This window comes from Pelobates fuscus, chromosome 3, assembly GCF_036172605.1.
Source record: "Pelobates fuscus isolate aPelFus1 chromosome 3, aPelFus1.pri, whole genome shotgun sequence".
NCBI lineage: Eukaryota > Metazoa > Chordata > Amphibia > Anura > Pelobatidae > Pelobates > Pelobates fuscus.
In genome coordinates, this window is record NC_086319.1 from 89,807,641 (window position 1) to 89,879,729 (window position 72,089).

At 44.2% G+C, this 72,089-nt stretch overlaps 1 protein-coding gene across 1 annotated transcript; it reads left to right on the plus strand.

Annotated features, from left to right (window-relative positions):
- Positions 1-1,864: 1,864 nt before the first annotated feature.
- LOC134602447 (toll-like receptor 13) lies at positions 1,865-39,575 on the plus strand. The gene is made up of 3 exons (XM_063447338.1): positions 1,865-1,979; positions 28,953-29,111; positions 36,011-39,575. The coding sequence occupies exon 3, from the start codon at positions 36,393-36,395 to the stop codon at positions 39,231-39,233; it is 2,841 nt and encodes a 946-aa protein (XP_063303408.1). The 5' UTR covers positions 1,865-1,979; positions 28,953-29,111; positions 36,011-36,392; the 3' UTR covers positions 39,234-39,575.
- Positions 39,576-72,089: the final 32,514 nt, after the last annotated feature.

Genomic DNA, 72,089 nt, shown 5'->3' on the forward strand with positions numbered 1-72,089 from the left:
TCGGCTCGTTGTACTACCCTGTTTCTCTGTTATCCCTTGACCCGGCTTGTCTCTCGCTTATCTGTCTTCTCGTTCCCTCGACCTCGGCTTGCCTCTGACTATTCTTTACTCTCGGTACGTTAGTCCGGCCATTCTAAGGCCCGGTATACGTACCTTTCCACTCTTTGTACTCTGCGTGTTGGATCCCTGTCCCGATCCTGACAGTGTGTCTGTATGTATGTATGTCTTGTCTTTGTATGTATGTGTCATTGTATGTGTGTCTGCATGTCTGTGTGTCTATGTATGTCTTATGTGTGTGTCTGCATGTGTGTGTGCATGTCTGTGTGTATGTGTGCCTGTCTGTTATAGTGGACTATAGTAAGTGGGCTACCTAGCTCAGCCTTCCTACTGGGCATTGCTATAAGGACGGTTAAAAAATAGAAAAAAGGGGAAAAAAGGTGGGGGGGGGAATTGAGGAGGGAGAGGAGATGAGCTGACGCACAAATGAGAAATCATATTATGCGCAAACAGAGAAGTCGTCTGAATATCACTGAAAGAGACCTTCGTTTGTTCCTTACGAAAATCGAACCAGATATCAAATATTTAGTCTCGCAGCATCAACCTCAAGGATCTCATTAATCACTAGTAAAGGTAATTTCAATTTACTTTATTGTTTTCTCATTAAACTTTATTATGTTAAAAACATTATAAACATGCATTAAGTAGAAATAAAAAGATAAATGTACGTACATTTATTTTTTTTTAAAAACACCCTCCTTTCTTAAAAATATTCCACATTTGCGCGAAAACTGGTGGGCGGTAAGGAAATTTTTTCAACCAAAAAGATGCATTAGTGGGCGGTAGGTAGAAAAAGGTTGACTACCACTGGTTTAGAGCGTAGTCAGGATCAAGCCAAGAGGTTCGGTACACAGGAAATCGATTAGAAGCGCCGTCGGTAAATAGGCAACAAGGTAGCGAGTATGCGACAGTATCAAACACAGGAAACATTGATTGAGCCATTTGGATGCGGTCGTGGCTTCCTTTTGAAGGGCAGACGTCAGACGCATAGGGAGAGAGATCAGCGAAAGAAGTCATACGGGCAGTGCCGATCTGGCTGAACTCAAACATGGAGGAATTCCGAGAGAATAGGGAGGAATCCTGACACTTCTTCTGTACGGTGGTTCATTCACATTATCCTCTGTCATTTATTCAAATCAGAGCAAAATGTGGCTGCTGGCCAAAAAAACATCATGATCTACAATGGAAAATTATTGTCAGTGTTGCGACAATTTAAATAAGCAGCACAGCCCCTCTGATCAGTTATAGTCATCGGATACCTTCACAGGTGTTTATGTCTCTGGGATAGAGTTTTGTCATGTATCCCATGTCAAGAATGACAACTACATTGTCAGTGTGAAAACAATTAAAGTATAATGCTAGGGAACTTCTAAACAGGCGGATCAAAACATTATTTTATTTTGCCTGTAGCAAACATAGCACATCTATGCCATTTTACTTGATTCTCATTTTATGTTTACTTATACCCTATAGGTGATAGGTAGATATATATGTGTTAAAAGTAAAAGTGAAAGTAGAAATACACACTGCAGTATTTACCTGTGCCCTGGATCTGAGACTATACCCTTTTCAGTTGACCTGCTGTCAGTCAGAATATTGCCCTCCCCACAGCTTGCATTAAATATCATCACTGAGGCCAAGGTAATCAATGACGAGAGAACATAGTAAGTATAATATAATCGAGAGAAAAATAAGTTTTACAAGTAATGTCACTAAGCAGCATTTTTATCCTTTCATACCTGACTGGTAACCTCACTGGAAGAGGGGTGTGGAGATCTATGACTGAGATTTGGTAAGATTACTGTTACTGACTGGCTGCCGTACAGCTGAGATCTGTGCATTGGGAAAGGCAAAGGTCTGCTAATTTTTCAATTATTCCTTCTGGATTTTCCTCTCATGTCATCCCATGATGCTTTGCTGAGGTATGAAAGATAAAAGAATGTTAGAAGTCAAAGATTTAAGCAAGAATATTCACAGTTGTTTACTTCCTGTATGTGTTGTACTCTATTTTAAACAAGTGAGGTATTTATCAGTTTTATGTTTTTAACTTGTGCAAGCTACTATAAGATCTGAATTAAATACCATTAAAATAAACTTAAGATATCTGCAAAACAGGCATGCAAGGACCTGCAAGAGGGTGGTTGCCCCCCAGACCACTACCATGAGGACTGACAACAGGGCTAAGGGCTGCAGTATTCTTCTACTGAGTTAGGTGTGTTGGTATGTCTGTCAAAACCACTGCAGGAAAAAGGCAGCAGACAGGGAATGTACAGTGCCTTTGCTAGTCCAGAACCGTGTGTGTTTGTGCGTGTGCTGTTGGCCTCTGCTCTCGATGTTCTCCAGGTCTGTTCCTGGTAAAGTACAGTATTGTAGTTGACCAAGCTTCAATTATATGATGAGCATGTATGATGTCCCTGGAGGTGTTTGCATGACCCCGTGGACAAGACAGTCATAAAGCACTACAGTTGTCATTGTGGCAATGGACTGGTTGAAAACAGACTCTTTGTACATACTCCTAAGGACAAATGTTGCCAGCCCTCCCCTGACAATGAGCACACATATCTCTTGAAAACACAGATGCCCTGTGTGTTGGGTCTCATGTCAGTTAGATTGACAGGATCGTTTGACAATGCTGGTGTTGTGGAAGGAGTAGTCCCATCTAACTTCACTGGAAGTGAAACATGAGACACCCATAGGAAGGATTGTTCTTTCATTTAATTGTTCTTTCGTTTGTGGGGTCCTGTTTCCAGACAGCTGTTATGGTCAGATGGATGACATGGAAAAAGTAAACACTGAGGGTAACACAGTCCCCCCTCTATTACTAGGACCCTTTGTTTCTCATTTTAGTCATTTTAGTCATCATAAAATGGCATAAAGCAGCTTATTTGGAAGTAAAGATTCTTATGACTCTACAGTTGTCAGATAATCTCTGCAATAACAGTAATAACCTCTGGCTATCTCTTACTTGGAAAAAAGAACCCTGAACATTTTACCTTATATTTTTCAGTTGATTATTTTAATTGACGAGGAAAGTGGGATCCTAATTGTGTAGCAGAGAATGATATTAGTTCAAATACCATATATTTATATATTGGTCATTGTTCATGCATGCACATTCCTACCCTCTCTGCTTGGTTGCCAGTTTACATTCACACAAACTGTTCTGTTATATTAACAATGGATAGACTTTTTCCAGACAGACCCAGTACATTCCAAGTACATCCCTCCATATTTTGGACCGAAAACCCACTGTCCCTCTTTTTTTATCCTAATGTCTTTGTTTTGAAGGACCTCAGTATTTATAGTGTGTCTGAATTCATACCAGAGCTCCACGGAAGTTATATTCACAGTAATGTGTCCTTGAACTACAACTATAATTCATGTATTTAGAAATCAATTTATGTAAATAAGATAAATTGATCTTGTTCTAAATTACATTTGTGTTGCTTAAATTAATAAGTCATCCAAAATTTCTTAGGACATACCAGCCACTGGCACGACTCCACTAACACCCCTAAAAATTAAAGTGTCCCTCTTTGTCAATGGAAAATGTTGGAATGTATATTCTTACCTTACAGGGTTAAACTATTTTTGTATTGCTTAACTCAAATCGTATCCCCAGACACCCATCCAAATTGGCTCCTCTGTCCTTCTAACTGCCACTGCACTGGAAGAATTGTCTGACGCTCTGAACCTGTCACTAGGTACAGGGTGACTTAGACGTAGGCGTAGTCCAGGATCCTACATAAAGTGTCTGTATGAAACCCCAAGTGATGGTGACTACCGCCAGAGTTCTTCATTCTTCAATGGATAAAATAAAAGTCATCACACCTAGTTACAAAATAAAAACCTTTGTAAAATATATATAATCCATATTGTCCAGCTAGTTAGTTCTGGATAACTAGACTCAGATATTTACCAATATAAGTACTTTCAGCATATGTTTACTTGATCTGATGATTGATTAGATATATGATTATTTAAAACGAAATTTACGCAAAGAAAAAAGTACAATATATGTGGTAACATGATCGGTAAGGTCTCAATTATTGGGCTTAACCCCTTAAGGACACAACGTGTGACATGTCATGATTCCCTTTTATTCCAGAAGTTTGGTCCTTAAGGGGTTAAAGGACTCCGCTACGCCTCTGTTTGCCTTTCAAACTGCAAAACAAGAAGTTTTACTTACCTGGAACCCAGCACCAGGTAAAGCCCCCTCTTTACATCGCAAAGAAGTCTGTGATTGGACCATTTTGCCAGCACACAGCGCATGCATGCAATCTGAGCCGGCAAAGGGAGGTTGGGAGTGAGTGAGAAGGAGGAAGGGTAACTTAGAACAAAAAAAATAAAAAATAAAAACTATGTCTGCAATAGAGGGAGGCATGAGGGAGATAGTGATCTTGTGCTTTACCGTACAACTCTGCTTTTACAGGACAGCAGGTGCAGTAAAGCAAGGCAGGTAATTTGCTTTAAAGGTACGCTCTAAGCACCAGAATCCCTACAGCTTAATGTTGTTGTTTTGGTTCAAATAGACTGATCTTGCAGTCTGACAATTGTAAACTTAGATTTTTCTGAAAAATTTGTCCCTTTGGCCACTTGAAGTAGGTATCGCTCAGACAGCCAGTAAAGGTTGTTCCTGGTGGGTCTTCACGCTCTGCATGAGGATGCCGAATGAACCCCACAGAGATGCATTGATCAAGTGAAACTACACTTTGTTTTATTGCTTGTATTTATTTACTGAATTATTGATTGCCACTTACTTTTGTTAGAGCCAGCTATGTGGCATCCTGCTTAAAGGGTTATATTCCTTCACTGTCCTGACCTTGCACTGCATGACTTTAATAATGCTATTGTCAGCTTGTGGTTGTTTCATGCGAAAGCCAAGTGCTGATATATATATATATCAAGTAACCAACTTCCAGCTCTGTTAGATTCTATTTCACAACTGAATATAAAAGTCCTTTCGATTTAGATTCAGTTTAAATCAGAGTGTGTCTGCATGGATATGATATTGCCTTTGTGGATGGATGTTTAATGGAAAAATTGGACACAGGCTACCAGAAAAACTTTTGTGGGGTTTGTTGAGGAGCATGTCAAAATACGACCTTGGATACAATAATTAGATGAAACTATGAACATTCCGTTAATGTTTGTTTGAACCTACATTAAAATCCCATCCCATCACTTTTTCCTGAAATTATTTGATATTTGCATGTCATAGTTTCACTCCCTGCTGAAATGACTATCCCACTCCTCTTCATTTTATTATTTCACTCCCTCACCCACTGGATATTCCACTCCCTCTCCAAATCTTCACTACACACCCAATCATTATTTAAATCCTTCATCAAGTGATATACCACTATCTGTACTTGCCCCAGTCTTTCCCTGTGTTGCTATCCCTCACCCACCAGCACATTTTCTATTCCCATGACACATCCACTTAGAAACATAGAAACATAGAATGTGACGGCAGATAAGAACCATTCGGCCCATCTAGTCTGCCCAGTTTTCTAAATACTTTCATTAGTCCCTGGCCTTATCTTATAGTTAGGATAGCCTTATGCCTATCCCACGCATGCTTAAACTCCTTTACTGTGTTAACCTCTACCACTTCAGCTGGAAGGCTATTCCATGCATCCACTACCCTCTCAGTAAAGTAATACTTCCTGGTATTATTTTTAAACCTTTGTCCCTCTAATTTAAGACTATGTCCTCTTGTTGTGGTAGTTTTTCTTCTTTTAAATATAGTCTCCTCCTTTACTGTGTTGATTCCCTTTATGTATTTAAATGTTTCTATCATATCCCCCCTGTCTCGTCTTTCCTCCAAGCTATACATGTTAAGATCCTTCAACCTTTCCTGGTAAGTTTTATCCTGCAATCCATGAACCAGTTTAGTAGCCCTTCTTTGAACTCTCTCTAAGGTATCAATATCCTTCTGAAGATAGGGTCTCCAGTACTGTGTACAGTACTCCAAGTGAGGTCTCACCAGTGTTCTGTACAATGGCATGAGCACTTCCCTCTTTCTACTGCTAATACCTCTCCCTATACAACCAAGCATTCTGCTAGCATTTCCTGCTGCTCTATTACATTGTCTGCCTACCTTTAAGTCATCAGAAATAATCACCCCTAAATCCCTTTCCTCAGATGTTGAGGTTAGGACTCTATCAAATATTTTGTACTCTACCCTTGGGTTTTTACGTCCAAGATGCATTATCTTGCACTTATCCACATTAAATGTCAGTTGCCACAACTCTGACCATTTTTCTAGTTTACCTAAATCATTTTCCATTTGGCTTATCCCTCCTGGAACATCAACCCTGTTACATATCTTAGTATCATCTGCAAAAAGACACACCTTACCATCAAGACCTTCTGCAATATCACTAATAAAAATATTAAAGAGAATGGGTCCAAGTACAGATCCCTGAGGTACCCCACTGGTGACAAGCCCAAGCTTCGAATATACTCCATTGACTACAACCCTCTGTTGCCTGTCACTCAGCCACTGCCTTACCCATTCAACAATATTCGAATCCAAACTCAAAGATTGTAGTTTATTGATAAGCCTTCTATGTGCAACAGTGTCAAAAGCCTTACTGAAATCTAGGTAAGCAATGTCTACTGCACCACCCTGATCTATAATTTTAGTTACCCAATCAAAAAAATCAATAAGATTAGTTTGGCATGATCTCCCTGAAGTAAACCCATGTTGTCTCTGGTCTTGAAATCCATGTGTTTTTAGATGTTCAACAATCCTATCCTTTAACATGGTTTCCATCACTTTCCCCACTACTGAAGTAAGGCTTACTGGCCTATAGTTGCCCGACTCCTCCCTATTACCTTTCTTGTGAATGGGCACAACATTCGCTAACTTCCAATCTTCTGGGACTACTCCTGTTATCAATGATTGGTTAAATAAATCTGTTAATGGTTTTGCTAGTACACCACTAAGCTCTTTTAATAGCTTTGGGTGTATTCCATCAGGTCCCATTGACTTATTTGTCTTTACTTTTGACAGTTGAAATAGAACCTCTTCCTCTGTAAACTCACGTGTAATAAATGACTCATTTATCCTTTTTGTTAACAGAGGTCCCTTTCCTTCATTTTCATCTGTAAATACCGAACAAAAATATTCATTGAGGCAGTCAGCTAGACCTTTATCCTCATCTACATACCTTCCTTCTTTTGTTTTTAATCTAACTAATCCTTGTTTTACTTTTCTTTTCTCATTTATGTATCTAAAAAAAGTTTTGTCCCCCTTTTTCACTGACTGTGCTATTTTCTCTTCTGTGTGGGATTTGGAAGCTCTTATAACTTGCTTAGCCTCTTTCTGCCTAATCTTATAGGTCATTCTGTCTTCCTCACTCTGGTTTTTTTTATAATTACTAAATGCTAACTTTTTGTTTTTTACTATTTTGGCCACATCTGCGGAGTACCACAGTGGTTTCTTGAATTTTTTGCTTTTACTGACAAGCCTAATGCAATTTTCTGTTGCCTTCAGTAGTGCAACTTTTAAATAATCCCATTTATTTTGGACTCCATATAAATTGCTCCAGTCTGATAATGACTCCTTTACACATATTCTAATTTATGCCAAGCCTTCTTCATCCACATGTCACATGCCCACTCAATGGAGTTCCTTTTTAATAAGAGATCTGAATTCAAAATGTCCACAATCATCATGGAAACCAGTGCAACTAGCTGTAGATTCATGTCTCAATGGTGACTCCAGCCCTTTTACATTTCTGCACCAATGTTTCGAACTGAACACTTTGATAATTCTCTATCATTGTCACTTGACAAATCTTTCTCCACTAGCACCATACTATATATAATCTATCTCCTTCCTGTATCACTATCACAATCACTCTGGCCCTCTGCAGTCACATTTTTTTGCTTTATTTATATATTTAACATACAAAGGATTGTCCTTTTGCCAGTGGAGACGTCTCATTTCTTGTGCATAATGGAATGTTCTCCAATCAAAAAAGCTTGCTTATTACTAACACCACATCAGTGTTTGGTGAGGAAGCGATGCTGACTACAGCAGCAACCACCATACATGGGAACCCAATAAGCAAATAAATCACAATACACACAGCATGGAAAGCAAGTGAATTAAATGTAAGAACACAAATTAATAACATAAATACAAAAAATCAATACAAGGAAATAAGCAGGGCTTCTGGATAGAGGGACCAGGTTAACTTGCACAGGAACCGGTTGCATAGTATAACAGCTTGCTCTGAAACACTGAGGGTAACACAGAATAGCAGCTAACTCTGAAACACTGAGGGTAACACAGGATAGAAGCTAACTCTGGAACACTGAGGGTAACACAGGATAGCAGCTTGCTCTGGAACACTGAGGGTAACACAGGATAGCAGCTTGCTCTGGAACACTGAGGGTAACACAGAATAGCAGCTAACTCTGAAACACTGAGGGTAACACAGGATAGCAGCTAACTCTGGAACACTGAGGGTAACACAGGATAGCAGCTAACTCTGGAACACTGAGGGTAACACAGGATAGCAGCTTGCTCTGGAACACTGAGGGTAACACAGAATAGCAGCTAACTCTGAAACACTGAGGGTAACACAGGATAGCAGCTAACTCTGGAACACTGAGGGTAACACAGGATAGCAGCTAACTCTGGAACACTGAGGGTAACACAGGATAGCAGCTTGCTCTGGAACACTGAGGGTAACAGGATAGAAGCTAGCTCTGGAACACTGAGGGTAACACAGAATAGCAGCTAACTCTGGAACACTGATTGTAACACAGGATAGCAGCTAATTCTGGAACACTAAGGGTAACACAGGATAGCAGCTAACTCTGGAACACTGAGGGTATCACAGGATAGCAGCATGCTCTGGAACACTGAGGGTAACACAGGATAGCAGCTGACTCTGGAACACTGAGGGTAACACAGGATAGCAGCTTGCTCTGGAATACTGAGTCGCTAATCCTTATGGCAGAGCCTGCGGTTCGCGTGAATTCCTGGTCATGTCGTTCATGTTGTTGTTGCTAGTATTGTTGATTCTCGTATGTAAGTTTCTTTACTGCGTTAGCTAACAGTACTCTGTTAGCTTTGGCCGTGTTTAGCAGGTGACGCAGTATCGACTTTTTGTACGACTGGATAGGCTTTGTCGAGATGTGCAGCAGGGTCAGTTCTGCATTCCATTCCAGTATGTTTCCCAGAATATTGGTCACGGTGTCCTTAATCATTACCCAGTATGGGACGATGTCCCTGCATTCCCACAATATATCAGTGTGCCATGTTCTGCCTGGCATCTCGAGCATATCGGGGTGATCGATGGGAAGATCTAGTGTAACAGGGACGGTGTTCTGTACCATAGGGGGAGCAGTTTGTAGTGTACCTCCTGATAAAACTACACAGTAACACAGAATAGCAGCTAACTCTGGAACACTGAGGGTAACACAGGATAGCAGCTTGCTCTGGAACACTGAGGGTAACACAGGAGAGCAGCTGACTCTGGAACACTAAGGGTAACACAGGATAGCAGCTGACACTGGAACGTTGACGGTAGAATAGGATAGCAGCTCATTTTGGAACACTGAGGGTAACACAGAATAGCAGCTAATTCTGGAAAACTGAGGGTAACAAAGAATAGCAGCTAATTCTGGAACACTGAGGGTAACACAGAATAGCAACTTACTCTGGAACACTGAGGGTAACCCAGAATAGCAGCTAATTCTGGAACACTGAGGGTAACACAGGGTAGCAGCTAACTCTGGAACACTGAGGGTAACACAGGATAGCAGCTTGCTCTGGAACACTGAGGGTAACACAGGATAGCAGCTTGCTCTGGAACACTGAGGGTAACACAGAATAGCAGCTAACTCTGAAACACTGAGGGTAACACAGGATAGCAGCTAACTCTGGAACACTGAGAGTAACACAGGGTAGCAGCTTACTCTGGAACACTGAGTGTAACAGGATAGCAGCTAACTCTGGAACACTGAGGGTAACACAGAATAGCAGCTAACTCTGGAACACTGAGGGTAACGCAGAATAGCAGCTAACTGGAACACTGAGGGTAACACAGGATAGCAGCTAGCTCTGGAACACTGAGGGTAACACAGGATAGCAGCTTGCTCTGGAACACTGAGGGTAACACAGAATAGCAGCTAACTCTGGAACACTGAGGGTAACACAGGGTAGCAGCTTACTCTGGAACACTGAGGGTAACACAGGATAGCAGCTTGCTCTGGAACACTGAGGGTAACAGGATAGCAGCTAACTCTGGAACAATGAGAGTAACACAGAATAGCAGCTAACTCTGGAACACTGATTGTAACACAGGATAGCAGCTAATTCTGGAACACTAAGGGTAACACAGGATAGCAGCTAACTCTGGAACACTGAGGGTAGCACACGATAGCCGCCAACTCTGGAACACTGAGGGTATCACAGGATAGCAGCTAACTCTGGAACACTGAGGATATCACATGATAGCAGCTAACTCTGGAACACTGAGGGTAACACAGGATAGCAGCTTGCTCTGGAACACTGAGGGTAACACAGAATAGCAGCTAACTCTGGAACACTGAGGGTAACACAGGGTAGCAGCTTACTCTGGAACACTAAGGGTAACACATGATAGCAGCTTGCTCTGGAACACTGAGTGTAACAGGATAGCAGCTAACTCTGGAACACTGAGGGTAACACAGAATAGCAGCTAACTCTGGAACACTGAGGGTAGCACAGGATAGCAGCTTGCTCTGGAACACTGAGGGTAACACAGGAGAGCAGCTGACTCTGGAACATTGAGGGTAATACAGGATAGCAGCTAACTCTGGAACACTGAGGGTAACACAGGATAGCAGCTGACTCTGGAACGTTGACGGTAGTATAGGATAGCAGCTGACTCTAGAACATTGAGGGTATCACAGGATAGCAGCTAATTTTGGAACACTGAGGGTAACACAGAATAGCAGCTAATTCTGGAAAACTGAGGGTAACAAAGAATAGCAGCTAATTCTGGAACACTGAGGGTAACACAGAATAGCAACTTACTCTGGAACACTGAGGGTAACACAGAATAGCAGCTAACTCTGGAACACTGAGGGTAACACAGGGTAGCAGCTAACTCTGGAACAATGAGGGTAACACAGGGTAGCAGCTAACTCTGGAACAATGAGGGTAACACAGAATAGCAGCTAACTCTGGAACACTGAGGGTAACACAGAATAGCAGCTAACTCTGGAACACTGAGGGTAACACAGAATAGCAGCTAACTGGAACACTGAGGGTAACACAGGATAGCAGCTAGCTCTGGAACACTGAGGGTAACACAGGATAGCAGCTTGCTCTGGAACACTGAGGGTAACACAGAATAGCAGCTAACTCTGGAACACTGAGGGTAACACAGGATAGCAGCTGACTCTGGAACACTTAGGGTAACACAGGATAGCAGCTTGCTCTGAAATACTGAGTCGCTAATCCTTATGGCAGAGCCTGCGGTTCGCTTGAATTCCTGGTCATGTCGTTCATGTTGTTGTTGCTAGTATTGTTGATTCTCGTATGTAAGTTTCTTTACTGCGTTATTGGTGTGTGTATCAGTAATATCTTATGGAGAGTATGGTGTAGGTCTACGCGATGCAGAACCGTATGCTTTGTATGTGTGTTGTCTCTTCCATCTACTCTTTCGGTGATGGTATATGCATCAAGCCATATCCCGTGTTCCCCATGGATCGGACAGCGTCCCAGGTCATTTTTTGACTGGGTGCTTATCCTTTTTCGGAGGTTAGCATGTCATATGTCTGGTGGTGTGTCCCTCCGATCCAATCCCCGTCTCCCCGGGCCCCAGGATCTGTTAGTCTATTGGGTGGGAGAATTGGAGAAGGGTGAGCAGGGTTTAGGTATAAAGCGAGGGATGTGGGGAGTGATCTGTGTCAAGCGGGGTTCGTGTCTGATGTTGCCCCGTTACTGGGTTCGGGAGCGTCCTCTGCTTGCCTATAACGAGTTATGTATAGGAAGCATGGAAGCCACATCTCTGTATGTTTTGTTCCGCGTTCTGTCAGGGAGGCATGTATTTCTTCTGTTCCTTGGATGTCTTCCACCCTGCGGATCCATTCTTTCTTTGTTGATGTGTCATGCTTTTTCCAGTGTGCCGGTATGTTAGCTTTGGCCGTGATTAGCAGGTGACGCAGTATCGACTTTTTGTACGACTGGATAGGCTTTGTCGAGATGTGCAGCAGGGTCAGTTCTGCATTCCATTCCAGTATGTTTCCCAGAATATTGGTCACAGTGTCCTTAATCATTACCCAGTATGGGACGATGTCCCTGCATTCCCACCATATATCAGTGTGCCATGTTCTGCCTGGCATCTCGAGCATATCGGGGTGATCGATGGGAAGATCTAGTGTAACAGGGACGGTGTTCTGTACCATAGGGAGAGCAGTTTGTAGTGTACCTCCTGATAATACTACACAGTAACACAGAATAGCAGCTAACTCTGGAACACTGAGGGTAGCACAGGATAGCAGCTTGCTCTGGAACACTGAGGGTAACACAGGAGAGCAGCTGACTCTGGAACATTGAGGGTAATACAGGATAGCAGCTAACTCTGGAACACTGAGGGTAACACAGGATAGCAGCTGACTCTGGAACGTTGACGGTAGTATAGGATAGCAGCTGACTCTAGAACATTGAGGGTATCACAGGATAGCAGCTAATTTTGGAACACTGAGGGTAACACAGAATAGCAGCTAATTCTGGAAAACTGAGGGTAACAAAGAATAGCAGCTAATTCTGGAACACTGAGGGTAACACAGAATAGCAACTTACTCTGGAACACTGAGGGTAACACAGAATAGCAGCTAATTCTGGAACACTGAGGGTAACACAGGATAGCAGCTTGCTCTGGAACACTGAGGGTAACACAGGGTAGCAGCTGACTCTGGAACAATGAGTGTAACAGGATAGCAGCTAACTCTGGAACACTGAGGGTAACACAGAATAGCAGCTAACTCTGGAACACTGAGGGTAACACAGAATAGCAGCTAACTGGAACACTGAGGGTAACACAGGATAGCAGCTAGCTCTGGAACACTGAGGGTAACACAGGATAGCAGCTTGCTCTGGAACACTGAGGGTAACACAGAATAGCAGCTAACTCTGGAACACTGAGGGTAACACAGGGTAGCAGCTTACTCTGGAACACTAAGGGTAACACATGATAGCAGCTTGCTCTGGAACACTGAGTGTAACAGGATAGCAGCTAACTCTGGAACACTGAGGGTAACACAGAATAGCAGCTAACTCTGGAACACTGAGGGTAGCACAGGATAGCATCTTGCTCTGGAACACTGAGGGTAACACAGGAGAGCAGCTGACTCTGGAACATTGAGGGTAATACAGGATAGCAGCTAACTCTGGAACACTGAGGGTAACACAGGATAGCAGCTGACTCTGGAACGTTGACGGTAGTATAGGATAGCAGCTGACTCTAGAACATTGAGGGTATCACAGGATAGCAGCTAATTTTGGAACACTGAGGGTAACACAGAATAGCAGCTAATTCTGGAAAACTGAGGGTAACAAAGAATAGCAGCTAATTCTGGAACACTGAGGGTAACACAGAATAGCAACTTACTCTGGAACACTGAGGGTAACACAGAATAGCAGCTAACTCTGGAACACTGAGGGTAACAAAGGATAGCAGCTTGCTCTGGAACACTGAGGGTAACACAGGGTAGCAGCTAACTCTGGAACAATGAGGGTAACACAGAATAGCAGCTAACTCTGGAACACTGAGGGTAACACAGAATAGCAGCTAACTCTGGAACACTGAGGGTAACACAGAATAGCAGCTAACTGGAACACTGAGGGTAACACAGGATAGCAGCTAGCTCTGGAACACTGAGGGTAACACAGGATAGCAGCTTGCTCTGGAACACTGAGGGTAACACAGAATAGCAGCTAACTCTGGAACACTGAGGGTAACACAGGGTAGCAGCTTACTCTGGAACACTGAGGGTAACACATGATAGCAGCTTGCTCTGGAACACTGAGTGTAACAGGATAGCAGCTAACTCTGGAACACTGAGGGCAACACAGAATAGCAGCTAACTCTGGAACACTGAGGGTAGCACAGGATAGCAGCTTGCTCTGGAACACTGAGGGTAACACAGGAGAGCAGCTGACACTGGAACATTGAGGGTAATACAGGATAGCAGCTAACTCTGGAACACTGAGGGTAACACAGGATAGCAGCTGACTCTGGAACGTTGACGGTAGTATAGGATAGCAGCTGACTCTAGAACATTGAGGGTATCACAGGATAGCAGCTAATTTTGGAACACTGAGGGTAACACAGAATAGCAGCTAATTCTGGAAAACTGAGGGTAACAAAGAATAGCAGCTAATTCTGGAACACTGAGGGTAACACATAATAGCAACTTACTCTGGAACACTGAGGGTAACACAGAATAGCAGCTAACTCTGGAACACTGAGGGTAACACAGGATAGCAGCTTGCTCTGGAACACTGAGGGTAACACAGAATAGCAGCTAACTCTGGAACACTGAGGGTAGCACAGGATAGCAGCTTGCTCTGGAACACTGAGGGTAACACAGGAGAGCAGCTGACTCTGGAACATTGAGGGTAACACAGGATAGCAGCTTGCTCTGGAACACTGAGGGTAACACAGAATAGCAGCTAACTCTGGAACACTGAGGGTAACACAGGGTAGCAGCTTACTCTGGAACACTGAGGGTAACACATGATAGCAGCTTGCTCTGGAACACTGAGTGTAACAGGATAGCAGCTAACTCTGGAACACTGAGGGTAACACAGAATAGCAGCTAACTTTGGAACACTGAGGGTAGCACAGGATAGCAGCTTGCTCTGGAACACTGAGGGTAACACAGGAGAGCAGCTGACTCTGGAACATTGAGGGTAATACAGGATAGCAGCTAACTCTGGAACACTGAGGGTAACACAGGATAGCAGCTGACTCTGGAACGTTGACGGTAGTATAGGATAGCAGCTGACTCTAGAACATTGAGGGTATCACAGGATAGCAGCTAATTTTGGAACACTGAGGGTAACACAGAATAGCAGCTAATTCTGGAAAACTGAGGGTAACAAAGAATAGCAGCTAATTCTGGAACACTGAGGGTAACACAGAATAGCAACTTACTCTGGAACACTGAGGGTAACACAGAATAGCAGCTAACTCTGGAACACTGAGGGTAACACAGGATAGCAGCTTGCTCTGGAACACTGAGGGTAACACAGGGTAGCAGCTAACTCTGGAACAATGAGGGTAACACAGAATAGCAGCTAACTCTGGAACACTGAGGGTAACACAGAATAGCAGCTAACTCTGGAACACTGAGGGTAACACAGAATAGCAGCTAACTGGAACACTGAGGGTAACACAGGATAGCAGCTAGCTCTGGAACACTGAGGGTAACACAGGATAGCAGCTTGCTATGGAACACTGAGGGTAACACAGAATAGCAGCTAACTCTGGAACACTGAGGGTAACACAGAATAGCAGCTAACTGGAACACTGAGGGTAACACAGGATAGCAGCTAGCTCTGGAACACTGAGGGTAACACAGGATAGCAGCTTGCTCTGGAACACTGAGGGTAACACAGAATAGCAGCTAACTCTGGAACACTGAGGGTAACACAGGGTAGCAGCTTACTCTGGAACACTAAGGGTAACACATGATAGCAGCTTGCTCTGGAACACTGAGTGTAACAGGATAGCAGCTAACTCTGGAACACTGAGGGTAACACAGAATAGCAGCTAACTCTGGAACACTGAGGGTAGCACAGGATAGCATCTTGCTCTGGAACACTGAGGGTAACACAGGAGAGCAGCTGACTCTGGAACATTGAGGGTAATACAGGATAGCAGCTAACTCTGGAACACTGAGGGTAACACAGGATAGCAGCTGACTCTGGAACGTTGACGGTAGTATAGGATAGCAGCTGACTCTAGAACATTGAGGGTATCACAGGATAGCAGCTAATTTTGGAACACTGAGGGTAACACAGAATAGCAGCTAATTCTGGAAAACTGAGGGTAACAAAGAATAGCAGCTAATTCTGGAACACTGAGGGTAACACAGAATAGCAACTTACTCTGGAACACTGAGGGTAACACAGAATAGCAGCTAACTCTGGAACACTGAGGGTAACACAGGATAGCAGCTTGCTCTGGAACACTGAGGGTAACACAGGGTAGCAGCTAACTCTGGAACAATGAGGGTAACACAGAATAGCAGCTAACTCTGGAACACTGAGGGTAACACAGAATAGCAGCTAACTCTGGAACACTGAGGGTAACACAGAATAGCAGCTAACTGGAACACTGAGGGTAACACAGGATAGCAGCTAGCTCTGGAACACTGAGGGTAACACAGGATAGCAGCTTGCTCTGGAACACTGAGGGTAACACAGAATAGCAGCTAACTCTGGAACACTGAGGGTAACACAGGGTAGCAGCTTACTCTGGAACACTGAGGGTAAAACATGATAGCAGCTTGCTCTGGAACACTGAGTGTAACAGGATAGCAGCTAACTCTGGAACACTGAGGGCAACACAGAATAGCAGCTAACTCTGGAACACTGAGGGTAGCACAGGATAGCAGCTTGCTCTGGAACACTGAGGGTAACACAGGAGAGCAGCTGACACTGGAACATTGAGGGTAATACAGGATAGCAGCTAACTCTGGAACACTGAGGGTAACACAGGATAGCAGCTGACTCTGGAACGTTGACGGTAGTATAGGATAGCAGCTGACTCTAGAACATTGAGGGTATCACAGGATAGCAGCTAATTTTGGAACACTGAGGGTAACACAGAATAGCAGCTAATTCTGGAAAACTGAGGGTAACAAAGAATAGCAGCTAATTCTGGAACACTGAGGGTAACACATAATAGCAACTTACTCTGGAACACTGAGGGTAACACAGAATAGCAGCTAACTCTGGAACACTGAGGGTAACACAGGATAGCAGCTTGCTCTGGAACACTGAGGGTAACACAGAATAGCAGCTAACTCTGGAACACTGAGGGTAGCACAGGATAGCAGCTTGCTCTGGAACACTGAGGGTAACACAGGAGAGCAGCTGACTCTGGAACATTGAGGGTAACACAGGATAGCAGCTTGCTCTGGAACACTGAGGGTAACACAGAATAGCAGCTAACTCTGGAACACTGAGGGTAACACAGGGTAGCAGCTTACTCTGGAACACTGAGGGTAACACATGATAGCAGCTTGCTCTGGAACACTGAGTGTAACAGGATAGCAGCTAACTCTGGAACACTGAGGGTAACACAGAATAGCAGCTAACTTTGGAACACTGAGGGTAGCACAGGATAGCAGCTTGCTCTGGAACACTGAGGGTAACACAGGAGAGCAGCTGACTCTGGAACATTGAGGGTAATACAGGATAGCAGCTAACTCTGGAACACTGAGGGTAACACAGGATAGCAGCTGACTCTGGAACGTTGACGGTAGTATAGGATAGCAGCTGACTCTAGAACATTGAGGGTATCACAGGATAGCAGCTAATTTTGGAACACTGAGGGTAACACAGAATAGCAGCTAATTCTGGAAAACTGAGGGTAACAAAGAATAGCAGCTAATTCTGGAACACTGAGGGTAACACAGAATAGCAACTTACTCTGGAACACTGAGGGTAACACAGAATAGCAGCTAACTCTGGAACACTGAGGGTAACACAGGATAGCAGCTTGCTCTGGAACACTGAGGGTAACACAGGGTAGCAGCTAACTCTGGAACAATGAGGGTAACACAGAATAGCAGCTAACTCTGGAACACTGAGGGTAACACAGAATAGCAGCTAACTCTGGAACACTGAGGGTAACACAGAATAGCAGCTAACTGGAACACTGAGGGTAACACAGGATAGCAGCTAGCTCTGGAACACTGAGGGTAACACAGGATAGCAGCTTGCTATGGAACACTGAGGGTAACACAGAATAGCAGCTAACTCTGGAACACTGAGGGTAACACAGGGTAGCAGCTTACTCTGGAACACTGAGGGTAACACATGATAGCAGCTTGCTCTGGAACACTGAGTGTAACAGGATAGCAGCTAACTCTGGAACACTGAGGGTAACACAGAATAGCAGCTAACTCTGGAACACTGAGGGTAGCACAGGATAGCAGCTTGCTCTGGAACACTGAGGGTAACACAGGAGAGCAGCTGACTCTGGAACATTGAGGGTAATACAGGATAGCAGCTAACTCTGGAACACTGAGGGTAACACAGGATAGCAGCTGACTCTGGAACGTTGACGGTAGTATAGGATAGCAGCTGACTCTAGAACATTGAGGGTATCACAGGATAGCAGCTAATTTTGGAACACTGAGGGTAACACAGAATAGCAGCTAATTCTGGAAAACTGAGGGTAACAAAGAATAGCAGCTAATTCTGGAACACTGAGGGTAACACATAATAGCAACTTACTCTGGAACACTGAGGGTAACACAGAATAGCAGCTAACTCTGGAACACTGAGGGTAACACAGGATAGCAGCTTGCTCTGGAACACTGAGGGTAACACAGGGTAGCAGCTAACTCTGGAACAATGAGGGTAACACAGAATAGCAGCTAACTCTGGAACACTGAGGGTAACACAGAATAGCAGCTAACTCTGGAACACTGAGGGTAACACAGAATAGCAGCTAACTGGAACACTGAGGGTAACACAGGGTAGCAGCTAGCTCTGGAACACTGAGGGTAACACAGAATAGCAGCTAACTTTGGAACACTGAGGGTAACACAGGATAGCAGGTAGCTCTGGAACACTGAGGGTAACACAGAATAGCAGCTAACTCTGGAACACTGAGGGTAACACAGGGTAGCAGCTTACTCTGGAACACTGAGGGTAACACATGATAGCAGCTTGCTCTGGAACACTGAGTGTAACAGGATAGCAGCTAACTCTGGAACACTGAGGGTAACACAGAATAGCAGCTAACTCTGGAACACTGAGGGTAACACAGGGTAGCAGCTTACTCTGGAACACTGAGGGTGACACAGGATAGCAGCTTGCTCTGGAACACTGAGGGTAACAGTATAGCAGCTAACTCTGGAACAATGAAGGTAACACAGAATAGCAGCTATATCTGGAACACTGAGGGTAACACAGAATAGCAGCTAACTCTGGAACACTGAGGGTAACACAGAATAGCAGCTAACTGAAACACTGAGGGTAACACAGGATAGCAGCTAGCTCTGGAACACTGAGGTTAACACAGAATAGCAGCTAACTCTGGAACACTGAGGGTATCACAGAATAGCAGCTAACTCTGGAACAATGAGGGTATCACAGGATAGCGGTTATCTCTGGAACACGGAGGGTAACACAGAATAGCAGCTGACTCTGGAACACTGAGGGTAACACAGGATAGCAGCTAACTCTGGAACACTGAGGATAACACAGGATAGCAGCTGACCCTGGAACACTGAGGGTACACAGGATAGCATCTAACTTTGGAACACTGAGGGTAACACAGAATAGCAGCTAATTCTGGAAAACTGAGGGTAACAAAGAATAGCACCTAATTCTGGAACACTGAGGGTAACACAGAATAGCAACTAACTCTTGAACACTGAGGGTAATACAGGGTAGCAGCGAACTCTGGAACACTGAGGGTAACACAGGATAGCAGCTGACTCTGGAACACTAAGAGTAACACAGGATAGCATCTAACTCTGGAACACTGAAGGTAACACAGGATAGCAGCTGACTCTGGAACATTGACGGTAGCATAGGATAGCAGCTGACTCTGGAACACTGAGGGTAACACAGGATAGCAGCTAACTCTGGAACACTGAGTGTTACACAGAATAGCAGCTAACTCTGGAACACTGAGGGTAACACAGAATAGCAGCTAACTGGAACACTGAGGGTAACACAGGATAGCAGCTAGCTCTGGAACACTGAGGGTAACACAGGATAGCAGCTTGCTCTGGAACACTGAGGGTAACACAGGATAGCAGCTTGCTCTGGAACACTGAGGGTAACACAGGATAGCAGCTTGCTCTGGAACACTGAGGGTAAAAGGATAGCAGCTAACTCTGGAACAATAAGGGTAACACAGAATAGCAGCTAACTCTGGAACACTGAGGGTAACACAGGGTAGCAGCTTACTCTGGAACACTGAGGGTAACACAGGATAGCAGCTTGCTCTGTAACACTGAGGGTAACAGTATAGCAGCTAACTCTGGAACAATGAGGGTAACACAGAATAGCAGCTAACTCTGGAACACTGAGGGTAACACAGAATAGCAGCTAACTGGAACACTGAGGGTAACACAGAATAGCAGCTAACTCTGGAACACTGAGGGTAACACAGAATAGCAGCTAACTCTGGAACACTGAGGGTAACACAGGGTAGCAGCTTACTCTGGAACACTGAGGGTAATACAGGATAGCAGCTTGCTCTGGAACACTGAGGGTATCACAGAATAGCAGCTAACTCTGGAACACTGAGGGTATCACAGGATAGCGGCTAACTCTGGAACACGGAGGGTAACACAGAATAGCAGCTGACTCTGGAACACTGGAACACTGAGGGTAACACAGGATAGCAGCTAACTCTGGAACACTGAGGATAACACAGGATAGCAGCTGACCCTGGAACACTGAGGGTAACACAGGATAGCAGCTAATTCTGGAAAATTGAGGGTAACAAAGAATAGCACCTAATTCTGGAACACTGAGTGTAACACAGAATAGCAGCTAATTCTGGAAAATTGAGGGTAACAAAGAATAGCACCTAATTCTGGAACACTGAGGGTAACACAGAATAGCAGCTAATTCTGGAAAACTGAGGGTAACAAAGAATAGCACCTAATTCTGGAACACTGAGGGTAACACAGAATAGCAACTAACTCTGGAACACTAAGGGTAATACAGGGTAGCAGCGAACTCTGGAACACTGAGGGTAACACAGGATAGCAGCTTGCTCTGGAACACTGAGGGTAACACAGAATAGCAGCTAACTCTGGAACACTGAGGGTAACACAGGGTAGCAGCTTACTCTGGAACACTAAGAGTAACACAGGATAGCATCTAACTCTGGAACACTGAAGGTAACACAGGATAGCAGCTGACTCTGGAACATTGACGGTAGCATAGGATAGCAGCTGACTCTGGAACACTGAGGGTAACACAGGATAGCAGCTAACTCTGGAACACTGAGTGTTACACAGAATAGCAGCTAACTCTGGAACACTGAGGGTAACACAGAATAGCAGCTAACTGGAACACTGAGGGTAACACAGGATAGCAGCTAGCTCTGGAACACTGAGGGTAACACAGGATAGCAGCTTGCTCTGGAACACTGAGGGTAACACAGGATAGCAGCTTGCTCTGGAACACTGAGGGTAAAAGGATAGCAGCTAACTCTGGAACAATGAGGGTAACACAGAATAGCAGCTGACTCTGGAACACTGAGGGTAACACAGAATAGCAGCTAACTCTGGAACACTGAGAGTAACACAGGGTAGCAGCTTACTCTGGAACACTGAGGGTAACAGTATAGCAGCTAACTCTGGAACAATGAGGGTAACACAGAATAGCAGCTAACTCTGGAACACTGAGGGTAACACAGGATAGCAGCTAGCTCTGGCACACTGAGGGTAACACAGAATAGCAGCTAACTCTGGAACTTTTTGGGTAACACAGCATAGCAGCTAACTCTGGAACATTGAGGGTATCACAGGATAGCGGCTAACTCTGGAACACGGAGGGTAACACAGAATAGCAGCTCACTCTGGAACACTGAGGGTAACACAGGATAGCAGCTAACTCTGGAACACTGAGGATAACACAGGATAACAGCTGACCCTGGAACACTGAGGGTAACACAGGATAGCAGCTAACTTTGGAACACTGAGGGTAACACAGAATAGCAGCTAATTCTGGAACACTGAGGGTAATACAGGGTAGCAGCGAACTCTGGAACACTGAGGGTAACACAGGATAGCAGCTGACTGGAACACTAAGAGTAACACAGGATAGTATCTAACTCTGGAACACTGAGGGTAACACAGGATAGCAGCTGACTCTGGAACACTGAGGGTAACACAGGATAGCAGCTGACTCTGGAACATTGACGGTAGCATAGGATAGCAGCTGACTCTGGAACACTGAGGGTAACACAGGATAGCAGCTAACTCTGGAACACTGAGGGTAACATAGAATAGCAGCTAATTCTGGAACACTGAGGATAATACAGGATAGCAGCTTGCTCTGGAACACTGAGGGTAACACAGGATAGCAGCGGACTCTGGAACACTGAAGATAGCACAGGAAATAGATTTAAAAAATTTGTGTGTGTGATAAATTTCTTATTTAGACATAAACGGTATGCGCCCATTTGCCTTTTTACTGTTCGGTAGATGGTTTGACCACTTACCATGGGGCAGCGCCAGGGTACTCTTCGCATTATAATCACAACCGTGCACTGTAGTCTATATGGCGCTTACAGTATCTGTGTAATAATTAGCTATATACATGCATGCCAAATTTTGTATGGTTTTGTAAATGAAAAAATATTTTGCATCATTTTACATCTTAACCCTCCTTTCTTTGTTTCATCTCCTAAGATACTTCCTTCTTGTTGGTTACTACACTTGCATTCAACTCCCTTCTGTTATTCCCCCTAATCTGCAGTGCTCAATAAAACAGCTGTGTATGTCATCAGGCAGAACAGCAACACTTTCTAGCTGTAACTCAGCTAACAGCTTTGACAAGTGGAAAAATGAAGAACCGAACTACAAGTCCCAGCAACCTTTGCTCTGAGCAGAGCTGCATTAGTGCAAAGAAAACAACTGAGCCCTAATCACATGACAGGACAAAAAGGCATTGTGATGAATTTATAGGTGTCATTTCCATGGATTAGTGGCTGTCACATTATTAATTTATGAATGAGAGATAAAGAGCTAGTATTCAATTTGCACTTTAACCCTAGCATAGATAAATATACCTGACAGTGTAGACTCTATAAACTAGAATGAGAGGTTCCTGAAAAGCCAATCTAATTCCTTGTAAAAATTGCTGCCAATCTAATTCCTTGTAAAAATTGCTGCCACTATAAGACAGCTCACCTGAACTGATAATGAAGCAGCTGGATCACTTGGATCTGCGTTGCCTTAGTCCTGTTCTGTGTGTAGTGTGCATGCAAACAGTAGTGTTCTAAGCAGGGTTACCAGTATTACCAAAATGTTGGACTCTCCCGGCAAATATGCATTCTAAAATCACTGTCCTAAGAAAATAATGAACCCCTATATCTTAGGAGCAAACCTCTTCAGCAGAAAGCCACAAAATATGTGTATTTTTTTTATTTTATAGAGGTGTATATATAAATATATGTTGAAAGGGAAAGGAGACAGTCCACCATACAATGTATGTGAAAGTCAGTAAGGTGATTTCAGAAGGTGATAACCGTAGTTACATAGTTCAGAATTATGATACTCTAATTCTAATATATGCTGCATATATATCTAACCAGGACTCTAACCCAGCGGTTCCCAAACTGTGTGCCACGGCACCCTGGCACCCTGGAAACATTACTACTGATCAGGAGCCCGTTCAGGTGCCGCGGTCCTTTAAGATCGCGACCAGGACCCTGTAATGTTGGCCGGCTGGGAGGAAGTGACAGCGCGGGAGGAGGCAGCCAAAGTGTGAGGGGAGAGGAGCACGAAGAGCTCCAGACCCCTCACTCCCACAGCAGCAGGAATCCAAGCCACCCTCCTGGCACATAAGGTAAGCTGGAGAAAACAGGAGGGTGGTTGGAGATATTCAAAAAAATCACTTGTATGAGTTAGTGTGTGTATGTGTAGGAGTGTGAGTGCGTGTGTGTGTGTGAGTGTGTGTGTGTGTATTTGTTTGGGTGTGTGTATGAGTTTGTGTGTGTGAGTGAGCATGAGTGTGTGTGTGTCAGGGTGTTTGTGAGTGAGTGTGTGTGTGTGTGTGTGTGTGTCAGGGTGTGCATCTGTGTGTGTGTTTGTGTGTGTGTGTGTGTGTGTATATATATATATATATATATATATATATATATATATATATATGTCAGTGTGCTTCTGTGTCTGCGCACACATCAGTGTATGTGCATCTTTGTGTCATGGTATGTGTTTTTATGTCAGTGTGTGTATCTGTGTCATGGTGTGGACATGTATCAATGTTTGTGTGTGTCAGAGTGCATGTGTGTATATGTCGGTGTGTATCTATGTGTGTGTATGTGTGTATCTAATATGTGTGCATGTGTCGGTGTCTATATGAATTGGCGTGTATGTGTCGGTGTATTTATATGCATCTGTGTGTTAATGTGCATGAATATTTGTGCAAGCATGTATGTATGTATGTATGCATGTGGTAGTGTATGTGCATACATCCAAGCAGTCAAACACCAGCACAATATACAAGCACACTCCTACAATCTAACACAAATATTACATACAAACACACCCCTGCATGCATTCAAAATAAAAAATAAAAAATACAAACACACCCCTTCACTCAAACACAAATACTTCACACAAATGTACACCCGTAATTAAAAGTCAACATTACATTCAGACACACCCCTGCAATCAAACGCAAACATTAAATACAAACACACCCCTGTATTAAAACACAATAACTATATACAAGCACCCCTTCAAACACCAACACTGTACATTACACTATAGCGCCAGTAAATACCGCAGTGCTGTACAGATATACAACATAGAAATTTTGACTTGAGGTGCCTAGGAAAAATACTGAAATATTAAGGGCGCCTTGAACCTAAAAAGTCCCTCTCTCCCTTAAACAAAGGATGCAATCCATACAGCATAGAAGTGTATCTTCATCTTGCAACAGTGTATCAAAATGTTTATACTTATTGCTACTTTAAAAACAAAATCTTTAGCTAAAAGTAAGTTTGATACATATATTAACCAGTCTTTGGACCACAAAGTATGTTTCTATGCATGTGGGGACACTTACACATTATTTGTGACTTTTTTTCAGAGCATTATATAGATTTCCTTTTGTTTGTTTTTTAAATAAAAAATAAAATACAATATGTTTTATTCTTAATAAGTGGTGTTAATATAAAAGGTGATTCATTGAGAGATATTCTGCTTTTGAGATTTTCTTTTATTTGTTCTAAACTATATACAGTGGAACCTCGGAACTCGAACTTAATCCGTTCTAGAAGGCTGTTCGAGTTTCGATTTGTTTGAGAACTAAATCAACATTTCCCACTAGAATTAATGTAAATTTGATTAATCCGTTCCAGAGCCCCAAACTTACAGCATTTGAACACAAATTTTATAGTATAATAATGCCTTACATGCATAAAAAACATATAGGAAAATAATAATAAACACAATGTACAGTAAATGAAAATGTAACTTCACTTAACCTGTAATGAATGATGAAAGATGATGGCGTAAGTGGAAAGGAGAAGAGATATTATTGTTTGAATGGGGATACGTAACTGTTCTTCTGGCATTTTAAAATGTGTCTAAAGTGTGTCTAATTGAACATGTTTGTGGCATGATTTGTTCGGGCACCGAAGATGGTTCGCGCAATGAGACATTTTTAAATTGAAATTTGTGTTCGACTTCCGAATTGTTCATGAATGGGACTGTTCGACTTCCAAGGTTCCACTATATATATATATATATATATACACATACACTGCAAAAACAATACAAATATTGCGTAGGGTTAAAAGCAATGAAATGGGCAAGGATTTCTTTGAAATTGCATTCACAAAAGCAAAATAAATATGAGGCATATCACCATATCTCCATGTGTATCTAGGTCAAGATACACTTTGAAGAGATATGACATAAAGAGTGGTACTCCAGTTACCATTGATATATTGTGATATGCCTTAAGTGTATTTCCTTTTTTGCACTGCACAGCACTCCCCACCTGCCAGTCCCTCAAATCCTGCTTCCCCCTGGTCGGTGCGCCTTACGGTAGCGCCTGCTCTGTTTAAGCTCTGTTTTACTGCCTCCTGTCATCTGGGGCAAACTACCATCATTTCCCCAGTTAGCACACCAATTCCCCTGATACAGGACATTAGGAAACTAACCTGAGTCAGCAGGACAATGCATCAGAGTGAAAAAACAACACCCCATAAACCTATCGATAAAAAGGCTCATAGTCTGATACACCATTCGGTGCACTGTACACCCTCATCAGGAAGCCAAAAAGTTCTAACAAATAATTCCCCTTTTCTGTCATCCTATGTGTGTTGGGCGGGTGCAAGCAATGTAACCAATAACAGAATAATGGGCCTAGCCCTTAATGTAGATAAATAGGCTATTCATCAAATACCTGGTTAATGGCAGTCTATAAAACTCCTGTTCAACTGTTTTGAAGGGATAACCATTCACAGGACCCAATCCAATTTTGAAGATATCCAGTATGGCTTGTTTTTCATGGGGATTAAGATATATTGTGGATATATTGTCCCGTAGAGCCTAACAATATATTTTAAAATGTTTGTTTTATTTGTGTTTAAAGGGACTTGCATCACTTGACAAATATCTTTTAAACCAGCAAGCGAACACTTCTTTAAACGTATGTAATAAAAGTTTATAAACTTACTATAAACTTGGTCAGATTGTATTATTGGGCATGCCACTCAACTTAGGGAGTTTTTTTCAGCCTGCCCTCCAACCTCCTATTTATCTAGGAAACAGGGCAGCAGCAGGAGAGTTAAACCAGACACCAGAGCCATCTCTGCAGGAATCACACTGATCAGACTCAGTGGCGTACACATGACCCATGGGGCCCCGGTGCAAAAAGTGTTTGTTCATCTGACATTTATATTCATTCGTCTTTCTGACGAATGAATAGACGAAATTCCCGTCTGATTCTTGGACAATAGCAAATGCCCAAGTGTTTAACTGGGCATGCCGGGAATTTCACAGTGCTATCTAGTGTGGGCAGATGACGTGTACCACAGGGACTTCACCTGCCCACACAAAGATGGCGGCATCCAGGACCTAGGTTCGGGCACAAAATAAAGATTTTTAAAAAGGTAATATGGGGGGGGGGGGCTTAGGGGCATACTGGTGTGACTAGGGGGGAAATTAGATGTAGTGGAGTCGGGAGGGGGGGTTAAAAAAACGGATGTGGCCATGACAGTGCCGCTTAGAAAGCCTCTGTCTCTTTTGCACCATCCCCAGCTCCTCTGTGTCCCTTTGTGTCCTCCCAGCCCTTCTAGGTCTCTCTCCCAAGCCCTGGTCTGTCTCTCTTGCCACTTCTACAGTCCCCTCTGTTCAGTGTTAATTTTAGCAGCAAATTTCAATTTAGTTGTAGATACCAAAATACCAGAGTATTACAGTATGCAGTTTTAGTTATAGTCTTTTAACTAGAAAGCCATTTTAGTCATCTGAATTGTTTTAGTTTTAGTCTTGTTTTAGTCGACTAAATTTCAAAAATTTTAGTCGACAAAATTAACACTGAACTGCACATAGGTAAATCTGACATGCATGCCCAATACACTTTTCCAGCAGTCCTAGGGACTGAACACTGATTGGTTAGAACAGTGTTACCCTCATGGAGTGAGTGTGGAAAGCATTAGAAAGAAGAAGCAGGTAAATATAAAAACTAGCTAATTTACCTGCGTTTTCAGGGTGCAGAGTGAGGCAATTCTATCATTCAAAACGAAAGCTTTAGAATAAAACAGTTGTCTCAAAGTGATGCATGTCGCTTTGATGTCAGTGATCACCTGCAACATGGAAACAATGAATCTACTGCTAGTTGTGGATGTTACACAAGTGTGTAGGCTCCTATAGCTAAGGCTACAATTGGCCAATGAGGGGCATGTTAATTTTGGGCGTGTAAGTAGACGTGTGGCCAGGGGCAGGGCTGTTCTGAGAAATTTTACAGGACTTAATAATAATTTATGCAACTAAAATGTAATTTAGAACAAGAGCAATGTATCTTATTTACACAGAGTGAGTTCTAAACACATTTATTGTTGTGTAAAGACACATTACTGTTAGTCTTGTTGCTGTGAAGCTCTGTTATACACTCAGACATACCAATAATACCGAGCTCCTAGAAAAGAGGGACATTAGGAGAGAAAAGAGGAACAGATGGATTTAGGCCCAAAATATGGACTTTCTCTCATAAATAGGTACACTTGGAAGGTATGCTTCTATCTGCTGCATGTTAACCTTACAGAAGTTAAATGCCTGGATAAATGTTACCAAGAACATCTAAGAACTGTGTTTGACTGCTAAAACATATATTACACCCTACCTGGCATTGGTCTGGTTAAAAATATTAACACAACAAGCATGTGCGTCTTTATGCCTTAAAACGGCACTGTCGCAATCTGAGGACTTTGCTGAATTCGCAAAGACGCCCAACGGTGACATCGCTGCTAAGGGTCCGGTGGCTGGGGGGGTGCATGCAAAGATGAGATTTACTTACCTGAGCCTGTCGCTTAGAGGCGCGGCCATCTTGATCCGGCGGGTCCTCTCTGGAGGCAACGTCACTGCTGCATTGAAGTCTATGGAGGATCCTGCGGTCTCCATAGGCAAGGCCAATTCCTTGCAGGTATCATTGGTGATGGCTGTTGGGATTGGCACTTAGACTCTACCATGAGTGTAAGAATGTCATGAGGAGGAGAAATACAGAGACAAAACAGTCCATACTTTGTCTCTGCATATCTCTTGACTGGGTTGGCATTTTCAGAATTAAAGATTCTATCTTTATGAAATGCTCATTTTTAGGGTGGGGTGACAGTGCCGCTTTAATGATTAATCAAAGTACACTGTGGTTAAAATGTATGTCCAAATAGTTTTTTAAAAAAACAGGAAGCATGAGCAATATTTTCGTATTTCAGAGTGAAGAAATATTCCTTCTTTGATCAGACGTCTGAGGTGACCGTAATCAACCAACTCTCATTTCTAAGGCATTCCTGTGAATACATAACATTGGATTCAGAACGTAGAACCCAAACTTTACTTTCTCCCCATATGTTGCCGAATCCCTATGCTTAAAGGTAAGTTCCTCCTGACGCCTATCCTCAGCCACATTCCATGGTGCTTAAAAAGCCATGATTTTCACTCTTATTTAAATATCCACACACTAAGTGACTTATTCTTGAAACTCACTTCTAGCAAATATTAATACAAGTAAACAGGGAAGTAGGCAAGCTTTCTGCCTTAGATTGTAAACTACTGACTCATACCAAGAAGGCTCGAAGGACCTAGCTGGAAGGTGGGAGCAGAATTCTGGATTGTTTTGTGTATATGCTGTTCTCTTACAGAAGCTCAAAGGACCTCACAGAAAGGTGAAAGTGCTATTCTGTCATATGGTGTAAGTTTGCAGCTAATACTAACACCCGTTTCTACAATCAATAGGCTGACTGTTGTTTTGCATGCTCTGTGTTAAAACCAAGTACGGTATATGAATTATATTTGCTGTATAGGAAATGAAAGCAGAGTATCCAACACAGCTACATTAGTAAAATGCAATGGGCAAACAGAGGCAGAACAATGGGGGATATATCTGTAAAAAGTTTTCGAAAGGGATCTCTTTTTAAAATGGGGGTGCATGGAATAGTTAATGACCAATTTAAGTTTATTAAAGAGGTTTAAAGGCAGACGAGAAAGGGTCAGCTTTCTTGTCAGTATATTACAACAGCAATTTAATTTTTGCAACCTGACAATTATGTCCCACTAACTAAACACAATAGATAATATTCATGTTATGGGGTGGTCCTTAACCCCAGTTACCTCCTTGAGTCTCTGATACCTGGGAGTTGACTGCGGCAGTACCCCCACCAAGCAGGGCATCTAGGGTATGAATGTGGGGTCTTGCTGAAAAAATATTTGTAAAAAAATATAAAGAATATTAAAAAAAGGAAAGTAACACAAAAGTGAAAAAAAAAAGTTAAGAAAAAGTCATAAATATTTAGAAATAGTGGGCGGGTGCAAAGACTCCCAGAAAGACTCCCAGAAACAGTGCATATTATTCAAAAACACTACGTGCATTATTTTTTCACACTCTTTCATGGTCTCTCACTAACAAAGTTATTTGCTAAAGTGTGAATTCAAAGTGAATTTAAAATTCAAGGTTAAAAATAAATAGAATTATCTAAGTCAGCTAAGCTTCTAGATTTACTATTTTGCCTTAAATTTGAAATTCACTTTGAATTCACTTTTAAGACACTGAACTGGCCTCCAAATTATCAAATTGTGACCAAGACAATGTCTCCAAATCTGCTATTCTACCTAAACTTTGCCATGTTTGGATGGATTCACTATACTTATATGTTTAATGGATTACCTTACAAAAAGAGAAGTCCTGCGCTTAAGCTGCAAGGACTACAACACACATCAGCCCCAATATATAGTAAAAACCAAAGAAAAGAAAATGTTACTTGCGCTTTTTCCTTAATCCCTATGTATATTTAGACAAATGGAGGTCATTTAGTTGCTCCAATGGCCATTGGAGGGATGCCCGCCTGCCAACGTCAAGGCAGACCCCCCCTAAGCGGGTCCTAACACTGACCCTTCAGCCTGCTTCCTTGAGCTTCTGGCAAAGATATCTCTAATGAGACAGAAAGACCTCCATTTGTCTAAATATACATAGGGATTAAGGAAAAAGCGCAAGTAACATTTTCTTTTCTTTGGTTTTTACTACATATTGGGGCTGATGTGTGTTGTAGTCCTTGCAGCTTAAGCGCAGGACTTCTCTTTTTGTATTTGTATTTACTTTGTATCACACAGCCTGGTTACAATGCTGCTACCCATCCCATGTGTTCCCTATTAAGGGTTAATAAGTAAAGGGGTGTATATAAAAAATACCCCTTTCTGTCTCATTAGAGATATCTTTGCCAGAAGCTCAAGGAAGCAGGCTGAAGGGTCAGTGTTAGGACCCGCTTAGGGGGGGTCTGCCTTGACGTTGGCAGGCGGGCATCCCTCCAATGGCCATTGGAGCAACTAAATGACCTCCATTTGTCTAAATATACATAGGGATTAAGGAAAAAGCGCAAGTAACATTTTCTTTTCTTTAATGGATTACCTTGCCAGGATGATTCACAAAGTGCGATTTGACAGGAACTCAAAGTGCGATTTCTAATATTTGGCAAAAACTGTTGAATTTTGAGCTTTTTTTTCCCTATTCACTTATTTGTATTTTTTTTATATACCGTATATATTTTATGCAGTTGATTAGCATTGATTATTACTTGGAGTTTCTGAAATAACAGCAGTGGTTCACAAATCCAGCCATCCTGGTCACACCCCAACTAAGCTTGATGACATTTGCAATCCACAGCAGCTGCAGTAGAATAGGTGTTGTTTTTTGTGTGTCCCTAAACAAGCACATTTGTGAGCGATCTACATATATCTGGTAGCATAATCTTATCAGGGGCGGGTCCAGAGTCCAATCTCGGGAGGGGCACTTTGCCAAGTTTGGTAAGACGAGCTGATAGAAAAATATATTGTGCTGCCTAAAGGATAGCCAACTTATGATTAGAGACACTCCCCTGCCCAAATGGAAGAAAAACTATTGAGAAGCCTCTGAAACTTCCCTCTGTGCATGCATGCACTCCTCATGGGCACAAGGCCTGTTCTGATGTCTGAGGATGAAGTATGTGGGGCAAGGCAGGTATGCTCAAATAGAGAGTGCTTGCCACTTCCATAAGCACAGGGGATCTAATGGAAGCAGGAGGCAAACCTACCTGTCTGTCTGATTAATTAAGGGTGTAATGAAGTAATGATTTCGCATTAAAATTGGCACTTTTATAAAGTGCTTTTGAAGTGGGATACTCCTCAACCATAAAGCACTTCAGCAAGCCTCTCTCATAACAGAAAGACTAATTTGATCTCATCCATCTAATTCACTGAAATGTCCTCCTCATGCTCTAACTAGTAGTATTGGTGGGAGGCACTGTGGGGGAACCATTTCTTAGTGTTAATTCAGGTACCGTCACAGAATATTCCGTAAAACCATTTTACAGGTCCCTGCTCTATGGATGAGAGCACTCTGCAGACGTTCTCAGCCAATTAATGCAGTCCTACATGCCACTGTTTAGCTTATTGGGGTTAGCTGGATTATCAAGGAAAATCTGAAAACAGGGACTGGAGCTGCAAGCATCCATTGAGACCCAGGTACATTGTCAAACCATTCTAAAATGGTTTGACAAATGACACTAGGAAAGGACTATGGCACTCTCTGCACAATAACTATTACAGCAGGCTCCTATGAATATATTTAAAAATAAAAGTATGGGGACGGTCCCACTGACATTTGCTGTCTTAAACTGATGGCACTAGACTGTCAGATAGTTGCTGACTAGCCCCTGGTTTGTGGGTGCTGGGTGGCTGACTCAAGATCATGGGAGCTGATCTGTGGTCTTTGTGGGCACCAGACCCAGATATCAGTAGGTGCCTGATGACTGACCTGGTCTTGGTGGACGCTAGATGGCTGGATATTACATAGTTACATAGCTGAAAAGAGACTTGCATCCATCAAGTTCAGCCTTCCTCACATATGTTTTTGCTGTTGATCCAGAAGAAGGCAAAAAACCTAGTCTGAAGCATTTCCAATTTTGCAACAAACTAGGAAAAAAAGATAATGGTTTGGACTGGCCCCTAATATATTTGTATAATGTTATAATTTCCCCTCTGAGGTGCCGTTTTTCCAAACTAAAGAGATTTACATTTTTTAACCTTTCTTCATAACTAAAATGCTCCATTTCTTTTATCAATTTTGTAGCTTGTCTCTGCACTTTTTCTAGTGCCATGATATCCTTCTTTAGAACAGGTGCCCAAAATTGCACAGCATATTCAAGGTGTGGTCTTACCAGCGATTTATAAAGAGGCAAAATTATATTTTCATCCTGAGAAATTATGCCCCTATTTATACATGACAAAACCTTACTGGCCTTAGCAACTGCAGATTGATAGTGTATATTGCTGTCTAATTTGTTGTCTAAAAAAATTCCCAAATCCTTCTCGTGTATGGTTATCCCTAATTCACTACCATTTAGGGTGTAAGTTGCTTGTGCATTCTTGACCCCGAAGTGCATAACTTTGCATTTCTCTACATTAAATTTCATCTGCCATTTTAGTGCCCAGTCCATAATCTATTCAAATCCCTCTGGAGCAAAGCAATATCCTGCTCACATTTTATTACTTTATTTTTGTGTCATCTGCAAACACTGAAACATAGCTTTCAATGCCTATTTCAAGATCATTTATAATTAAATAGAAGTGGTCCCAAAACAGAACCCTGAGGGACACCACTTACCACTTTTGTGCAGCCTGAAAATTTACCATTATTGCAACTCGTTGTACTCTTTTCTTAAGCCAATGTTCTACCCAAGAACAAGAATATTCCTCTAGACCAATTTATTTTAGTTTGAAGACTAACCTATTGTGAGAAACCACATCAAATGCCTTGGCAAAATCCAAGTAGATCACATCCATTGCAACACCCTGATCTATACTTCTACTTACTTCTTCGTAGAATGCAATTAGGTTAGTTTAACATGACCTATGTTTCATAAAACCATGTTGATTATTGCTAATAACAAAGGTCCCTTAAGAGCCCTTCACATATTTTCTCAGTCACAGACGTTAAGCTTACTGGTCTATAATATCCAGGCAAGCATTTTGAACTCTTTTTAAATATAGGAACAACATCTGCCTTCCTCCAATCTTCCGGTACAATAGCTGAAATAAAATAATCTTGAAAAATTAAATACAGAGGTTCACTTATTTCCCCACTTAGCTCCTTAAATACTTGTGGGTGAATACCATCAGGCCCCAGAGCTTTATTTACATTAATTTTCTTTAACTGTTGTAGCACCTTGTCTCAAGTCATCCAATCACAAGTTATCTGCAAGTTTTTTGCAGCAATCATTTGCACATTTCTTGCCATAGGACCCTCATTAATATACACTGATATAGGCCAGACAGCTGGCAACGGTGAGCTGATTAGTGTGAGTATGCAGAGTAGGTTCTGTTTTCAACTTTCTCTCTCCTATTGCTTTGTCTAAAGCTCAACATTTCATTCAAATATACTCAACACTGCAAGCCTGGAGGGTCCATGGCACATTTATCAAAGGTGAATTTTTACTCACCAGGGCAAAATTTTCACTTGCCAATGATTAATAGACGAGTGAAAATTTTTAATTACTCATCAGGGCTGAATTTTCACTTGCCAATGGTTAATAGACGAGTGTAAATTTTGAACAGTGACCTATACAGACCAGTGCCTACAAACAAATGTAAGCGACAGACAGGGCCAAAGTAAGAGCCCATAGAGCCTGTTGCGGACAATTATGATAGGCCTAATTATAAAATCGTATCGACAGAAAACACTAAAACAGTCATACCTCCCAAGCATCATCTATCTAGTGGATGTGGTTCTGGAGAGAAACTTACATGATATAGCTTCAAGAAAAAACATACCCTACGCTTTCATCTTACAAGTAAATCCATACCCCCAACAGCAGTGTTCATTGAAGCAGGATTTCAGGGAGTGGGGTAAAAGGGTGGGCCATGAAGTGAATCACGTAACCAGAACTGCCCAAAGGGGAAATCATGCCCAAAAAAAATCTGCCCAAGGAATTAGATGTCCAGCCTGGGGTGAATGCATGTCAGGCTGCCTGCCAATCATGCAGGTTAGCCAACTAAGGGCATACTGTGCAGACAGCACCCTGAGCTTGGCATAAATGTGTCTAATGATGCGCTGCTAAGGACTGTCCTCTAGCACTCACTTGTCCACTCATCTCCTAACCTTCTTACTTGCAGGCAGAAGCTTCTGTTACACAGTCTGGAACAGAGAAAGGTGTATGTAGTGAGTGTAGAAGAAAGGGAACATGCAACAGAATTAGAGAGACTGAAGCAACAAAAGCATTTGCATAGTGCGCACAATCATCTTTACATTAACTAATTTCATTGTCAACCAGTCCACACACATTTTGTTCCCTCCATGCACATGTGAAGAGTAGTAAAATTATATAGATATATTTTTAGCAATTTAACAATGGGCCTATTTCATGGGCATGGGCAGCTACAACTCCATCAGTCTCTGTGTTAATCCAGCCCTGGAGACTATCTTCTATATCTTATCAATCTACTTAATAACCCTGGCACTGCAAGTACCACGGTGCTTAAAAAACTCTGCCTTGCCAGAGTTAAAGGGACTTTATAGTCATCCAGACCATTTCATCTCTGGTCTAGGTGCAGTGTCCCAGTCCCACTTAGTCCTGCAATGTAAATCATTGCAATTTTCAAGAAACTGCCACTAGAGGCACTTCCTGTTGGCTATGTAACTTTTGGTCGCCTAATTGACACTGGACATCCTCATGCTCTGCATGCGGACATCCAGCGTTAGTTAAATCCACATAGGAAAACAATGAAGCAAGGCTTTCCTATGGGGAGGGCCTTGTGTGCTCTAAGTGTTTGCTGCACATGCGCATTAGCCCCTCCCCACCATCAGATGACATCAGAGGAGGCGGAGCGCTGACCAGAGATCGGCAATGGAATCGAGTGAGTACTCAAAGGTTTTTTTTAACCCTTTATGAGCAGGGTGTATGAGGGAGGGGGGGAACCAGAGGGCTCTATAGTGTAAGGAAAACAACTGTGTATGTCTTAATACTATAGAATCCCTTTAAATATGACTAAGCTAGGTTAAAGAACACACATGGCTTTTTTTTTTGTACAGGAAATAAAATAAAATAAACTATTTGTAAGCATTATTTCAAAACATTACTGCAACTGCAATGTGGTTCGGATAATAGGATAAACCAAGAGGAAGTCTGCGCTTTTCTTAGAGATGGCCAAATGTTGTAAGAAGTTGAAAATATAATTTATCTTAAGAACAGAAAGTTCAGCTGTATTAGATTCTAAATTTTAATTTTCTATTTTTGTCTCTTAACAGGATTTTTACGAACATGCTCAAGTTATGTGTACTTAAGTATGCATGATCCTCACCTCTTTGTAGCCAGCAAGCACCCTTACAATCGACTGTTGCATTCTTGGAAGCTCTCATCTGTCACAGTTGATTTCCCCCTTCAGCTGGACCTTTCTTTGAACACAGAACCTAAGAATGTGTCTTCTGGACTTTATGTTTTAATGCCATCTGAAAAGTTATTTGATCTTCACAATTACAATGTGTACTACTACAGAGTACTTTCCCCAGAGAGTTCTAACTTTCTCAAAAAGAAATAACTGTTCTGTAGAAACATTACATTTATTTTGTAGCAGTTGCCAAGACAGCTAACATTAATTCCTCTATTTTTCCTGTTTTTGTCTAGCTGGTCATGTGCTCTAAGGCCATGCTTTTGTTACTAACATGGCTTGTGTTGCTTTCTTTGGTTAAAAATGGAGACAGTTATGCAGTGCAAGGCTGTGATATACATGGGCGGGAATACCCGAAGGTCCTATGCTACAAACGGGGTTTAACTCGTGTCCCTGAAAAACTACCCGAGAGAACTGTGAACCTTGACATCTCGTACAACAAAATTCAAGTAATAGAGGCTAAAAACTTCAACAATCTTACATTATTGCATGAAATGAACATTTCAAGTAATCAAATAAGCTTCATTGGTATTGGTACATTTCAGAACTTGCCCGCACTAAGACACTTGAACTTGAGCAGCAATAGAATAGAGTCACTAATAAGCGGCATGTTTGATGGTCTTCAGAATATCACCACATTGTTGTTGAATGATAACCACATAGCAACTATAGATGCAAATGCATTTTTTGGGTTGCCAAACCTTAAAGTTCTTGGTCTTTCATCTAACCGCCTTTATACATTAAAAGCTTTGGGTACTGCCTTTAAAGTATGGAGATTAGAGGAAATATATATTGCAAACAATAGCTTACAGCATTTTGCAACCAGTGACTTGTCAAACATTTCAACCAACCTACATTCTATTGTTGCTTCCACTAATCCATTTTCTGCTGTTAATATAGTGACTGGTATCTTACAGAACATTAGTTACCTGGACTTATCATTCACCCAGAAAACAGTCTTATGGAATCTTACCGAGCCATGCTTCTTGAGTGGGTTAAAGCGGTTAAATCTGGAAGGAATGAACCTACCACCAGCTGCTGTGTCCAACATTATACAAAGTCTTACTTGCACCTCTCTGGAAGAAATTAACTTAGGTAATTTAAATCTGACAGACTCGGATCTTCTTATTCAAGAATTATGTCAGCATCACCCAAAACTAAAAGTTATCCTCCTCCATGGTAATAAGTACAGAGAATTTAAGGATACTTTTCAAAACTGTACCCAACTAGTAGAGTTGGATATATCCCAAAACATGTTCCAACATGTTTCAACATCCACTTTTGAACATCTTGGTGTTCTCCAACAGCTGTCTATAGCCAATAACAAGTTAACTTCCATACCAAATGATCTGTCTCACATGAGTGCATTGAACAAAATGAACCTTAGCAACAACCATCTATCAGAAGTGTTTTTAAACAATTCCAAGTCATATGACAAACTGAAGAGTCTTGATTTATCTGGAAACAAAATTACAGTGTTCTATTCCTCATTTCTAGGTAATTGGTCTCTGCAAGACCTGAACCTAGGTGACAACCAGCTTTTGGATATCTCTGGCTCTTTTCAAGGCAGTCTGAAAAAACTGGAAGTATTGTGGCTGCGGAAAAATAAATTAAGTTCTCTTTCATCTGATACTTTTCAAAATTTGGTATCTCTCAAATTTCTAAATCTGATCGACAATCAGTTAGAAGAAATAGAGACTGGATCCTTTAATGGTCTTGAAAACTTGCAAACCTTACTCCTTGGTAGCAACAAGTTGACACAAAAGTCTTTAAAGAAACCTATTTTTCAAGGCCTGAAATCTCTTTCTGAACTCCAGCTTTTTAACAACAACCTAAACTATGAGTCTTCTACAAATCTAGAATTTCCACCATTTCAGGCACTTACATCTTTAAAATTACTAACCCTCAACAGCCAGGCCCATAATGGCATGGAAAATATACCTGCTAATTACTTTGATGGCTTAGTTTCTTTGCGAAAGCTCCATGCTGGCAATACAGCTGTAAAAAACTTTGACCCAGCAACATTTACATACACTCCTGGCCTACAAGAACTGGATATGAGTAACAATCATATTCTAGATATAGATCCAAGATTGTTAGAACACCTATGTAACTTGACTGAACTCCATATCAACCAAAATAATCTTGGTTCACTGAACTTTCTGAAGGCAGCTAATTATTCCAAGCTCATTCTTCTAAGGGCTGTAGGAAACCAACTTAACACATTCACTTCTGACCAACTGAATTTCTTACCTGCTCTTGAATTTCTAGATCTTCGCAGCAACCCTTTGACTTGCAGTTGTGAAAACAGGTGGTTTATAAACTGGGTAGAGACTGATCGAAAAACCCAAGTGTTGTACTTCTACGAGTATGAATGTGCTTATCCTCCATCCCGTAAGGGTGAAAAACTGTTCACTTTCAATACTGAAGCCTGTACACTGCACATTGATTACATTTTATTTCTCACCACATGTCTTTTGATAAGCAACATGATGGTAATTTTGACATTATGGAAATTTTGGAGATGGCAAGTGCTTTACAGCTATTACGTTTTCCTGGGATTTTTATACGACCGGAAGCATCATCAAAAGAAATATAACTACCAATATGATGCCTTTATCTCCTACAATAGTCACGATGAAGAGTGGGTTTTTAACCAACTTGTTCCAAACCTCGAAGAAACGTACAAGTGGAAACTTTGCCTACATCATCGAGATTTTGAACCTGGAAAGCCCATAATTGATAATATAATAGACAGTATTTACAGCAGCCGGAAAACAATCTGCATCATCAGCAGTCACTACTTAGAGAGTGAATGGTGTTCAAAAGAAATCCAGGTGGCAAGTTACCGTCTGTTTGATGATCATGCTGATGTTCTTATCTTGTTGTTTCTGGAGGATATACCTAATAACAGACTTTCTCCTTATCACCAGATGAGGAAACTTATAAAAAAGAAGACATATCTCATTTGGCCAAAGAACCTAAATGCTTGTCCTCTTTTCTGGTTCAAGGTAAATCAGGCCTTAGAAAATAAAACAAATGAAGAGGATGAAAACAGCCCATTGGCAGCATTATGCACATAAAATGAATGGTAGAAATGTTGTTTAAATTAAATATTCAGATACAATGAAGGATATATCAGATCATGGTCTAGAAGTAAGTGGGTTGAATATATATCAAATCAGCTTCTATGAACGCAAAGTAGACTAAGGGACCTTTTCCATTATTAAACAAAAAAAGTTTTGCACATACAATCACAAACCTCACTGTAGGTGAGCACTGTAATGACCATCAAAGTGTCACGCCATCTGCCAATGACTAAATGAGTCCAAAACTTGAGCTTTTTGGCTCAAAGCAAAAAAAGACATAGAAAAATATGTGTTTTTTTTTCATCATAAGACACTTCAAACCAATTAACCCTTAAAGAGAAACTATAGGGGGCGTGGCCTGGAAGCCGAGGAAGATGGCAGCGTGATTCCTGAGCTCCCTTCCAGGCTCGACTATTTTCAGCGTTTATCCTCGCCAAAAGCACCTTTCTGCCCCGACAATGGGCAAATCTCACAAGGCAACACCGGCCACCAAGTCTGCTGACACTCCCAGAGGAAGCAGCCATCATTCCCTGAGGCAATACCTGATCGCCCCGGCGGACCCGGACACGCAGGCCTCCAACGACTCTGCGGCCTCCGAAGGGCCTTTCCCGCCATCACCACACAGGGGGGAGACTCTCACCGGGACCCCCCTAGGGGACACCCCAGCCACCCACCCTGACTGGATGGATATCCTGCGTAACTTGCCTACGAAGGAAGACCTGCGAGCGGCGAACAGCGAGCTCCGCTCCTCCATCACGTCGGAGCTGCAGGCCATGAGGGAAGAATTTTGCGGCCTGCGCCAGAGGGTCTCTCAGCTTGAGGCGGACTGCGACCACATGTCATCGGCGCAGTCCGCAACCGCAGACTCCCTGCAACTCAGCACCCTTCAAATCCGACAAATGGCTTACCATCTAGAAGACCTCGATAACCGGGGCAGACGGCAAAACCTAAGGATTCGTGGTGTGCCGGAAGAAGTAGACGACACAACCCCAGTACAACACACCCTTACGGGCCTATTCAATAACCTACTGGACAGACCACCACAGGCCCCACTCGAGATAGTGAGAGCCCACAGAGCCCTCAGACCGAGGGGACCGCCTGGGGGCATCCCCCGAGACATAATATGCTGCTTAGCCAATTTCCAACAAAAAGAGGAGATCCTCCGCAAAGCAAGAGAACTGGGCAGGGTACTACTAGACGGCACGGAGATCCAGCTATACCCGGATCTGTCACCCACTACGCTGGCGTACCGCAGGGCTTTGCGCCCTTTCACCAGGCAGCTACAATCCAACAAAATTAAATACCGCTGGTGTTTCCCACACGGACTCCAAGTACAAACCCCGAAAGGCCCTTTCGAAATTCGAGAAAAGAACGACATGGAAGCTATTGCGAGAGAGCTGCAAATAACACCAGCTTCCTTAACCTGGCCTGACCCCCTGATGCTTTACACGCCTGCCCAGAGAACCGGGAGACAGGCCGCCGGATCCCAGATACCAAGGACCACACGCCAACAGGCAGCAGGCCCACGCGGCCTATAAACGGACATAACACCCGAACGGCACCTGTCCCAGGGACTTTGGGCCCGGCAACGGGACGTCCACTTCATCGAGCTCCACGCAGCCTCTACCGTGATGACTGCGGCCCAGACGGTCCATCTCGGACCTTACAACCCACACCTGGAACTGTTGACACCACCACCCACCCCTACTCACAGACCCCCTCACCCAGCAGGGAACCACAAACCCGGGGCGCTGATCCAAGTAACGAAGAGCTCAAGGAGGCACCAGAGACCGCCACGGAGCGGGACACACCAGCTACAGACTCTGTTGCACAACCACGGAACCGACCTGGGTTACCCCAGGCCTCAGGGCCGGCCAGGACTGCATGGAGCAAGTGCTCTGGGGGACTCACTGCCTGAGAACCGCAAGTACAAACCTAACACCGGCCTCGCGGCCCAGGGGCCTATCCACTCCTGAAGGGGGACCGGGGGGAGGGATAGGATGGGGTTACAGCTAAACGGGAGTGGGATGGGGGGGATTCCCTATGTATGCTATGCAATTGTATCCGGAGATCGGGGGCTGCGGGGCGGGCTGGGTCACCGTCTCCTCCTTAATAGACCCGTGACGACCTTATCAGGAGCGGGCCGGGGGGACGGGGACCCGGCGCGCCCGGGCCTCCGAGAGGGTGGGTGGGGGAGGGAGAAACCCGGAGATGGAACACTGTCTGAGGGGGAGACACAGGGCCTTAGGAACGGGGGCCGCAGACCGGACCGGGCAACCGCACCCCCCGAGTTGACCTGCGATGACCTACCCAGGAGCAGGCGGGGGTGCGGGGTCCCGGCCCGCTCGGGCCCTCGGATGGCGAATGGATTACAATCATCGTGTCCCCGAGAGGACAACACGGAGGGGGGGGGGGGGGACAATAAAGAGAGGCCCACTTGGGCCCCACGACACGGACCTCGAGAACACAACACTGGGCGGCCTGGGGGCTGGGCCATCACGACATGGGATAGGTGCCACCATATCCTAACGCCTGTATTCATATTTAAATGTAAATTTTAATACATGTTTACTGTTACTGTGTTTAACTGCTTTATATACTGTTGCTTGCTGTTGCCGAAATGCATCTGCCCCTCACACCTCAGGCGAGGACACGCATACTTATGCTATAGCTACTGACAGAGCCACGAAGGAGACATAAGGGAAACCGACTGCGTAGGACGAACAGGGTTGACAAGAGATCACAAGGTGACTTGCCCACGACAGTCCGCACGCAGCGGGACCACGGTTTACCCAGAGGCCTAGGCCTTCCTCCTACTCCCCCAAGAGACAGGCGCCACGCAAAGGCGGCCGAGACACTGGGCCCCCTACTAGGCTCAGGTCTTAGGGACCGCCTGGACGCCACACTCTAACGCCTCTGACGCGGCGGAATCCCACAAACCTAATCTCTAACCCCCTCACACAGACGCTACATAGACCCCTTACTAACTGACGACCGACGGACTGACGGGTCCTCGAGATGTCACTCACACCGGCCAACCTTACGATCCTATCCCTGAATGCGAGAGGCCTGAACAAGCCTGAACGCAGAGCAGCTGCTCTACGGGACTTTCACGCGGCCAGTGCGTCCATAGTGTACATACAGGAGACACATTTTAGAGAAGGGTCCAGACCCAAACTACGGGACCACCGATACACTGCAGGGTATTTTAGTGATTACCACGGTGGCAAGGCAAGAGGTGCAGCAATACTCATACACAAAAGGGTACCCCTCCAGGAGACAGGAGTCCAAACGGACAGGGAAGGTAGATATGTGTTTATGAAGGGGACAATAGCGGGCCAGACGTACACGTTCGCCAACGTGTACGCCCCCAACCAGAGACACCATAGGTTTTTCTCACAGACTCTCCGCAAACTGGCAGCATTCACTGAGGGCATACTAATCTTGGGCGGGGACTTCAATCTGACGCTAGACCCGAAGTGGGATTCATCCACCGGCACCTCACAAGTCCCGACCCAACACCTATCCACAATCAAAACTCTCCTCGTTAAATACAAACTAGTAGATAGCTGGAGGGCCCTCCACCCGGACGAACGGGATTACACATTCTTCTCACACCCACACAACACATACACCAGGATAGATTACTTCTTCCTCCAACACTATCACCTACCACTGGTCCTACAAACTGACCATGGTACGGCGACGTGGTCAGACCACGCCCCGGTGACGCTCACACTGGCCTCACCACTATTCCGTCCCAGAGTAGCCAAGTGGAGACTCAATGAATACCTCCTGTCCGATCCCACTGTCAAAGCGGACATAGCATCGACCCTCAGGGAGTACTTCTCCATCAACACACCCGACCAAACGACCCCGACGATAGTATGGGAGGCACACAAAAGTGTAGTCAGGGGCCACTTCATCAGGCAGGGCGCCACACAGAAAACATTGAGGGAGAAGAGAATGACCACACTCCTAGCAGACATTCAGGCCATAGACACCCTCAACAAAACCCAACAGACACAAGCACAGCAGGAACAACTGCTTTCGTTACGAAGGGACCTGACCAAACTACTACAAACTAGATACCACAGAGACGCGCTGCGGCATAAGGCATTCTTCTCGTTACACGGCAACAAGAGTGGCAGACTCCTGGCACGGATGCTTGCTAAACGCAGACAACAGACATATATTGACCGCATCCGCGACAACAAGAACACACTACACAGACTCCCCGCCAAGATACAGGAAGTAATCAGGTCGTACTATGCCGACCTGTACGCACTCCCGAGCCCGACATCAACACAGGCAACCACGCGACTGTCGGAAGCAATGGATAATTACCTTGCCAACCACACTATACCCACACTAGACCGGGACACGGCAACCTTACTTGACGAAACAATCACACAAGAGGAGCTAGCCGCGGCTATCAAACGGACGGCACCAGGCAAAAGCCCGGGCCCTGACGGTCTCCCGCTGTGCTACTATAAGGCATATGCCGACATACTGTACGCCCCCCTGGTTGAGGCGTTTAATGCCATAAGGGAGGGACACTGCTTCCCCAAGCAAACACTGGCGGCCCATATCACCATCCTCCCTAAGGAGGGCAAAGATGTAGAACACTGCGGGAGTTATCGACCCATATCCCTCATAAACTGCGACCTTAAATTACTAGCTAAAATATTAGCCACGAGACTGCAGGCACACATACCCACACTGGTACACCCGGACCAGGTGGGATTCGTGACGGGGAGAGAGGCCAGGGATAACACTATACGCACCCTCACGCTGATACACAGAGACAAACGCAAAAGAAGCAACCTTCTCCTGCTGTCGACAGACGCGGAGAAGGCCTTCGACAGAGTCAACTGGAACTATCTGTTCCGGACACTGACACACGCCGGCCTAGGCCCGGGTATCATGGGGTGGATAACAGCTCTCTACTCACAACCCTCAGCCCAAGTGATAATCAACGGGGCGCTATCAGCGCCATTTGACATTCTCAATGGTACCCGACAGGGATGCCCTCTCTCCCCGTTACTCTTCGTCCTGGCTCTCGAACCACTCATGGTATCGATTAGGGATAACCCCGACATAATGGGAGTCCAGGCAGGGATGAACCACCATAAAGTAGCAGCGTATGCAGATGACCTGCTTTTCTATGTAACAAACCCGGAAGTATCCCTTCCCAATATTCTGAAAGCCTTTCGGGACTTTGGGAAGATCTCCAACTTCAAAATAAACCTTGCGAAATCATACATACTGAACATCGACATCCCGGAACACAGGGCGACACAGATGCGCCACCAATACACATTCCAGTGGGCTACACATAAAATTAAATACTTGGGTATTTGGCTCACACGAAAAGCAGGGGACATACTCAGGGAAAATTTCGACGCGATGCACACACGGTTCCGCACTGAACTACAGGAATGGGCACACCCCCACATCTCGTGGCTAGGTAGGATACAGGTAGTTAAAATGAATTTCCTCCCCCGCCTCCTATACCTCCTACAAACCATCCCCATCACGATCCCTCGCACGTTCTTTACCACACTCCGCACAGCCCTGGGCAGATACGTCTGGAACGGGAAGCGGCCGAGACTTAGACACACACTACTGACACAGCCGAAGGACAGAGGTGGCCTGGCCTTACCAGACTTCACCCTCTATTACAGAGCTTGCCACCTTCTTAGGATAATAGAATGGACCAAACCGGGGGTTCAGAAACAATGGAAACAGGCAGAGGAACACGACGCAGGTGCCCCAATCTCAACACTACCTTGGCTGCCCCCAGGGATAAGGAACGAGAACAAGAAATGCTCCCCATACATAAAAGCGACTCTGCAGGAGTGGCACAACTCTAAAGGGAAACACGACCTATCACCGTACCCATCGCCCCTACTCCCACTGATACACAACCCGAGCTTCCCCCCTGGACTGGACCCTAGAGCGTTCAAATCCCTCATACCTGACCCACTACCTAGGCTCAAACACGTCTACAAGACGAGCGGACTAAAAACACTAAGGGACCTAGGAGGGGAAGGGGAACACAACCTCTTGACGCGCCTCAAGTATAAACAGATCCAGACATACACCGCGACGCTCCCGCAGGGGCCCGCACTGACAAGAGCCCCCACATACTTTGAAGACCATTGTCTGACCTCAGACCCGCTGACACACGGAGTATCCCTCATGTACACCTCACTCCTGACACGAACGCAGACTGCACAGCCTAGCTTTATGGGAAAATGGGAGGCAGCACTGGGACGCACATTCAGTAACGCGGAATGGGAAAAAATATGCTACTTGACGCACCACTGCTCCACTTTTAGTAAGACCCAAGAAACAGCGTACAAACTGCTCACTCACTGGTACTGCACGCCCGCCGCATTGAGCATGCGTATCCCTGACTGTCCCCCAGAGTGCTGGAGATGCGGCACGGAAAGGGGCACGCTCCTGCACATCTGGTGGGAATGTAACAAGATAACCCAGTATTGGAAGACCATACACAAAATCATTAGGCAATTTTCAGACGACCCACCACCTTTCGGCCCGGCCGAAATGCTACTACATCACACTAAAACCACTCGATCCGCATACAAACGATCAATGACAATTCGTATCCTTAACATAGCCAAAACAGTCATCCCACAACACTGGAAAAAAGAGAACACACCCCCGTTGGGGGCGTGGTTCACTCAAATGGAGGAACTAAGATCTCTGGAAGAACTCCACGCCACCGCAAACAACACATACCAGACTTATCTCAACACATGGACGCACTGGCTGCTGAGAGCGACAACTCCAAATTTCTGGGCGGAACGCAAACCCGGGGATGGGACTGTACCAGGACGATCTGAGGACCCAGACGCTGACTGACCTAGCCCACCTGACACCCCCCGCCATAACCCATAACCTTTGACTGGCCCACTGGTCACCCGCGGCCCGCGACACCCGGGGGGGGGCATACCCTGCCTGGGCCTCGGGGATCGCGGAGGACCGGGGTAGCCCATATAACACCTCCCCGTCATGCCGTGACGCACACGCAGGGGATCAGAACCGGACATAGACTACCTACTAGGACACAGACTGGACAGACCACAGGGACGGTAGAGACTGATACGACACTGACCACGCATGACCAGGGGGTAACGACCCTTAATAGTACCGCACAGGGTCAAGGAGGGACCGGCGGGTCCACGTAGCACACGGGACCTGAGAACCCACATCCACTAACGACCACGCAAACGTTGTTGGCCACGACAACCGCTACTGACACCCTCTAGCACGGCCCAACCATCAAACGGAATCCACCACACGGGGGGCTTCGGACCTCAGTTGACGCTCTGTTACACAAGACCCACACCCCACATCCGTACAAACACATATTACACCCAGGGATGCACATTTAACAGGCTAATTTGAGGTTATGTACATGTCTACGCAATGAATATGCCAATGGAGATCTGCGTATCTCACAGTCCAAAGCTAATCTGAAGTAGTACGCATGACTACATACTGTATTTGCCAATGGAGACCTGCGTGTCTCACAGTTCATAGTTAAATGGATGATATATACTTGTATTACGTTCAGTGAGTCAATGGAGACCTGCGAGTCTCACAATTTACAGCCATAGTGATGTGGAACGTATATTTTTTGCGAATGAAACAATAAAAATATATTTACAAAAAAAAAAGAGAAACTATAAGCAGAAGTGTAGGGGAATCTTGATAAGATGGTCTGTGTGCAGTGTCCCGGTTCCCTTAACCCTGCAAAATAAGACATTATACTTTCAGAGGAACTGCAATTTTACATTTCAGGGTTAAAGGGACACCCCACTGACCAAAATCAAGATAAACTAAATGTCACTATTTAGTAGCTATTCCTCATATGAAAACACGAATGCAGTTAATTATGATTTTTTTCTTGGGGATAAATTTAAAAACAGCTTGCAAAATCTGCAGTTCTCTTGTCTGTTGTATTTGCTAGCCCTCCCCTTCTAACCTTCTAACATACTGTGGCTGTCCAATCACAGACTTCCCAATGCAACTCAATGAGAAGTATTTGCAAGGCAGGTGCTCTGAGCAATTGCTGTCTTTTGCGTTTAGTTCCATTGAGCTGACCAAACCAGTAAGTAACAGGACCAGTTGTCTGATTGACAGACTCGGGGTGTAACCAAGTTAATTTATAAAAGTGTTAATTTCTATTAAAATCTGTACTTTTTTCAAAATGAAAATACTAATACACACTCTTCACACATAAAGCTTTTGATGAAGATTAAGTGATTTAGGGGCCTGGAGTGACCCTTTAAGACTGCCTGTAGTAGCTGTCTACCAGACAACCACTAGAGGCACATCCTGGTGGTTCATGGAGTTTAACTCTGAAACTACGCTGGACGTCCTCACACTTTGCAATAATTTCCTATGGGAAAGACCGAATATGAGTGCGGCACTCGGTGTGCATTAGGTTCCCTCATTGCCAACATTTGAGGATGCAGGGACAGAGAAAGTGCTAAGAGACCTCAGCGCTGGAAAGAGGTAGGTGTTAAAAGTTTTCTTTTAACCTTTCAACACTGGCAGCATTGGAACAATATAGCATTAGGAATACAGTTTTATATTCCCAACACGGGCACGGGTGCGAGTGCACAGACACACATGAAATTGCAAACACGCGCAAACTTGTGCAAACAAGAGAATGCATGCACGCGAACAAGAGAACGCGTGCATGTGAGAAAAGCGTGTAACACGTGGGAAAAGGAAGGGGAGGAGTGGGAGCTGATGCACGATAGCAGGGACAGGCAGAAGCAGAGCAGAGCAGCTGTAAAATAGGAGAAAGAAAATTTATAGGCAGGACAAGGAGAGAATTGTTGTTGGCTAATAATAAGTGGGCTAACTAGCTCAGCCTTACTTTTGTACATTGCCATAAGGAAGGTAAAAGAAAAACATAAAAAAAGGAGATAAAAAGGAAAAGATCAAAAAAAAAAAAAAGAATAAGGGAAGAAAAATAGAAAAAAGGGGATAAAATAAAGAAGGGGAGTAAGCAATGTTTAGAGTGGCTCATAAGTTAAAGGACCACTATAGGTACCCAGACGCACCCAGACCAATTCAGCTTAATGAAGTGGTCTGGGTGCCAGGTCCATCTAGGATTAACCCTGCCTACTATAAACATAGCAGTTTCAGAGAAACTGCTATGTTTACAAATGCGTTAATCCAGCATCTAGTGGCTGTCTCATTGACAGCTGCTAGAGTCGCTTCCGAGCTTCTCACTGTGATTTTCACAGTGAGAAGACGCCAGCATCCATAGGAAAGCATTGAGAATGCTTTCCTATGAGACTGGCGGAATGCCTGCGCGGCTCTTGCTGCGTATGCGCATTCAGCCGATGACGGGAGAAAAGGGAGGAGATTCCCCAGCGCCAACGGAGCCGGGCGCTGGAAAAAGGTAGGAATTTAACCCCTTCCTCACCCTAGAGCCCGGCAGGAGGGGGACCCAGAGGGTGAGGGGGACCCAAGGACCCTGTAAAGCCAGGAAAACGAGTATGTTTTCATGGCACTATAGTGGTCTTTTAAGTTTTGTTATCTTATAAAATAAAGGAAAGAAAGAAGGAAAATAAGTAAAGGAAGGAGAAAGAGACTCCTGATTTATTGATATAATATAGGGAAGGTAAAGAAGAAGAAAGCAGGAAAAGTACGTATGGTGACACGTAATAAAAATTGGCAGCTACTACAGCGTTGTTTTAGGTGTTTGTAATAAAAGGGAAAAGAGGGGGGAAAAAAAGCACTGTGTGGAGTGCAGATCAAAACGTGGTAAGCATAAAAGTAGTTGTTAAATTGTTCAACAAATTTAGAACCCACGTCTGAAAAAAAAGAAATATGCTTGTGGCTATTTACCAGAGTATATGAAGACACTTGCGCTAAAAAGTTTGAGTTACTGCACTAGTGGGTGGTAAGGAAATGTTACCATCAAGAAAGATGCATTAGTGGGCGGTAGGTATAAAAAGGTTGACTACCTTTACAGGAAGTGTGCTGATATCACATGCCAAACAGGTTACCCTTCAGGATCATAATCACCATCACTGTATGAGGAAGGCAAGCTTTGCTTTAACTCCTCTAGAGCCTGCAGTCTGATAAGAAAATGGGGCTAGAGCACTTATCGGGGAGATAGTTGAACTCATTATATTGTTATTATGTTAAATTAATACATTAAAGAATTGTATTGTTTGCAAATGTATATGTTTTATGCTAAATAAAATAGCAAAAGTTCAGGAACAAATTATGCTGAGAATAACTGATCAACAGTGTAATGAGATAAGATAAGATAAGTGTAAGATGTCTGAGAGAGTGTGCATATATGCATAAATAATTTACACTTGCCAACATTTCCTGCCCACCTTCTGGGACATAGATGATCAGGGAAGAAAGCTGGTGTGTGGGGGGCACAGCCCGCTAGTCAAAGGGGGCTTTCGCTAAAGAGGGTGGCCAGGCTGACTGACAACCTTGACCCATTAGCAGATCATGCGCGGAGATCTTTCTGTAGATTTCAAAATGTGGGACAAGTACTCAGGACTGTTGGTACCTATAATTCTTAAAGGAGTGTACATGTACGTGTAAATAAGTGTTTGTGTGTTTTTGTACATGCATATGGGAGTGTGCAATATGTATGTGTAAATAACTAATGAATATTTGTTATAGTGTTTTTTTTACGTCTGTAAGAGGGTATGTATGTGTATGATAATGTGTATGTGTAGGGGAATGTTTGTAATATTGATTGTGTGTAAGTGAACAGTCAGTTCTTGAATTTCATGTGTTGGAAGCTGGAAAAATTGAGAAGCAAAAAGATCTGAGTGACTGTGATTACAATCAAATAGTGATGTCTAGACAACTTTGTCAGAACATCTCCAATACGGCAGGTTTTGGAGAAAGTTCCTGGTATGCAGTGCTTGGTACCTACCAAAAGTGATGCAAGGGAGGACAACCGGTGACCCAACATCTGAGAAATGGTCAATGAACCCCCTACCCAGAGATTGCTGCAGACCACGCATATCTCTTCATGGCAATGGTGTTCACTGATGGCAGTGGCCTCTTTCAGCAGTATAATGCACCCTGCCACACTGCAAATATTGTCCAGGAATGGTTTGAGGAACATGTCAGAGAGTTCAAGGTGCTGCCTTGGTCTCCGAATTCCCAGATCTCAATCTGATTGAGCATCTGTGGGATATGCTGGAACAACAAATCCGCTCCATGGAGGCCCCACCTTGCATCTTGCAGAATTTGAAACATCTGCTGCTAATGTATATATATATTGTAACAAACCACCTCTTTTACAGGTAGGATTTTGTCACTGATCTTGCAGTAACCACAGCCTTCTAGGGTATACAAAGTCCAGGACACATTCAGCTCGGTTTTCCTTTTTTTATTTGATAAGAAAAACAGGTGGTTTAAATAATAATAAACAAACAAAACTTCCTTGCTCTTACTTGAGCTCTTACTAGACAGAAATCACTATCTGTAATTGGGTGGCTTTCCCACTTACCAATTTTCCAAAAAAACCAAAATGGATTTGCAATAAACACGATTGTTGTGTCTCCTCTCTCCAGCTCTCCTAGCTGGCTTTTTCTCCCTCACCCTGCAGCAGGCTAATCTCTTATTTTAAAGGTCTGTCTGCTAATTGAGCAGCTACAGGTGAGTGCCAATTACCGTATATACTCGAGTATAAGCCGACCCGAATATAAGCCGAGGCCCCTAATTTTATCCCAAAAAACTGGGAAAACTTATTGACTCGAGTATAAGACTAGGGTGGGAAATGCAGCAGCTACTGGTAAATTTCTAAATAAAATTAGATCCTAAAAAAAATATATTAATTGAATATTTATTTACAGTGTGTGTATAATGAATGCAGTGTGTGCGTATGTGTGTGTGTATGAGTGCAGCATGTGTGTATGAGTGCAGTGTGTGTATGAGTGCAGTGTGTGTGTGCATGAATGCAGTGTGTGTGTGTATGAATGCAGTGTGTGCAGGGCCGGTGCAAGGATATTTGCCGCCGTAGGCAAAAAACATTTTGCCGCCCCCTCCCCCCCCCATATGTCCTGACTTCCCCTCCTCCTCCCTCAGTGGTCCTTACCTCCCCACCCCCGTGTTCCTTCACCCCCCCCCCCAGTGGTCCTGACTCACCCCTCCCCTAGTGGTCCTTACCCTCCCCTCCCCTAGTGGTCCTTATCCCACCCCCTCCCTCTCATAGTGGTCCTTATCCCCCTTCTCCCTCCCATAGTGTTCCTTATCCCCCCCCATCCCTCCCATAGTGGTCCATATACCCCCCCCCTCCCTCCCATAGTGGTTCTTATACCCCCCTCCCTCCCATAGTGGTCCTTATCCCACCCCCTCCCATAGTGGTCCTTATACCCCCCCTCCCTCCCATAGTGGTCCTTATACCCCCCTCCCTCCAATAGTGGTCCTTATCCCCCCCCTCCCTCCCATAGTGGTCCTTATCCCCCCCCTCCCTCCCATAGTGGTCCTTATACCCCCCTCCCTCCCATAATGGTCCTTATCCCCCCCTCCCTCCCATAGTGGTCCTTATCCCCCCCTCCCTCCCATAGTGGTCCTTATACCCCCCTCCCTCCCATAGTGGTCCTTATCCCCCCCTCCCTCCCATAGTGGTCCTTATCCCCCCCCTCCCTCCCATAGTGGTCCTTATCCCCCCCCTCCCTCCCATAGTGGTCCTTATCCCCCCCCTCCCTCCCATAGTGGTCTTATACCCCCCCTCCCTCCCATAGCGGTCCTTATCCCCCCCCTCCCTCCCATAGTGGTCCTTATACCCCCCCCCTCCCATAGTGGTCCTTATACCCCCTTTTTTTTGTTATTATTAATTTTTATTTTATTATTATTATTTTTTTATTATTTCTTATTTAATTTATATATTTTTTTTTCGTCCCCCCTCCCGGCTTGATATATGGCAGGGAGGGGGGCTCTCCTTCCCTGGTGGTCCAGTGGCAGTTCAGTGGGGGGGAGAGGGGGGCTGGCAGAGCTGTACTTACCTGTTCTGCAGCTCCTGTCAGCTCTTTCCTCCTCTGCGCCGTCCGTTCTGCTCTTCTGTCAGCTTACACTGTAAGTCTCGCGAGAGCCGCGGCTCTCGCGAGATTTACACTGGGAGCTGACCGAGGTGCTGACCGGACGGCGCAGAGGAGGAGAGAGCTGACAGGAGCTGCAGAACAGGTAAGTACAGCTCTGCCAGCCCCCCTCTCCCCCCAGTCTGTATTATGGCAATGCAAATTGCCATAATACAGACCTTGACTCGAGTATAAGCCGAGTTGGGGTTTTTCAGCCCAAAAAATGGGCTGAAAAACTCGGCTTATACTCGAGTATATACGGTAGTTAATTCTGAAGCTAATCAAAATTCTGGTCAGTACACAGCAACTAGTGCTGTTGGAGCATTGGCCCACCCTGCTCTCCAAATGCTCCGCCCCAGGGACCCATACCGTGTAGAGCATCAGCAATGTATATTGCAAACTTTAACCTCTCTTCCCTGGGGCATTTAACTAAAAATTATCTGGCTGCTGTTTAACAAATCAGGCCTGATATATCTTCCATCAAGCACTATTCCACTTTTCCTCTCACAATATATATATATATATATATATATATATTTATATATATATATATAGATAATACTAAAATATTTTTTTTAAAATATATATTTTTCATTTTAAAAGTTTATCGAAAAATGTTAAATCATTTGGAAAGCTTATCCAACAATATTAAATTTTGGCCTAAGGACTAAGGATTTAATATTGACCCAGATGTAATAAACTTGAATGATTCAATACTGTTTGAAAAACATTTTTAAAATTATTTATCTACAAAAATTCCCATAGACTTTAATGGTGACTTCTGTAGATATATCACTTGGAAACTTTTCCAACAGTATTGAATCATTTGTATGTGCAAGAGTAAAACACTGAGACTTCTGGAGGATTCCGCAAGAGCACAATACTGCCTTTTATCAAGTTTTGTCAAATGGACGAAAAATACCTAAGGCAAAATAGTTCCTACTTAGTTTTATGGATTTTAGGAGAAAAAGATTAAAAAGAAAAACAGATTAGGAATGAGGAAGAGAAAAGGAGCAAACTGAAACAAGGTAAGCATGGGTTGACAAAGCCGCTTTAAGCAGAACATGTCACTTTGTCACAGATGTTTCAAATAGAAAAATGGTCCAGTTCTCCTCCAAATGTACAGGCACAGGCACACACAACGGCACAGCGACACACACAATTGGAGTCACACACAGTCAGACTTTCACACACAGACAGAAAGTCACACACACAGGCAGGCAGACAGTCACACAGACAGTCACGCACACAGACACACACGCAGACAGTCACACACACAGGGAGGCAGTTACACAGACAGACAGTCACACACACACAGACAGTCACACACACAGACAGGCAGTCACACAGACAGACAGTCACACAGACAGGCAGACAGACAGTCACACGCGCACACAAAGGCAGGCAGACAGTCCCACACACACACACACACACACGCAGGCAGGCAGTCAGTCACACAGACAGACAGTCACACAGGCAGGCAGTCACACACACAGGCAGGCACACAGACAGGCAGTCACACACACAGGCAGACAGTTACACACACACACAGGCAGGCAGTCACACAGGCAGACAGTCACACACACACACACACACACACAGGCAGACACACAGACAGTCACACAGACAGACAGTCACACACACAGACACAGGCAGGCAGACACACACACACAGACAGACAGTCACACACACAGCCAGGCAGACAGTCACACACACACGCGGAGGCAGTCACACAAACAGGCAAACAGTCACACACACAGACAGACAGTCACACACACACACGCTTACCTCCTTCCATTATGGCTGGAAGGGGGGTGGATGCAATTGGTTGTTGGGGAAGCAGGGACTCCTTCTTTTTTCGGGCTTCAGGAATGTATTAGCCCCGCATCTGCATCATGATAAGCCCCACCCCCATCGCTCATTAAGTTTCGGGTGGAGAATAATGAAATCATCCACCCGGGTACCTGTTTTAGCTCCCCTGCACTCCTGTCACCCAGCCATGTGCGGCCACACAGCTCGCACACCCCTAAGGCCGGCCCTGATTGTATGCAGTACTGGAGACAGTATCTCCAAAAAGATATTGATACTTTAGAGAGAGTTCAGAGAAGGTCTACTAAACTGGTTCATGAATTGCAGGATAAAACTTACAAGGAAAGGTTAAAGGAACTTAACATGGATAGCTTCGAGGAAAGACGAGACAGGGGGGATATGATGGAAACATTTAAATACATAAAGAGAATCAACACATTAAAGGTTGAGACTATATTTAAAGAAGAAAAACTACCACAACAATAGGACAAAGTCTTAAATTAGAGTGGCAAAGGTTTACAAACAAAATCAGGAAGCATTGCTTTAGTGAGAGGGTAGTGGATGCATGGAATAGCCTTCCAGCTGAAGTAGTAGAGGTTAATACAGTGAGGGAGTTTAAGCATGCGTGGGATAGGCATAAGACTATCCTAACTATAAGATAAGGCCAGGGACTAATTAAAGTATTTAGAAAATTGGGCCGACTAGATAGGCAGAATGGTTCTTATCTGCCGTCACATTCTATGTTTCTAATGTTTCAATCAATCAACCACAAATGTGTATTCCTTACACTATAGTTTAAAAGGCGCTGTTTAGGTGTCCATCCCCTCTCTCCTTACTTTAAAAAGGTGTTTAAATTCACCTTTTTTTCCAGTGCTGTGCCGGTGTCATCACGGCTGGCCCCGGCTCGCTGCACCTACATGGATGAGATCATCAAATTTGACAATCTTATCCAATCCAATTGTTTCCTTATAGAAAATCAATGTAACTATGAAGAACGTTCAGCGCCTCCCTGCAAAGCATGGAGACACTGAACATCAGTGCTACACACTGTGCAGCAGTGAACCGGGAAGCACCTCTAGTGAAAATATTTGTGTTCAGCAAAGTCTCCCGAGTACAACAGTTCCCCTCATGTACAGGTTTTATGGTGTTTTCAAAAATTACAGCGTCAAATATAAGGCTTGTGTTTCATTTTTTTCACATTAAAATTCGCCAGATTGCTTACGTTGCCTTTGTGACCCTATGGTAGCCCAAGAATGAAAATTACCCCTATGATGGCGTTTTTTGCATTTTTCTCACACAAACAAATACTAACGCTAACTTTGGCCAGTGTTTGTGACCAAATGGCTACTAAAAAAGACTGGACATACCCCATTTGCAATACCTTGGGTTGTCTACTATTGCAAATGGTATGCCATTATGGGTGTAAATGTATTTCCTGGGCTACTATACAGTCCCAAAGGCAACGTACCAATCTGGCGAATTTCAATTTCAAATGTAACGTGCTATATTTGACCCTGTAACTTCCCAAAACACCATAAAACCTGTACATAGGGGGTACTGTTTTACACGCAGGGCCGGACTGGGCTAAAATTTCGGCCCGGGCATTTTTTTATCACAGCGGCCCACTAAGAAGGGGCGGTGCAGAGAGGGTGTGTTTTGTCGTCACTAACGACAAACACGCCCCCTTCTCAAAGTGCAGGCCAGGGCAGACCATGCGCAGAGCTCTGCTAAAGAGCTCTAGCATGAGAAAAAAGCTCTGTATTTGTTCTGCACAGTGCAAGCAACTTTAATAACATGCTTGCACTGTGTTTCCTTGCAACTTGTCTCTGGTGTCTCTATAAATGGATACCAGGAGACAAAAATGCCAGGAAAGAGTATCGTGCTGTGTTTGGAGCCTGCTTGTGGGATTGTGTGTGTGTGTGTATAGAGTGAGCTGATTGTGGTGTGGTATTGTGTAATAAGGTCGGTTTTAGTCGTGTTGTGTTTGTGGTGTAATGTAATGCATATGTGGCTAGGGTCTGTAAAGAATGTGTGTATAGGGGATGTAGCAAGTGTGTGCATACAGGCTATAGTGTCTGTGTGTGTGTATATGTGATGTAGTGTTTGTAGAGAATGTGTGTTTAGGGGTGTAGTATGTGTTTGCTTACAAGGAATCTAGTGTGTGTATAGGGTATCCAGATTGTGTATGTCAAGAATGTAATGTGTGTGTGCGTGTGTATATATATATATATATATATATATATATATTTGGAAGTATTGTGTATGTATGTGGTGCAGTGTGTTGGGGAGGTTCGGTGTGTATGTGAGGGGTGCAGTATGTGTGTATGATGGATGCTGTGTGTGATGTGTGTGAGGGTGCTGTGTATGAGGGTGCTGTGTATGATGTGTGTGAGAGTGCTGTGTATGATGTGTTTTGTGATAGTGCTGAGTGTGATGTGTGATGTGTGTGAGAGTGCTGAGTGTGATAGTGCTGTGGATGATGTGTGTGAGTCCTGAGGGTGATGTGTGTGAGGGTGCTGTGTGTGAGAGTGCCGAGTGTGATAGTGCTGTGGATGATGTGTGAGAGTGCTGTGTATGATGTGTTTTGTGATAGTGCTGAGTGTGATGTGTGTGTGAGTCCTAAATGTGATGTGTGTGAGAGTGCTGTGTGTGAGAGTGCCGAGTGTGATAGTGCTGTGGACGATGTGTGTGAGTGCTGAGTGTGATGTGTGTGAGAGTGCTGTGTATGATGTGTTTTGTGATAGTGCTCAGTGTGATGTGTGTGTGAGTCCTAAATGTGATGTGTGTGAGAGTGCCGAGTGTGATAGTGCTGTGGATGATGTGTGTGATGTGTGTGAGAGTTCTGTGTGTGATGGGTGTGAGAGTGCTGTGTGTGAAAGTGCTGTGATGGGTGTGAGAGTGCTGTGTGTGATGGGAGTGAGAGTGCTGTGTGTGAAAGTGCTGTGATGGGTGTGAGACGGCTGTGTGTGATGGGAGTGAGAGTGCTGTGTGTGCTGTGTGTGAGAGTGCTGTGTGTGAAAGTGCTGTGATGGGTGTGAGAGTGCTGTGTGTGATGGGAATGAGAGTGCAGTGTGTGATGGGAGTGAGAGTGCTGTGTGTGATGGGAGTGAGAGTGCTGTGTGTGATAGTGATGTGTGTGCTGTGTGTGAATGTTAGAAGGGATTGAGTGTTGGGGGGGTAAAATAAAATAAAAGAGTATGCATTATGTCCCCCCCTCCCTTCTTACCTTTAGCCTGGGAGGGGGGGACCGGCATGCTGGTGAGTGGGAGGGGGGACCGGCACTCCAACACCATCCCTGGTGGTCCAGTGGTGAGTGAACTCTAGCCTGAGGGCTAGAGTTCACTCTCGCGAGATCCGGTCGTTGCCATGGCAACGCGCCGGATCTCGCGAGAGGAACCCGGCGGAGCTGCAAGATAGAGCTCCGCCGGGTCCTCTACCTCCCTCCCCAGCCGCATGTCTCTCCAAGGGGGCCGGTGAGGGGGATCTCTGATCTCCTCACCGGCCCTTCATTGAAAACAGCGGGGCCGGCTTTGGATAGTGCCGGCCCTGCATAGACCGGCAGGGGAGATCCTGGGACCTTCCCCTGCCGGCCTCGGCCCATGGCCACCGCGGCCCACCGGGCATTTGCCCGGTGTGCCCGATGGCCAGTCCGGGCCTGTTTACACGTGAGACTTTGCTGAATACAAATATGTGTATTTTATTGCAGTAAAAGCAAACAGTATTATGACATTGACAGTTAAAATGTCATGTAGAACTAAAAAAATCAAAAAAATCTTATTTGCTCCCATTTTTTTCATATTAAATTATGTTTCATAGCTAAATAATTTATATTAAATGAAAGCCCTGTTTCCCCTGAATAAAATGATATATAATAAGGGGGGGTGCATTTAATATGAAAGAGGTGAATTACGGTTGGACAGACATATAGCGCAAATGCCCGGTTTCGTTTACATTTTGTTTCGTTTACAACGTGTACATTTGGCTCTGTCCTTAACCCCTTCAGGACCACTGACTGTTCAGGACCGTCAGCGGTAAAACGTGCGTTTGGACTGCTGACGGTCCTGAACCGTCATAGCGAAAAACGGGCTGCAGGAAGCGATCAAAGATCGCTCCAGCCAGTATAATGCTGTAACTATCTGCCAGACATCCCAGGCAGATAGTAACAGCCAATTGCGGCGTGTGAGCGATCCGCGATCGCTCACAATTGGCTGCTGTCAAAGTGGGTGTTACAAACACTCACTTTGACTGTGATCTCTGCCCCTCTCTCCTCTGTAGCGTTTTGTGAGGCGAGAGAGACAGAGATCGTGATAGTTTGTTGCAGCAGAAGTGTTCCAGAGTATCTAAAGTGAATTAAAAATCAATTTTAACCCCTTCCCTGCCAGATCTGTTACAGCAGTGCATTTGTACTGTCTGTATTTTTTTTTTTTTTGCCCTTAAAGGGTTAAATTTGTTTTAAAAATCTGTGTCTTGGTCTGTTTTGGTCTGTCTTGGTCTGTCTTAGTCAGTCAGTTTCCTTCCCCCAAATCTCCATTAGATTTTTGTGACAGGAGTTAGTTTAGGGATTGCTGTTTAGTCTGTTTTAGTAAAAAAAAAAAAAAAAAAAGTATAAAAATAAATGTGTGTGTTTGTAATTTGTTTTAGTCGTGTGTAAAACATGCAGCGTCTGTATAACTTGCAGGAGGCATATGCCTTCTTGGCGTCAGACTCTGACGCCACTGACACTGCGTCAGATTTTGACCCAGGTCAGTTTTCTGACATGTCTAGTCAAGACGACATGTCATCTGTGTGTGAGTCGGCTGAAGAAAGAAGCTGTGCTTCCTCTGCTATGCCAAATGTGGAGGAGGACTGGGTACCTCCACAGTTAGCCGAGCCCAACGTCCCCCCTTTTAGTGCCAACGCAGGCATTAATGTTAATGTGGATGGCTTCTCCCCAATGCAGTATGTAGAACTATTTTTAGGGGATACCATCTGGGAGGAGATTGCTTCCCAGACTAACTTGTATGCTACCCAATTTATTGATAACAATCCAGGTAGCTATACAGCCAGAGAGCATGACTGGCAGCCCAAAGATGTCCCAGAGCTTAACAAATTCTGGGCTCTTACAATGCTCATGGGGATTATAAAGAAGCCATCGATTCGCTCATACTGGAGCACCAACCCAATAATGTCGAGTCCAGTATTCTCCCAAACCATGCCTAGAGCCAGATACGAGTTACTGCTGAGATTTTTACATTTCAGTGACAATACCCTCTGTCACCCTAGAGATCACCCCCAATACGATAGGCTTTATAAAATACGCCCACTGCTAGACCATTTTCAGGACAAATTTTCGGATGTTTATACCCCCCAACAAAATTTATCCATAGATGAATCTCTAATGAAATACAAAGGGAGATTAGGGTTCAGACAATACATCCCCTCAAAGCGCTCTAGGTATGGCATAAAACTGTACAAACTGTGCGAGAGCAAAAGTGGATACACATTTGCCTTTCGTGTATATGAGGGGAAAGATGGTCAACTGGACCCTCCTGACTGTCCTGACAACTGGACCCTCCAGACTGTGTGTGATGTGTGTGAGGGTGCTGTGTATGAGGGTGCTGTGTATGATGTGTGTGAGAGTGCTGTGTATGATGTGTTTTGTGATAGTGCTGAGTGTGATGTGTGATGTGTGTGAGAGTGCTGAGTGTGATAGTGCTGTGGATGATGTGTGTGAGTCCTGAGGGTGATGTGTGTGAGGGTGCTGTGTGTGAGAGTGCCGAGTGTGATAGTGCTGTGGATGATGTGTGAGAGTGCTGTGTATGATGTGTTTTGTGATAGTGCTGAGTGTGATGTGTGTGTGAGTCCTAAATGTGATGTGTGTGAGAGTGCTGTGTGTGAGAGTGCCGAGTGTGATAGTGCTGTGGACGATGTGTGTGAGTGCTGAGTGTGATGTGTGTGAGAGTGCTGTGTATGATGTGTTTTGTGATAGTGCTCAGTGTGATGTGTGTGTGAGTCCTAAATGTGATGTGTGTGAGAGTGCCGAGTGTGATAGTGCTGTGGATGATGTGTGTGATGTGTGTGAGAGTTCTGTGTGTGATGGGTGTGAGAGTGCTGTGTGTGAAAGTGCTGTGATGGGTGTGAGAGTGCTGTGTGTGATGGGAGTGAGAGTGCTGTGTGTGAAAGTGCTGTGATGGGTGTGAGACTGCTGTGTGTGATGGGAGTGAGAGTGCTGTGTGTGCTGTGTGTGAGAGTGCTGTGTGTGAAAGTGCTGTGATGGGTGTGAGAGTGCTGTGTGTGATGGGAATGAGAGTGCAGTGTGTGATGGGAGTGAGAGTGCTGTGTGTGATGGGAGTGAGAGTGCTGTGTGTGATAGTGATGTGTGTGCTGTGTGTGAATGTTAGAAGGGATTGAGTGTTGGGGGGGTAAAATAAAATAAAAGAGTATGCATTATGTCCCCCCCTCCCTTCTTACCTTTAGCCTGGGAGGGGGGGACCGGCATGCTGGTGAGTGGGAGGGGGGACCGGCACTCCGACACCATCCCTGGTGGTCCAGTGGTGAGTGAACTCTAGCCTGAGGGCTAGAGTTCACTCTCGCGAGATCCGGTCGTTGCCATGGCAACGCGCCGGATCTCGCGAGAGGAACCCGGCGGAGCTGCAAGATAGAGCTCCGCCGGGTCCTCTACCTCCCTCCCCAGCCGCATGTCTCTCCAAGGGGGCCGGTGAGGGGGATCTCTGATCTCCTCACCGGCCCTTCATTGAAAACAGCGGGGCCGGCGCTTGGATAGTGCCGGCCCTGCATAGACCGGCAGGGGAGATCCTGGGACCTTCCCCTGCCGGCCTCGGCCCATGGCCACCGCGGCCCACCGGGCATTTGCCCGGTGTGCCCGATGGCCAGTCCGGGCCTGTTTACACGTGAGACTTTGCTGAATACAAATATGTGTATTTTATTGCAGTAAAAGCAAACAGTATTATGACATTGACAGTTAAAATGTCATGTAGAACTAAAAAAATCAAAAAAATCTTATTTGCTCCCATTTTTTTCATATTAAATTATGTTTCATAGCTAAATAATTTATATTAAATGAAAGCCCTGTTTCCCCTGAATAAAATGATATATAATAAGGGGGGGTGCATTTAATATGAAAGAGGTGAATTACGGTTGGACAGACATATAGCGCAAATGCCAGGTTTTGTTTACATTTTGTTTCGTTCACAACGTGTACATTTGGCTCTGTCCTTAACCCCTTCAGGACCGCTGACGGTTCAGGACCGTCAGCGGTAAAACGTGCGTTTGGACTGCTGACGGTCCTGAACCGTCATAGCGAAAAACGGGCTGCAGGAAGCGATCAAAGATCGCTCCAGCCAGTATAATGCTGTAACTATCTGCCAGACATCCCAGGCAGATAGTAACAGCCAATTGCGGCGTGTGAGCGATCCGCGATCGCTCACAATTGGCTGCTGTCAAAGTGGGTGTTACAAACACTCACTTTGACTGTGATCTCTGCCCCTCTCTCCTCTGTAGCGTTTTGTGAGGCGAGAGAGACAGAGATCGTGATAGTTTGTTGCAGCAGAAGTGTTCCAGAGTATCTAAAGTGAATAAAAAAAATCAATTTTAACCCCTTCCCTGCCAGATCTGTTACAGCAGTGCATTTGTACTGTCTGTATTTTTTTTTTTTGCCCTTAAAGGGTTAAATTTGTTTTAAAAATCTGTGTCTTGGTCTGTTTTGGTCTGTCTTGGTCTGTCTTAGTCAGTCAGTTTCCTTCCCCCAAATCTCCATTAGATTTTTGTGACCGGAGTTAGTTTAGGGATTGCTGTTTAGTCTGTTTTAGTAAAAAAAAAAAAAAAAAAGTATAAAAATAAATGTGTGTGTTTGTAATTTGTTTTAGTCGTGTGTAAAACATGCAGCGTCTGTATAACTTGCAGGAGGCATATGCCTTCTTGGCGTCAGACTCTGACGCCACTGACACTGCGTCAGATTTGGACCCAGGTCAGTTTTCTGACATGTCTAGTCAAGACGACATGTCATCTGTGTGTGAGCCGGCTGAAGAAAGAAGCTGTGCTTCCTCTGCTATGCCAAATGTGGAGGAGGACTCGGTACCTCCACAGTTAGCCGAGCCCAACGTCCCCCCTTTTAGTGCCAACGCAGGCATTAATGTTAATGTGGATGGCTTCTCCCCAATGCAGTATGTAGAACAATTTTTAGGGGATACCATCTGGGAGGAGATTGCTTCCCAGACTAACTTGTATGCTACCCAATTTATTGATAACAATCCAGGTAGCTATACAGCCAGAGAGCATGACTGGCAGCCCAAAGATGTCCCAGAGCTTAAAAAATTCTGGGCTCTTACAATGCTCATGGGGATTATAAAGAAGCCATCGATTCGCTCATACTGGAGCACCAACCCAATAATGTCGAGTCCAGTATTCTCCCAAACCATGCCTAGAGCCAGATACGAGTTACTGCTGAGATTTTTACATTTCAGTGACAATACCCTCTGTCACCCTAGAGATCACCCCCAATACGATAGGCTTTATAAAATACGCCCACTGCTAGACCATTTTCAGGACAAATTTTCGGATGTTTATACCCCCCAACAAAATTTATCCATAGATGAATCTCTAATGAAATACAAAGGGAGATTAGGGTTCAGACAATACATCCCCTCAAAGCGCTCTAGGTATGGCATAAAACTGTACAAACTGTGCGAGAGCAAAAGTGGATACACATTTGCCTTTCGTGTATATGAGGGGAAAGATGGTCAACTGGACCCTCCTGACTGTCCTGACAACTGAACCCTCCAGACTGTGTGTGATGTGTGTGAGGGTGCTGTGTATGAGGGTGCTGTGTATGATGTGTGTGAGAGTGCTGTGTATGATGTGTTTTGTGATAGTGCTGAGTGTGATGTGTGATGTGTGTGAGAGTGCTGAGTGTGATAGTGCTGTGGATGATGTGTGTGAGTCCTGAGGGTGATGTGTGTGAGGGTGCTGTGTGTGAGAGTGCCGAGTGTGATAGTGCTGTGGATGATGTGTGAGAGTGCTGTGTATGATGTGTTTTGTGATAGTGCTGAGTGTGATGTGTGTGTGAGTCCTAAATGTGATGTGTGTGAGAGTGCTGTGTGTGAGAGTGCCGAGTGTGATAGTGCTGTGGACGATGTGTGTGAGTGCTGAGTGTGATGTGTGTGAGAGTGCTGTGTATGATGTGTTTTGTGATAGTGCTCAGTGTGATGTGTGTGTGAGTCCTAAATGTGATGTGTGTGAGAGTGCCGAGTGTGATAGTGCTGTGGATGATGTGTGTGATGTGTGTGAGAGTTCTGTGTGTGATGGGTGTGAGAGTGCTGTGTGTGAAAGTGCTGTGATGGGTGTGAGAGTGCTGTGTGTGATGGGAGTGAGAGTGCTGTGTGTGAAAGTGCTGTGATGGGTGTGAGACTGCTGTGTGTGATGGGAGTGAGAGTGCTGTGTGTGCTGTGTGTGAGAGTGCTGTGTGTGAAAGTGCTGTGATGGGTGTGAGAGTGCTGTGTGTGATGGGAATGAGAGTGCAGTGTGTGATGGGAGTGAGAGTGCTGTGTGTGATGGGAGTGAGAGTGCTGTGTGTGATAGTGATGTGTGTGCTGTGTGTGAATGTTAGAAGGGATTGAGTGTTGGGGGGGTAAAATAAAATAAAAGAGTATGCATTATGTCCCCCCCTCCCTTCTTACCTTTAGCCTGGGAGGGGGGGACCGGCATGCTGGTGAGTGGGAGGGGGGACCGGCACTCCGACACCATCCCTGGTGGTCCAGTGGTGAGTGAACTCTAGCCTGAGGGCTAGAGTTCACTCTCGCGAGATCCGGTCGTTGCCATGGCAACGCGCCGGATCTCGCGAGAGGAACCCGGCGGAGCTGCAAGATAGAGCTCCGCCGGGTCCTCTACCTCCCTCCCCAGCCGCATGTCTCTCCAAGGGGGCCGGTGAGGGGGATCTCTGATCTCCTCACCGGCCCTTCATTGAAAACAGCGGGGCCGGCGCTTGGATAGTGCCGGCCCTGCATAGACCGGCAGGGGAGATCCTGGGACCTTCCCCTGCCGGCCTCGGCCCATGGCCACCGCGGCCCACCGGGCATTTGCCCGGTGTGCCCGATGGCCAGTCCGGGCCTGTTTACACGTGAGACTTTGCTGAATACAAATATGTGTATTTTATTGCAGTAAAAGCAAACAGTATTATGACATTGACAGTTAAAATGTCATGTAGAACTAAAAAAATCAAAAAAATCTTATTTGCTCCCATTTTTTTCATATTAAATTATGTTTCATAGCTAAATAATTTATATTAAATGAAAGCCCTGTTTCCCCTGAATAAAATGATATATAATAAGGGGGGGTGCATTTAATATGAAAGAGGTGAATTACGGTTGGACAGACATATAGCGCAAATGCCAGGTTTTGTTTACATTTTGTTTCGTTCACAACGTGTACATTTGGCTCTGTCCTTAACCCCTTCAGGACCGCTGACGGTTCAGGACCGTCAGCGGTAAAACGTGCGTTTGGACTGCTGACGGTCCTGAACCGTCATAGCGAAAAACGGGCTGCAGGAAGCGATCAAAGATCGCTCCAGCCAGTATAATGCTGTAACTATCTGCCAGACATCCCAGGCAGATAGTAACAGCCAATTGCGGCGTGTGAGCGATCCGCGATCGCTCACAATTGGCTGCTGTCAAAGTGGGTGTTACAAACACTCACTTTGACTGTGATCTCTGCCCCTCTCTCCTCTGTAGCGTTTTGTGAGGCGAGAGAGACAGAGATCGTGATAGTTTGTTGCAGCAGAAGTGTTCCAGAGTATCTAAAGTGAATTAAAAATCTATTTTAACCCCTTCCCTGCCAGATCTGTTACAGCAGTGCATTTGTACTGCCTGTATTTTTTTTTTTTTTTGCCCTTAAAGGGTTAAATTTTTTTAAAAATCTGTGTCTTGGTCTGTTTTGGTCTGTCTTGGTCTGTCTTAGTCAGTCAGTTTCCTTCCCCCAAATCTCCATTAGATTTTTGTGACAGGAGTTAGTTTAGGGATTGCTGTTTAGTCTGTTTTAGTAAAAAAAAAAAAAAAAAAGTATAAAAATAAATGTGTGTGTTTGTAATTTGTTTTAGTCGTGTGTAAAACATGCAGCGTCTGTATAACTTGCAGGAGGCATATGCCTTCTTGGCGTCAGACTCTGACGCCACTGACACTGCGTCAGATTTGGACCCAGGTCAGTTTTCTGACATGTCTAGTCAAGACGACATGTCATCTGTGTGTGAGCCGGCTGAAGAAAGAAGCTGTGCTTCCTCTGCTATGCCAAATGTGGAGGAGGACTCGGTACCTCCACAGTTAGCCGAGCCCAACGTCCCCCCTTTTAGTGCCAACGCAGGCATTAATGTTAATGTGGATGGCTTCTCCCCAATGCAGTATGTAGAACTATTTTTAGGGGATACCATCTGGGAGGAGATTGCTTCCCAGACTAACTTGTATGCTACCCAATTTATTGATAACAATCCAGGTAGCTATACAGCCAGAGAGCATGACTGGCAGCCCAAAGATGTCCCAGAGCTTAAAAAATTCTGGGCTCTTACAATGCTCATGGGGATTATAAAGAAGCCATCGATTCGCTCATACTGGAGCACCAACCCAATAATGTCGAGTCCAGTATTCTCCCAAACCATGCCTAGAGCCAGATACGAGTTACTGCTGAGATTTTTACATTTCAGTGACAATACCCTCTGTCACCCTAGAGATCACCCCCAATACGATAGGCTTTATAAAATACGCCCACTGCTAGACCATTTTCAGGACAAATTTTCGGATGTTTATACCCCCCAACAAAATTTATCCATAGATGAATCTCTAATGAAATACAAAGGGAGATTAGGGTTCAGACAATACATCCCCTCAAAGCGCTCTAGGTATGGCATAAAACTGTACAAACTGTGCGAGAGCGAAAGTGGATACACATTTGCCTTTCGTGTATATGAGGGGAAAGATGGTCAACTGGACCCTCCTGACTGTCCTGGCTCCCTGGGGACAAGTGGGAAACTTGTATGGGACCTACTAAACCCCTTGTTTAATAAAGGTTACCACCTTTATGTGGATAATTTTTATAGTAGTGTCCGTCTTTTTAAAACACTTTATGCTTTACAGACCCTGGCCTGCGGCACTGCCAGAAAAAATTCCAAAGACTTTCCACGATCTCTCATAGATGCAAAATTAAAAAAAGGTGAATGTAAAGCACTTCGCAAAGCTGAAGTGCTTGCACTAAAATTTAGGGACAGGAAGGATGTCAACATGCTAACCACCATCCATGACGAACGCATGTCAGACGTCTCTGTCCGGGGCAGAGTAGAGTCCAAACTGGTTTGCATCAGGGTGTATAATAAGTACATGGGGGGGTGTTGATTTGGCTGATCAGCTGATGCAGTCATATCTTATTTTACAAAAAACCAAAGCATGGTATAAAAAGGTGGCAATCTATCTGATGCAAATAGCAACCCACAACTCATTTTTACTTTTTAAAAAAAATAATCCAGGGAAAACCACCTTTCTCCAATTTCAGTTGAAAATAATTTCTTTAACAATTTATGGAGATGGACAAGTTCCAACAACGGTGCAAGCTGAGTCCAGACATTTTATTTTTAAGTTACCGCCAACTGCTAGAAAAAAAAAAACCAGAAACGTTGCCGGGTCTGTTTTAAAAACGGGAAAAGGACAGACACCCCTTTTCACTGTCCTGATTGCCCTTCGAAACAAACAGGACTCTGTGTAGGAACATGTTTCAAGCTGTACCACACAGAACAGTTGTAAGAAGTGTTCCTGAATTTTTATTTTATTTTCTGTTTCTTTGGAAAGCAGCCATTTTTTGTTAGTCAGTTTCCTTCCCCCCAAATCTCCAGTTAGATTCTATTTGCAGGAGTCAGTTTAAAGATTGCAGCTAAATGTACATTTGCTACCTGCACATTTGGCCTAACAAGTTTTCTGGCAGTAACACATAACCAGCTGGCCAAAACCAGCTGAAATCCTACAACTATTGGAAGCAGTGTGGGAGCCGAAAGAAGTCGGTATTATACATTGTCGAGCACATCTGAGAGGAGATGGTGATGTAACCAAAGGAAATCGGATGGCAGATAGTGCAGCTAAGCGTGCTGCTGAATCAGGAAGACAGGAGTATGTGGGGCATATAGCTGCTCTAATACCAACCCCACTGTCTCAATGGACTCCAGTTTATACAACTCAAGAAGAGGAGTGGTTAAAGACTGAACCGGGAAAGTATTTGGAGAACAAGTGGTATCAGCTAGAAGATGGAAGAATAGTCATACCAGCATCACTAGCAGTAGAAATTGTCCAGAACTATCATAACGGGACACATTCTGGGAGAGACAGTACAGAAGAATCTCTCAGAAAACATTTCTACATACCAAGATTGTCCAACTTGACTCAGGCCATTGTACGTAGATGTGTAACGTGTGCTAAAAATAATGCAAGACAAGGACCAGTAAAGCCACCAGGAGTCCAGTTTATGGGGGGACTCCCCATGTCCGATCTACAAATAGACTTTACAGTGATGCCTAAATCGGGTGGACATCGTTACCTGTTGGTAATTGTGTGCACCTATTCAGGCTGGGTAGAAGCATGTCCTACTCGTACAGAGAAAGCAGGAGAAGTTGTGAGATTCCTGCTACGAGAAATAATACCCCGATATGGACTACCCTGTTCTATAGGATCGGACAATGGTCCAGCTTTTGTTCACCAGTGCCTACAACAACTGACTCATATGCTTGGTATAAAGTGGAGGCTTCATACTGCATATAGACCCCAGAGTTCTGGTAAGGTAGAGAGAATGAATAGAACTATTAAGAACCAGTTGGCTAAAATGTGTCAGGAAACCCAACTTAAGTGGAACGTTCTCTTACCTATAGCTCTATTGCGAATCCGCAGCACCCCTACCAGAAGGATGGGCCTCTCTCCTTTTGAAATCATGTATGGGCGACCACCTCCCGTACTTGGTAACTTAAGGGGGGATTTGAGTCAGTTGGGAGAAGGAATTACCCGGCAGCAGGTTGTAGAGTTGGGTAAGACTATGGAGGAGGTACAGAAATGGGTACAAGATAGATTACCTGTGAATATTTATCCCCCTGTTCATAGTTATCATCCAGGAGATCAAGTGTGGATTAAAGAGTGGAATAATGTACCGTTAGGGCCCAAGTGGAGAGGTCCTTATGTTGTTCTTTTGTCTACCCCTACAGCGATAAAAGTAGCCGAAGTGACTCCGTGGATACATCACTCCAGGGTTAAACCAGCAGCAGTCGATTCTTGGCAAGTTACAGCAGATCCAGAGAATCCCTGCAAGATCCGGTTGAAACGCACTACTCAGTCGGAGTAACGAGGAATCGTGTGGATTACAAATTTTATTGTTACAGGTGTGAGTGAGAAGGCCATAATAAAGCCTGTCCGCTTACCAACACATAGTGTATAAGCCAGGAAAGTCTCGAAGGGACACCTGTGAAGACGAGCAGAACTCCATTCCCTGCAACCCTCACATCCTGGAAGCTGAGGCTCCATCGCACGGACGAAGACTGAGGATGACGGCGAAAGATGTGCTTTTGATTGTGTTTATTTACATGTGTTTTTATATTCAGGAAGGTAGAGGTACCGACACTCCTAGCTGTGAGGTATGCATTAAGACTACGAGAACAGGTAACCATATTTCCCAAACCCTAATTTGGCATTCACAATACGAATGTAAAGGAGAGGTATCAAGATGTAGATACCTAAATATAGACTATAGTGTGTGCCATTTAGGAGTAGGAGAACCTAAGTGCTTCAGTCCAGAGTATCAACCTCGTACAATTTGGTTGACTCTCAGGAATGGAGATCCTCAGGGGACCATAATTAATAAGACGGTGTTAGAATCCGTATATTCTTCGGGTGTTCTGCTATTTGATGCATGTAAGGCGATATCAAGTGGTAGAAAGCCGTGGAATGTATGTGGGGATCTTAGATGGGAGAGGACGTATGGATCTAACGATAAATATATTTGTCCCAGTAGTAAAAATAAATATGTGAGTCCTAGATGCCCAAATAAAGACTATAACTTTTGCCCATATTGGTCTTGTGTGGGGTGGGCGACTTGGGGACAGACAGTAGATAAAGACATGATAGTGACTAAGTTGCCGACTAGCCCTTATTGTAAGTCTATGGAATGCAACCCAGTCCATATACTTATTAATAACCCCGACAAGTTCTTAGATAAGTATGGCAATTTATTTGGGTTTCAAATATACGGGACGGGTTTAGATCCTGGGACATTATTGTTTATAGGAATAGAGACTGATACGGTATCCTCCCAGACTCATCAAGTATACCATTCCTTTTATGAAGAGATGAGTATAGATAATAAGATCCCCCATAATGCTAAGAACCTGTTCATTGACCTAGCTGAGAGTATTGCCGGTAGTCTTAATGTTACCAACTGCTATGTGTGTGGAGGTACTAACATGGGAGACCAATGGCCTTGGGAAGCAAAGGAGGTAATGTCCGGTTCTGAGGCAGTTGACCAACTAATATCTACACAAGCCGATTATCATTTGAGTGTTAGAGGTAAATCTGAGTGGAGATTAAAGACCTCCATCATAGGTTATGTTTGCATAGCAAGGAAAGGAATAATGTATAACACTTCTGTAGGAGAATTAACTTGTCTAGGGCAAAAAGCTTATGATGATGATACTAAAAATACAACTTGGTGGTCGGCTTCAAATGTCTCAGAACCATCTAACCCGTTTGCTAGATACGCCAATTTAAAGGATGTGTGGTTTGATCTATCTATCACATCTACCTGGAGAGCCCCAGCAAATTTGTACTGGATCTGTGGTAAGAAAGCCTATTCGGAGCTGCCACAGGACTGGGAAGGGGCATGTGTGTTGGGTATGCTCAAACCATCCTTCTTCTTGTTACCGATTGAAACAGGTGAGACTTTAGGTGTTAAAGTGTATGATGTGAATCATAGGAAGAAAAGGGGACCCTTAGAGATAGGCACCTGGGAAGATAATGAATGGCCTCCCCAGCGTATCATAGATTATTATGGGCCAGCCACGTGGGCAGAAGATGGTACCTTTGGTTATAGAACCCCTATTTATATGCTCAACCGCATTATAAGATTACAGGCGGTGGTTGAGATTATCACTAACGAAACATCACAAGCGCTCAATCTCCTAGTGAAACATAATACCAGGATGAGGACAGCAGTATACCAGAATAGATTAGCCTTGGATTACCTTTTGGCAGTAGAGGGAGGTGTATGTGGGAAGTTTAACCTAAGCAATTGCTGTCTTCAAATAGATGACGAAGGGCAAGCAATAGCTGAGCTTACTAGCCATATGGTTAAACTAGCGCATGTGCCTACTCAGGTATGGAAAGGGTATAATCCAAGTAGTTGGTTTGGTAGCTGGTATGAGTGGTTTGGAGGGCTTAAGGCAGTGGTAGGTGGAGTCCTACTGATTTTACTGTTGTGTCTACTCCTACCGTGTCTTATACCCTTAGTAGTTAGGTCTGTGCAAAGCCTGATAGGAAGTATAGCAGAGAGGAAGGCTGCTGCACAGATAATGGCGATATATAAGTATAAGGCTCTAGATCAAGGAGAACCAATGCAGGAAGATGAGTGTTAAAAGATTCACATCATAAGATAAGTCTGGTCTGGTTCAAGGTAACTTGCGGTGTAAGCAAAACTAAGGTTAAGTGATGCCTCAAGTAATTGTAAAATATCAAGAGGCATCAAAGGGGGGAATGTGGTGGAATCTCGGTAAAAATAAATTTAGTAGGCCGAGATTACCACGTGGCATGTGTACGTGCATATGCTGACGTATCGATCAGTTGGTTGCACGAGGCAAGATACGATCAGTAGTGTACGGAGCATGTGCAAGAATACAGGATATAGTATTCCCCTCCTCCATTGTGCTGGACAAGCCATGCGGTCAAACAGGAAGTTAATTCTTATTTGTGTTGATTGGTTAAGAGAATGTGCGGGTGGAGCTTAATATGGGAGGAGTTATATGCCTATATAAGGAGCCTGCACTATTGTCCGGGGCTCAGAACTTGTGGTATTTTGGTGACGCTAGTCCCTCTGAGTCCCGATCGGTGATCCAATAAAGAATCTCTTCCTTCCTGAAGAAACCTGTGTCCATCTCTCTGTGCTTGGCTTCCGTCAGTTTCTCCGGTATCAGTAGAATTAGTGCATGGAAAGTGTAAAAATTCCACCATGTGAAATACCTAGGGTGTCTACTTTTCAAAAATATATGGTTTGATGGGGGCAAAATACATTGGCCGGCTTCAAAAATGTTCCAAATAGGACATGCATGCAGGTTGACTACATGTCAAAATTCCAAGCCGGGAAACTGATATGCGCACCTGCAAAATGTGGCCTTTTAGCACCCCGACAACCCAACACACCTATACATGGGGGGTATCCCTGTACTCGGGAGATGTTGCTGAACACATATTGGGGTGTTGTTTGGTAGTGACACCTAACAGAATCTGTGAATTTATACCTGAATTGCAATTTATGTGAAAAAAATAAACTACCTATGCAAAGTTTGACAAAGGTTTTTGGTAAAATGGCTGCATAGAAAGTATAAAAATATTCTTAGATGAATACCCTGGGTTATCTAGTTTAAGAAAAATATATACATGTGGGGTGTTTTTTTGGAGATTTATGACATAACAGTGTTACAATGTCACTATTGATACATTTGAAAAATTTAAATTTTGAAACAGCAATTTCCTACTTGTACTTATAGCCCTATAACTTGCAAATAAAAGCAAAAAAACACGTAAACATTGGGTGTTTTTAAACTAAGGACAAAATTTTCATTCGATTTTGTAGATCAGTAAAATATTTTTTAAGTAGAAGTCAAAAAACACGTTTTTTTTAAATTTTTCACCATATTTTTTTTTTTTTTTTAAAT

Excerpts from the sequence above, each read along its gene's own strand:
- LOC134602447 (XM_063447338.1), top strand. The coding sequence starts at position 36,393 with ATGTGCTCTAAGGCCATGCTTTTGTTACTAACATGGCTTGTGTTGCTT.